Raw genomic sequence first — 72,089 nt, forward strand, 5'->3', positions numbered from 1 at the left:
GGGAGAGAAGCAAGGCCTGAGGCATCTGTTTATTATGCAGGCTTGGCTCTTACCAAGGGTGATGTGATCTGGGAGCTAGTGGCTGTGATGGATGGAGGTTTTCTGACGTGGCAGGTAGCTCCTTGGTTATAAAAGCAGCTGTTGCGCCTGGTGAGTTTACTTCTACAGTTATGGGATTGGGAGTCATTCCTAGAATTCAGCCTAGAATCCTATCAAACGTTTTCAATGATACTGTGAGTTTACGATACTGCTTAAACTAGATTGAGGAGATTCTGTTGTTTGAAAATACAAATATTGATTAAGTAATTGGTATCAGAAATATTGCAGGAAACATATCCTCAAGGAAATGTGATCTTAGTTTTAGTTATATGACCTGGGTGCGTTTCAAGGCAGCGAGAACCCAGCTACTGTTAGAAGATGGGACACAGAATTGTGCTGGAACGGTGTTAGACCTTCACCTTTGATCACTTGCTATGAAATGTACTCAATCAATTCAGCTTGATCTAAACTACGTTTTTCTTCCCCTGGCTTAGTATCCTCGGAATTTTTTTGACATGTATTCCTCAAGAGCTAGAAAGTTGTTGCAACTCTTTTCATATGTCAGCCTTCTTTTCCAGGGTTTGGCTTAGTCAGAGGTCAGAGGCAGTAAGAGGTGTATGAATGGTAAACGAGAATTGGAATTTTATTTTGGTGTGGTCATTAGAGGGTATTCAAGAAAGTCAACCATTCTCATTAGATAGGGGAGGAGGAGGAGCTTCTGTTGGGGTACTTGGAGTTACAGTATTGGAATTCTCTCAAGTATCACCATTCCCTGTTTCGGGATTGTACTTTTCCCACTGAAATATAATAATTTTCATTTAAGAAATCTGTTGAAACTGTGAGTCCAACCTGTGCTGTAAATCAGTAACTGGCTCAGACTCTGCTTCTGGTTTATCACCGTATCAGCCTTATGGCTACCAGAGGGAAGATACTAATCGGGACAGTCATGGATAATTCCTGGTTCTCTGACCTAGCGTATATGTCTATTAGGCAGTTGGATAGGAATATGAAGTTTGCCTCAATATTAAGGTTTTCCATTTTTTCTTGTATCAGTTCTAGTAAACTATGCTTTTCTAGGAACTTGTCCATTTTCTAAACATCTTCAGATTTAGTTACATGCAGTTGTTCTATATCTTATCAATGTCTATAGGACCTGTAAGGTCCCTTTTTTTTTGCTCCTGATGTTGATAACGTGTGTTTTTTTATGATCACTACAGCTCATAGGTTTATCAATTTTCTTAGCATTCTAAAGTATCTATTTTTTGCTTTGGTGATTTTCTGTAGTGTATGTTTGTTTTCTATGACATGATTTTCTTCTCTTTATTATTTCCTTCTCTCTACATTTTTGGATTTAAATTGCTGTTCTTTTTCATCTTATGAGGACTACTGAAAACTGACTTTTCTAATAGGCATTTGAGGCTGAAAGTCATCTCTTTGATACAGTTGTAGTTACATTCTACAAGATGTTACGAGCCTTACGTTCATTGTCATTCAGTTAAAAATGTTTTCTAATTTCTGCGGTGCTTTCTCCTTAGACAGTCTACTTAGATTATTTATACATGAATTCCTGAATTTCCAAATTTTCAGGAGTTTTATAGTTTCTTTTCAAATTGATTTCTAGGTTAATGCCATGATCAGAAAACATACTCTGAATAATTTCAGTTCTTTAAAATTTGTTTATATTTGCTTAATGGCCCTGTATTGGGACTATTTTGGGAAATGTTCCTTTCATAGTTGAAAAGAATGTGTGTCCTGTTATTTTGGGGTACATTGTTCTATGAATAGCTGTTAAGTCAACTTGATAGTTAACTTGATAATCAACTTACTTTTTTGTTTCCTTGTTAAATCAGTTACCAAGAAAGGTATATATTAAGTTCTCCCACTCTGATTGTACATTTGTCTATTTCTCCTTTTAGTTCTGTCATTTTTGCTTTACATACTTTAAAACTGTGTTTCTGAATGTTTAAAAATCTAGAAATGTATCTTGTGGGACCAATCTTTTGTTATAAGAAGGATGTGTCTTGGGGTGCCAGGGTGGCTCAGTTGGTTGAGTGTCTGACTTTGGCTCGGGTCATGATCTCACAGCTCATGAGTTTGAGCCCCGTGTTGGGTTCTGTGCTGACAGCTCAGAGCCTGGAGCCTGCTTTGGATTCTCTCTCTCTGTCTCTCCCCCACTCTCACTCTGTCTCTCTCAAAATAAATAAACATAAAAAAATAAAATAAAATAAAAAGGATGCTGTCTTTATGATGTGTCTTTCCTGAAAGTCTATTTTGATAGCAAAATAGCCATACCACATTAATTTTGGTACTTGCATAATATATATTCCTCTACTCTTTCTTAAGTTTTTAATTTTAATTCCAGTATAGTTAATATACAGTGTTGTGTTAGTTTCAGATGTACAATATAGTGATTCAACATTTATACAATTACTCGGTGCTCATAATGATAAGTGTAGTCTTTAATACTCATTACCTATTTCACCCATCCCCCCACCCATCTCCCCTCTGGTAACCATCAGTTCTCTATAGTTAAGAGTGTGTTTTTTGAGTTATCATGTTTTTATTTTGTTTTTGTTTCTGAAATTCTACATATGAGTGAAATTGTATGGTATTTGTCTTTCTCTGACTTATTTGCCTAGCATTATACTCTCTAGCACCATCCATGTTGTTGCAAAAGCAAAGATTTTATTCCATTGTGTGGTAGAATATTCCATTGTATATATGTATACCATATCTTCCTTATCCATTCATCTATCAACAGACACTTGGGCTGCTTCCATAATCTGGCTATTGTAAATAATGCTGCAATAAACAAGAGTGCATATATCCTTTAAAAATTCTTTTTAAAATATTTATTCATTTTTGAGAGACAGAGACAGAGGTGAGCAGGGGAGGAGCAGAGAGAAAGGGAGACAGTATCCCAAGCAGGCTCTAGGCTCTGAGCTGTCAGCACAGAGCCCGATGTGGGGCTTGAACCCATGAACCATGAGATCATGACCTGCCTGAGCCGAAGTCAGATGCTCAACCGACTGAGCCACCCAGAAACCCCCATATATCCTTTTGAGTTAGTGATTTTTGTTGTTGTTTTGTTTTGTGTTTTGATAAATGCCCAGTAGTGTGATTACTGAGTTGCAGGGTAATTGTTAACTTTTTGAGGAACCTCCACTGTTTTCCACAGTGGCATTCCCTACAGTACATAAGGGTTCCTTGTTCTCCACAGTCTTGCCAACACTTACTGTTTCTTACGATTTTGATTTTAGCCATTCTGACAGGTCTGAGGTGGTATCTCATTGTAGCTTTGATTTGCATTTCTGTGATGATGAATGACATTGAGCATCTTTTCATGTGTTTCTTGGCCATCTGGATGCCACCTTTGGAGAAATGTCTGTTCATGTTTTCTACTCATTTTCAAATTGGATTATGTGTTTTTTGGGTGTTAAGTTGTATAAGTTGGTTATATGTTTTGAATACTAACCCCTTATCAGATGTGTCATTTGCCAATATCTTCTTCCATTTAGTAGGTTGTCTTTTTTGTTTCATTGATTGTTTCCTTTGCTGTGCAGAAGCTTTTTATTTTGATGTAGTCCCAATAGTTTATTTTTGCTTTTACTTCCCTTGCCTCAGAGACATACCTAGAAAAATGTTGCTATAGCCAATGTCAGAGAAATTATTGCCAATGCCCTTTTCTAGGATTTTTATGGCTTCAGGTCTCACATTTAAGTCTTTAATCCATTTAGAGTTTTATTTTTGTGTATGGTGTAAAAAAGTGGTCCATTTTCATTCTTTTGCATGTAGCTGTCCAGTTTTCCACCCCCTTTGTTGAAGAGGCTGTCTTTTTCTCATTGTATATTCTTTCCTCCTTTGTCAAAGATTAATTGACCATATAATTCTGTGTTTTCTTGTCTGTTCTGTTGATCTATGTGTTTATTTTTATGCCAGTACCACAGTTTTGATTACTACAGCTTTGTAATATCTGGCTTCTTTTTTCTTTTTCAAGATTTCTTTGGATATTTTGGGTCTTTGGTGGTTCCATACAAATTTTAGGATTGTTTATTCTATGAAAAATGCTGTTGGTATTTTGATAGGGATTGCATTAAATCTGTAGATCGCTTTGGGTAGTATGTCAGTTTAACAATATTCTTTCAATCCATGAGCATGGAATGTCTTTCCACTTTTTTGTGTGTACGTTGTCTTCAATTTCTTTCTTTTTTTTTTGTTTTATGTTTGTTTATTTTTGAGAGAGAGAGAGTACGAGCGAGGGAGGGGAAGAGAGAGAAGGAGACAGAGGATCTGAAGCAGGCTCTATGCTGTCAGCAGAGTCTGATGTGGGGCTCAAACCCACAAACTGTGAGAGCATGACCTAAGCCAAAGTAAGATACTTAACTGACCGAGCCACCCAGGTACCCCATCTTCAATTTCTTTCATCAGTGTTTTATAGTTTTCCGAGTACAAGTCTTTCACTTCTAATTGCTTAAGTTTATTCCTATATATTTTATTGTTTTTGGCATAATTGTAAATGGGACTGTTTTCTTTAAAAAAATTTTTTTTTACATTTATTTATTTTTGAGAGAGAGAGAGAGCAGGGGAGGGGCAGAGAGACAGAGGGAGACACAGAATCTGAGGCAGGCTCCAGGCTCTGAGCTGTCAGCACAGAGCCTGATGTGGGGCTCGAACTCACAAACCGCGAGATCATGGCCTGAGCTGAAGTCGGATGCTTAACTGAGTGAACCACCCAGTTGCCCCTTAAAGTCTATTTTGTTTGGGGGTGCCTGTCTGGCTCAATTGGTAGAACATGGGACTCTTGATTTCAGGGTTGTGAGTTCAAGCCCCACACACACTGGGTGTAGAGATTACTTAAAAATAAAACCTTAAAATAAGTATTTTGTCTGAAAGAAGCATTGCTACCCTGGTTTTCTTTTGACATCCATTTGCATGATAAATGTTCCTTCATTTCCTTACTGTCAATCTGCAGGTGTCTTTAGGTCTGAAATGAGTATCTTGTAGACAGCATATAGTTGGTCTTTTTTTTTTTTAAATATATTTTGTCACCTTATGTCCTTTGATTGGAGTGTTCAGTCCATTTACATTCAAAGTATTTTTTTCCACTATTTAATTTTTTTAAAAAGTAAGCTACACACCCAACTTGGGGCTCGAACTCTGACCCTGAGATTCGTAGTCTCACGTTCTACCAACTGAGCCAGCCAGGCACCTCAAAGAAATTGATAGATGTGTATTTATTGCCATTTTGTTACTTGTTTGTGGTGGTTTTTGTAGTTTTTTTTTTTTTTTTTCCTGATCCTTGCTCTCTTTCATGGTTTATGGGCATTCTTTAGTGATATATTTGGACTGCTTTCTCTTTATTCTTTGCATATCTATTACTGCTTTTTGATTTGTAGTTAGTATTAGATTTGCATACATCTGCATATAGCAGTCTATATGAAGTTGATGGTTGCTTAAGTTTGAACCCATTCTTTACGCCTCTCCCCTACGCCCACATTTTAGGTAGATGGCATCATATTTTACCTCCTTTTATTTTATGAATCTCTTGACTGATTTTTACAGAAATGTTTATTATTCCTGCTTTTGTGTTTTTTTACTTTTCATACTCTCACTTATGGTCTTTCCATTCAAAGAGTCACCTTTAATATTTCTTGTAGAGCTGGTTTAGTGGTCATGAACTTATTTAATTTTTGTTTGAGAAACTATCTCTCCTTCTAATCTGAATGATAGCTTTGCTGGATAGGGTATTCTTGGCTGCAGATTTTTCCCTTTCAGCACTGTGAACATATTCTATCATTGCCTTCTGGCCTGCAAATTTTCTGCTGAAAAAAATCCACTGAGAGCCATATGGGATTTCCCTTGTATGTAACGGTCTCCTGCTACTTAAATTTTTTTCTTTGTTACTGCTTTTTGCCATTTTAATTACTATGTGTCTTATTGTGGACCTCCTTGGGTTTTTAGGGTAATCTCTGTGCCACCTGGATATGAATATCATTCCAGATTAGGGAAGTTTTCAGCTATTATTTCTTCAAATAAATTTTCTGCCTCCTTTTCCCTCTCTCCTTCCTATAATGCGAATGCTATTACGTTTAATGGAGTCACTGAGCTCCTTAAGACCGTTCTCAGTTTGCATAATTTTCTTTCTCTCTCTCATTTGCTCAGTTTACTTTCCATTATTGTCTCCCAGGTCTTTAATTTATTCCTCTGCTTCCTGTAGCCTGCTATTTATTCCATCAAGTGTATTTTTAATTTCATTTATGGTGTTCATCTCTGATTGGTTCTTTTTTATCTCTTTAAGGATATCACTCATGTTCTCTACTCTTTTCCCAAGTCGTGAGTGTCTTTACGATTATTACTTTAAATTCTCCATCAGGCACGTTACTTATATCTGTTTTGCTTAGGTCTTTTGTGTGATTTGGTCCTGTTCTTTCATTTGGGACATACTCCTCTGTCACCTCATGTTGTCTACTTCTCTGCTTCTGTGTGTTAGGAAATCAAAGATGGAGATCTTTTGCTCTTGAAAGTAATGGCCTTATGAAGACGAGGTCCGGTAGTGCCTTGCCATGCAGTGTCTCCTGTTCCCCAGTACCCGGCAGTTCAGGGAGTGTCTCCCGTGTGTGTTGTGTGTGCCCTGCTGTTGAGTCCTGCCTCTTTTTCTTTCAGCCCAGTTGTCTTCTGTGGCTCTCTTTGCCTGTTGTGGGCAGTGTTTGGTCGCTGGCTGCGTCGGGCCTGTTTTAAAGGAGTATATTGGCCTGCTTGTGAAATACAACTTGCTGCCACCACTGCTGCCATCACTGAGGCCATGCAAAAGGCCTGGGTCAGGAGACGCGGTGTTGCTTGATGTCATATTCCTGAATCACACAGGAAATATTAATGGTTCATGGACTGATAGCTCTTTTATCCGACTAAGTTAGGATCGGGTCCCCTAAGAGAACTTTTGTCCCTTAGCTAGAGAGCAAAGACTTTTCTTATTCACACTGAATCTCCCATGCTCTGTATGGCACTAGGCACAGGATAGGCATTCGGTGTTTGAGAATGAATGTACAGTCTGTTTTTTAAGGTTTCCATTTACGGATTGTTTGTGGCGATTTTTGTGCCACAGCAGAGTTAAGTGTAGTGACAGATGCAACTAGACAGCTAAAAGGAATGTCTACTTTTTGGAAAATTTTTGGAACTTTGCCAACCCTTGTTTTAGGTCAGAGTAATCAGGAAACACCTTATGGCTAAGTATACTTCTGGGCATTTTCATTCTTTGGTTTAACGTTTCTCTTTATTGTAGAATTATTTTTCTTTCGTATATTTTAATATTTGCCTGTTCCACTTACTCTGATGTGGGTCTCCTGATAGGAAGTACTCTCATTTTATTTATCTGAAAAAACTTTCACTTGTTTTCATAAAGCATACTTTCACTTAGTATTAAAATTTGGCTGCTATTTTTTATAGCACTTTGAATCTATACATTATCTTCCAACTTCCATAGTTTTGTTAAGAAGTCATCCAGGAGTTGAATTGTTGCTCCTTTCAAGATAATACACTCCTTCATGCCTCACATGGCTGTGCCTTACCTTTGCTTTAGCTTTTAGTTTGCCACAGTACGTCTAGATGTGGTTTTCTTTGGTCTGTTCTGTTTGGGGTTAGTGGTTCTTCCAAATCTGGTTTGATGTCATTAGTTCTGGAAACTTTTTAGCCAGTATTTTTACACATATCTCTTCTGTACTATTAGCTTTTCCTTCTCAGAGAAACTACATGGCCTTTTGCTTTTCTTTTCAGTTTTACCTAATTTGTTGTTAATGCCACTTACTGAGTTTTCCATTTCTCATATACCTTTCAGTTCCAGATTTTCCATTTTAAAATTCAATTTCTAGTTTTTGGTCAAAATTCTCAATTTTTAAATTTGCTTGACCATATTGCAAAATATGTTTCTGGTAGGGCCTTTATTTAGATCTCTTGTATGTTCCTAGTGTCTATATTTTTCAGTTTACAGTTGTGTTTTATTTCCTTATGTACATGGTTATTTTCATGCCCTGATTAGTACATATCAAAAATTATAATAAAAGTGTGTGGCCCAATATGACATTTTCTTCCTCCAGAGAAGATTTACATTTTTGGTAGGCAGCTAAAGGTAATAGTAATCCTGGATTACAGTAATGAATTATAATTCAGAAGATTTAAAGCTGGACTTCTGTTTGTCGGAGGAACAGTTTCTAGTTAGTCATTAGCTCTAAGCCAACTCAAAGCCTTGTGGGGGGTGGGTATTCAAGCACCATCTACTTGATCCTTCTCAATACCAGTTTTGTTTCCCGCTAGCACTGCATGGTTAAAAAAAAAAAAAATCTATATTTCTCAGGCCCTTCGCCACTTTCTGGAATCCACAATATTCTTAAGGAATAAATTGTCCCCAATGCCAGGTTCTTTTCTGGGTTTTATGTTTTCTCCTGACTATTGGTGCATTATTTTCTCAATGGCTTCTTTCCTCAGTACCTCTGGGCTTTCTATGACCTGTATTTCCATCCAGCATCTGCGGAAATAGATGTTGAACTGTGTAATGGATGCTGGGATGTACCACCTAGAATCCTTTCATGAATGAGCTCTTTCCAGAGGTACCACATACACTGGCTGGTGACTGCTCGCAGCTGAGTTTTTCTCTGGAAATGGCTCAGCTTATGGCAGCTGCCTTGCCTGGGAAGATAGCCTGAACTAAACGATTAGTTGAGATGGGAGTATGTCTCAGCCACAGTGACTCAATTAGGACTTCTGTGAAGGGTCATTTCAGCTTTGGAACTAGAGATCTGCAAGGGACATCTGTTGAAACTTCATAATGGTTCAGCTCTTCCCTCTGCCCAGTTCTGCTTTTCTTACTTCCTTACAGGTTGTGTTTTAGAATACTTCCCAATCAATCTACTGTAGAGTTCCCGTCTGTTTCATTTGCTTTTAATATAGTCATCATATACAATTTCTTTTTTGGTTATATTTAACTCATTTGGGGGGAGAGGAAGTTAGTGTTGGAAGAAGTAGTTCATTTGAGAGAAGTAATATAGTTTGACCTTGACAGAAGCAGTTAAGATATACTGTCTTTTGCTTCAGAGAGCAATCTTTACTTCGTTTCACATTCACTTTTTAAAACTGAGATATAATTGACATATAACATTATACTGGTTTCAGTTATAGGACACTGAGATTAGATTTTTGTACATATTGTGTGCAATGTTCACAATTCTAGCGAATATCAATTCACATACATACTTACAAATGTTCTTGTGATGAGAACTTTCACAATCTACTCTTAGCAACTTTCAAATATACAATACAGTATTATTAACTATAGTTACCATGCTGCACATTACATCTCCATACTTTATAACTGGAAGTTTGTACCTTTTGACCGCCTTCACTCATTTCACCCAACCCCCACCTGTAACAACCACCAATCTGGTCTCCGTATCTGAGCTCAGATTTAAAAGAAAAATTAGACACCACATACAAGAGAAATCGTATGGTATTGTCTTTCTCTGACTTACTTCACTTAGCATAATTTATGCCCTCAAGGTCCATCCATGTTGCAAATGTCAAGATTTTCTTTTTTTTTTTTTATGGCTGAATAATATTCCAGTGTGTGTGTATGTTATAAAGCTGTTATGAACATGGTAGTGTAGATATCCTCTTGAGTTAGTGTTTTTGCTTCCTTTGCATAAATACTCAGAAGCAAAACTGCTGGATCATGTGGTAGTCCTATTTTTTTTGAGGATCCTCTAATGTACTGTTTTCTATAGTGGCTGCACCAAGTTACATTCTCATCTACAGTGCACAAAGAAAGATTCCCTTTTCCCCACTCTTGTAACCCTTATTTCTTTTTGACAACAGCCATTCTAATGAATGTAAGATACTGTCTCACTGTGGTTTTGATTTACATTTCCTTGATTAGTGATGGTGAGTACCTTTTCATGTACTTGTGGCCACCTGTGTATCTTTTTGAAAAGTGTTCAAGTGCTCTACCCATTTTTAAAAAGTTCTTTTTAACATTTATTTATTTTTGAGAGACAGAGAGAGAGCAGGAGTGGGGGAGGGTCAGAGAGAGAGGGAGACACAGAATCCAAAACAGGCTCCAGGCTGTCAGCACAGAGCCTGATACGGGGCTCGAACTCACGAACCGTGAGATCATGACCTGAGCTGAAGTTGGACGCTCAACTGACGGAGCCACTCAGTCGCCCCTCTACCCATTTTTAAAGTTTTCTTGCTATTGAGTTGTGTGAATTCTTTATGTATTTTGGACATTAATGCCTTACCAGATGATTTGCAAGTATTTTTTTCCCATTGTGTAGGTTGTGTCTTCATTTTGTTGGTTTCCTTTACTGTGCAGAAGCTGAATTTGATGTTATCCTATTCATTTTATTGTTGTTGCCTTTGTTTTTGGTGTCAGATCTAGAAAATCATTGCCAAGACCAATGCCAAGATTACCACCTATGTTCTAGTTTTATAGCTTTAGGGCTTATGGTCAAGTCTGAATCCACTGAGTTGGTTTTTATATGTGGTAGAAGATAGTGGCCCAGTTTTTCTTTTTTTGCATGTAGATACCCAGTTTAACCAACACCAATTATTGAAGAGACTCTTTTCCCCATTGTATGTTCTAATTTTTCTATTCTGTTTCATTGATCTGTATACCTGCTTTTGTGCTCATACCATATTATTTTGATTACTGTAGCTTTGTAATATAGTTTGAAATCAGAAAGCATGATGCCTCCAGCTCTTGTTCTCAAGATTGCTTTGGTTGGTGGCTCCTGGCTGGCTCAGTCAGTGGAGTGTGCCACTCTTGATCTTGGGGTTGTGGGTTTGAACCCCATGTGGGGTGTAGAGATTACTTGAAAATAAAATCTTAAAAAGATTGCTTGGGCTATTTGGGGTCTTTTGTGGTTCCACACAGATTTTAGGATTCTGTGAAAAATGCCACCAAAATTTAGAAAGGGATTGTACTGCTGTAGGTTACCTTGGGTAGTGTGGACGTTGTTATAGTTTTCGGTGTATAGGTCTTCCCGTTTGGTTAAATTCCTATTTTGTTCTTTTTGATGCAAATGTAAATGGGATGAAGAAACTTCTCTGCTAGCTCATTGTTAGTGTATAGAAATACAACTATATTCTATTCTGTGTATTGATTATTGTACACTGGAACCTTACTGAACTTTATTAGTTTCAGGTTTTTTGGTGGTCTGACCTGGTTGTTTTACTTTTTCCAAAGTCTAATTGCTCTGGTAAGGGCTTTCAATACTATGTTGAATAAAAGTGGGGAGAGTGGGCATCTTTGTCTGGTTTCTGATCTTAGAGGAAAATCTTTGAGCTTTTCACTGAACATATCACACTTGTGATATATGGCCTTTATTAGTTGAGGTATATTCCTGCTAACCCACTTTGCTGAATTTTTATAATGGCTATTCAATTTTGTCAGATATCATTTCTGCATCTATTAAGATGACCCTGTTTTTATCCTTCGTAATGAGGTGTATGATTAATTTGTAGGTATTGCACCACCCTTGCATTCCTGGAGTAAATCCCACTTGATTATGATGTCTGATCCGTCTAATGTTGAATTTTGTTAGTGTTTTGAGGACTTTTGCACCTATGTTCATGATATTGGCCTATAATTTTCTTGTGATATCCTTTTCTAGTCTAGTCCCAGGTCATTATCAAATGAGTTTGAAGTATTCCCTCCCCTTCAATTTTCTGGAAGAGTCTGAGAAGATTAAGTATGCTTATTCAAATGTTTGGTGGAATTCACGCGTGGTGCTGTCTGGTCCTTGATTTTTGTTTACTGGGAGGTTTTTGATGACTGAGTTGATCTAACTAGTAATTTGGTCCCTTTAGATTTTGTTTCTTAATGATTCAGTCTTGGTAGGTAGTATATTTTGAGGAATTTTCCATTTCCTCTAGGTTGTCTGATTTGTTGTACTATATTCACAGAAGTCGCTTATGACCCTTTGCATTTTGGTGGCGTTATCAGTTAACTTCCTTCTCGTGTCTGAGTTTGCATCCTTTTTCCTTACCTTAGTCCAGCTAAAGGTTTGTCAATCTTTTCAAAAAACCAGCTCATGGTTTCATTGATCTTTTCCTGTTTTTGTTGCACATGTTTCCTCCCTGATCTTTATTCCCTTCCTTTCTACTAACTTTGGGCTTCGTTTTTTTTTTTTTTTTTTTGGTAGTTCCTGGAGTTGTAAAATTAGGTTGAGAGCTTGTTTTTTTGATATAGGCATTTATTGCTGTGAACTTCTCTTAGAGCTGCTCTTGCTGTATCCCTGAAGTTTGGGTATATTCTATTTCCATTTGTCCCAAGGTATGTTTTAATTTCTTCTTTGATCTATTGGCTGTTCAGTAGCCTGTTATCTAATTTCCACATATTTGAAAAATTTCCAGTTTGCTTCATGTAATTTTCTAGTTTCATACTATTGTCAGAAAAGATACTTGGTATTTCAATTTTCTGCAATTTATTCTCTGCCCTAGTGTGGAAATTATTTTTTATTAAAGCTTTCTGTGGTACATGTGATATGTGTGCCTGGGAAGAATGTGTATTCTGTTACTTCTGGAGGGAATGTTCTGTACATGTCTGTTAAGGCCAAAGTCCCCTACTATTGTTGTATTACTATTTCTCCCTTTAGGTCTGTTAATATTTGCTTTATATATTTAGGTTGTGATATTTAGGGATGTTCTAGCCTCTTGTTGGACTGATACCATCATAATGTTGTGCCCCCTGTCTTTGATAACAATGAATACCATGCTGGGGGGGGGGGGGGGGAAGGCAGGCCACTTTTAATTTAGTGATTAAACTTTACAAGTAGCATAGAGAACAATTCCTGGGTGTTCATGGCTAGTGTGAAATCTTGGCCAAATCACTGTTCTTCTAAAATTCCATAAATGACTATTTTACAAACCTAGGTTACCTATGACAGATGGCATATTTAAGGAATTATTTTTTAAAGACTTTTTTTGTTTTTATTACCCTCTTTAAGAAATGCAGTGGGAGCCCTAAACACCACATTTAAAAGGCAAGCACAAAGATCAACCCTGTTTGTGCTGCCCCCATAGCTGCAGGAGAATGTCTGGCAGTAGGAGATGAAATTTGTTTCAGTCACTACATGGCCGTAGCCATACATGGATGTTTTTAGGCTAGCTTTTTAAAAAACGGAGTTAAAGTAATAAAAAGTTTACGATCCTCATTAAGACTCCATTGGTGTGTCTGAGCTCCTGCTCCCAAAAGGGCCACTAATAGATGAACTTCTTGTATTGCCGAGAACAAGCCTCTCTCGTCTTCCAAATGCTTCATTTACTAAAACACAAATAGTTAAGAAATTACCAGATCAGAAAATTAAGAACCTGTAATATAAAATAGAGATGTAGAGATGAACAGTATGATTCTCTGCCCTAGTGTGGAAATTAGTTTATGAAAATATATTTAATGCTTTATAAATGGGAAATGAAATTACCAAGAAGTCCAAGGTAACATTCTGAATGATGTTAATAGTGTTTTAGATTGGTCTACCATTTATTCTGTGTTTTGTCTTGTCCTGGATTATGTAATCCACCTTGATAAAGTGTCTCTTCTTTCATCTTTCTCTGTATCATAACCAGCAGAGAACTTTTTATGGATTTAGGACCTTTTCTCTACATGGAAGATTCAGGAATCAGTGGAGCTATGTCTTCTATGCAGATTAACTCCAAATAATAAATAAGCGGCCAGGTTCCCCTGAAGGGAGGTGAGTGGTCTCTTGAGGAAGGCAGGACTTTGTACAAAGTAGTTGAGAAAAGGCAGATGATTCACACTGGGAAGGGGAGGGCTGTTCTTTGAGACCATGTTACATTTCCTTCCAGCTTTTCTAGAAATTCAAATTTTGTCATAAAATATTTTTAAAGCAGTTTACATTTAAATTATGAAGACAGATTTGTGAATATGAACATCTCCAAATTAAATGTGATCTCGTCTATTTCCCAAGCAGACTATATTACAGGATGAACGCTGGATCTACCGAATATACTCGAGCCACACACTCTGTGTTAGCCCACAGAGAACTCATTCAGAAAAAGGAAATTAAGATTCTTACCTGATGAGACTGTGCTTATATCCCAGACCCGAAGTCCTTCCTTCTGACCTCCAAAAGCATAAATAAATGGCAAATCGGGACAACAGGAAGAACAGAAGAGAACTCCCTGGGAAGAAGAAAACAGAAGGTTAAGGATTTCAGTCTTTCCAAAAAACCCCAATGTAAAGCCCTGTTCCTATCTATATGAACCTATCTGAATGGGAACAGAGAACCAATTCACCGGTATCTCTTTTAAGCCTATGAAGTAGTTCAGAGTCAAGGTGGAAGGAATATTACAAAATGAAGCCAGACAAGTTCGGCATGATACGGCTGTTCTGTGAGGATATGTGCACTCAGGTCTCTAATCTGCTCAGTATTCCCAGAAACTTTATTTTCCCTTTTAAGCAACGATGTTACTATGGGTCACCACTGAATCATTTTTTAAACTTCTAATTTTTTTACCTTTATTACTAGGTAATGCATATACATTATGGAAAATACAAACACGAAAAAGTATAAAAATCACTAAGATAATCACATCAAGTTTTGGGACAAGGTCTCGTAAGGACTTAAGCATTCAAATATAAGCATAGGATAGTACCATGTAATTGTGTCTGTAACCTACCTTCTCACGTTTGTAAACATCCACATATGCAATTATATAACTCAGTGCCTGGCATTTAAATATTTGCTACATGAATTCGGTTATTTCTGAATTTTTCCTACTACATGCTAATCAATTTCAGTGTAGTCAAAACTAGTTATGCAAAGAGGCAGTGCTTAAATAAGCTGACCCTAATAGCTGCAATGCCCTAACGGTCCAAGCTTTCCTGGGATGGTCCTCAATTTAGAGTTAAAAAAAAAACCGTGGCCATTCCACTTGAGTCCCAGACAAGCCTCTTTCCACTCTTCTTACCGAGCAACTGTTAATCATGTCAGGTGGGAAAGGAGCCAGATAGGGGAAATCAAAGATTAAGTCATAAACCTGGCACCAAATTGAACTAAGCTCAAAATTAACTTCCCAACAAATCCACATTCTTTAATGCAGTGATTCCTAGGGAAAGATGACAATACAGGTCAAAAGCAGAAAAAATGCCCAGAGAGAGTCTTACCATTTTCATGTCTCTAGAGTGAACCAGACTTGGCCTGTCTCCTAATATGTCCCAGATTTTCACATATTTGTCTGCTGATGCTGTCACAAGACAGCCCTTGATTTGACTACTTAGATCAAGACCTGAAGGAAGATAAAAGATCAGTTCAGACTCTGACATAAAGATTTACTTTACCATTAAGTTACAAGAAATGAAACACTATTCTTGTTTACCGGAGATTTCATCATTGTGTGCATTGAGTGTAAAAACTGGCTTATCTGAACGTGCATCCAAATTATACACAAAGCCGTCATCTGTGCTGGCCTGGAAAGAGTAGAAGATGGGCAAGATCATGCTACATGGCAATAAAACTTAGCAATGGGTAAACAATGTAAGTTACAATGAAACCCAGCTATTACCTGAGGAGCTTATTACAAAATTTACTTGTGGACAAGCTGAATTTGTTCCTACGTGAATTAATCCACCTCTTAGACAACTCTGCAGTTGGGTATGAGGACAAAGTGCTGGTCATGGTATGGACTACAGTTAGAGATGTGGAAGCAGAGGTGAGATCCAAGAGAACAGAGGCCTGGGGTGGGGGGGGGGGCACAGTCATTTAAGGTACATGTTGAGGAGGAACTCACAGAAGAATCAGAGGGAGGAGGGCATAACAAAGGTCAGAGGAGCCAAGGAAATTGTGTTTCTGAAGAAAAGTGATGAATGGTGTCAACATTTTGGTGGAAAGGTTTAATCTGCTAAGGACTGGAAGACAGCAGGGGGTTGTTACACTTCCAAGAAAGGGACAGACTAGGTAGAGACAGACCTAGTCAAGGATGGGAGAGACTTGAGCCTACATATGAGCTGAGGGCAAAAGAGCCATTAGAGGAAAAGGAGAAAAAAAGGACAAGTGACTCAGTCTTGAAGCCAGGGCTGCGGAAGGGGACAAAAACAGAAGAGGACAGAAGTCTCATCCTTGGGAGGCGTGGGAAGGTGGTTACACCATTTTATTGTAATCCCTTCCCATCTTCCTAAATATTTGTGATTTTAGTACCAATGACAACTTGTCAGCAAATAACCTCAGGAAATGTGTGCTGGAGTGTCGAGAGCCAATGTACAATACGGCATTCAAATACAACTGGGACCTCACTCCCGATCACAGTTAAGTGGAGTCTGGCTTCAGGTAACAGCTGGGAGCGACACTGCACCTCTGAGCACCTTTGAGATTAAATGTTCTCAGAATCACTGTTTCAGGAACCTTATTAAAACTGTCCACATGTTTAAGAAAGTGGTTTTTCTCTCATTTATAAAGCACTAGATATGTACTTTACGAAAGTTAGGAACTATATGGATGTGCCACACTTTCTTTAATCTTCTGGATGAAAGCTGGGATGTTATTTCTCCATGGATTGAAATGTCAGTGGAATATTATTTTTATCTTTAGATCTAAATACTTCACAAGATTAATACAGAAAAACAGGGCAGGCTGAGCGGGCAGAGCATGCCAACTCTTGATCTCAGGGTTATGAGGTCAAGCCCCATGTTGGACATGGAGCCTACTCAAGAAAACAAAACAACAGAAAAAGCTTTTCAGAAATTCTCTCTACAGTGGAATTAAAATGAGTCGTTACTAGGGCGCCTAGCCTACGTGGCTCAGTCAGTTGAGCGTCCGACTCTTGGTTTCCACTTAGGTCATAATCTCAAGGTTCTTGAGTTCAAGCCCTGCATTGCATTAGGCTCTGTGCTGGCAGTGTGGAGCCTGCTTGGGATTCTCCCTCCCTCCCTCTCTCTCTTTCTGCCCCTCCCCCCATAGTCTCTCTCTCTCTAAATAATAAACTTAAAAAAATAAGTCATTAGCAACCTAGATAAGCAAAACAGTAGTATGTAGTCTTACCAAAAAATGACAAGGTGAAAAGTGATTCCAAGTCACTCTCTCAATCTGCCCACTGAAACGCCACATCCGATGGCTTTCATCTGGACTTCGGCAGTCATACAAAGCCACTGACCTGAACACAGACAAGCAAAGTCAGGGTTTTAAGAGTTCAATTCTTCTATATGTTGTATGTTTATTTATAATGAAATGGTAATAAAACAACCCTGCGAACTCGAGATCCAATTATTTACAGACAGTTTTAAGGTTCTAAAAGCAGAAAAGAACTGATTTTCACTAACTGGCAGACTCTGGTTCTATCACTTGAAGGCATTGGTGGCTCTGGATATCACAGTAGCCTTAACTGTCTCCAGGCTAAACCCTCCACTTACAAGATGAATCCTATCTGCAAAAGACAGGACAACTTCTTAATTTCCCCTTTCCCAGCAGTGCTCAGAGCCAGATAACCCATGTTTGAGCTACATTTACTCTCTACAAGTAGGTTTCTGTGCTGGGGGAAGCTAATGGATACACCTTTGTGATTCTGAATGAATCCCAACCAAAAAATATAAACCTATCACTCTTCAAAAAAATAAGGACCCTGGGGCTCCTGGGTGGCTTAGTCAGTTAAGCATCTGACTTTGACTCAGGTCATGATCTCTTGGTTTGTGGGTATGAGCCCCACGTCGGGCTTCACGCTGATAGTGTGGAACCTGCTTGGGATTATCTCTCTGCCTCTCTCTCTGCTCCTTCCCCAAGTACACTTGCTTGGGCTCACTCGCTCTCTCTCAAAATAGATTAAAAAAAAAAAAAAAGAAGGAGGAATCAAAGACTGCTAATTGGTTTTTGCTTCTATTAGCTATCTCTACCTTCAGACCCAATCCATAAAAAGATGCAGACACATGATTAGAAACCCTCTGTGATGGACTGTAATGGGTCTAACTCTTCACCTCTCCCTAAATCCATGCCCTCGGTCAATAATGTTGGAATCCTTCCATAAAGGCAGAGTTCATTTCCTGCTCCATGTGATCTCATTCGGCCAAGAAAGCAAGACAGAAGTATACTAGTTCTGAGCCTAGGTCTCAAGAGGCCTGGTATCCCTGCTAAGCTTCTGACCTCAGCCTGAGAACATGTGTGGGCTAGCCCACTGGTCCCACGAGGATGTGAAACACACAGAATAGAATGAAGAATCTTCATGGCCCTACCAAAACAAGCCAAGATTAGCAGACCTCCGATTGAATCTAGCCTAGATTAGCTCAATGTTGCAGTGGTATAGGAAATAAATGTTTATTATTTTAAGTCACTGAATTTTGGGATAGCTTGTTTCATAGCAATGGCTAACTCATACACCCTCTAAAAATCAAAGTAGCTGCTAGTTAGGAACTACATTATTATGACAAAAACACATTCCCATGCAGACTGAAAGAACCAAAGTTGAAAGGGAAAACTAAGTATTAATAAAAGTTTAAACACACAGTAATATATTCTGAGCATCAAGTGATACTTTTTAAATCATATCAAGAGGATATAAACAACGGGGATAACTCCTGCAGTGTTTTCTTACTTATCATAGGATCCAGAAATCAGAGTCTGTGCTTCAAATGGATGAAACTGCAGAGTCTGGACCTAAAAGAAGGAAACATAAAAACAGATCTATGTTTGTTTGGTTTTGGTAAAACTGCTTAATACTCAACAGAATCAATTTGGCAATGTTTCCATAAATTTTTCCTTTGAAACGTAGTACTATTTAAAGAAACAAACGTACTACATAGTCAAAAGGACAAAACATATTTTCAAATAAAAGCAGTCACTTAAAGGACATAATGCAGCATTTCTCAAGTTGTGTTTCACAGAATGCACATGTCCCTCAAATGCTAAATATGTGCAGAACAAAACAGGGAGTAGCCAAGCCTACCTGGACAACTCCACACACTCTGGAAGCCCCACAATGTACACCAGCACATTAGATCCCCGAGTTCTGCAGTAACACATCTGTTACATTCTTTAACCTCATCTGGTGACTGACACCCCCGTCTCTTTTTAGGGTCTCGGTAAACATGCTATAATGTACTAGTGTTTCCAGTCACTTCATCTTTTTGTCTTCATGTCTGCATCTCTAAGGTGGGTAATTAATTATATCATACGGGGCTCTGTGAGGATCCACTAAGACAGTATGTCAAAGCATTCTGTAATTCACAAAAAGCCATACATAAATGTTTGGGATTATTTGTAGCCAATATGTGTCCCAGATTTTTTTAGAATCCATTTTATCCACTCAATCACCATACCTTGTCTGTGTGTACGGCAAGGCTAGCTGCTGGTTTCCCCAAGGACATATCCCACAGAATTACAGTGTTGTCAGCTGATGCACTTGCCAACACGTTTCTGAGAAAGGGAGGAGAAAAATCAGGTAATCTTTTTTTAAAGTCAAGAGCACTAAATGTATGAATCCCATTTTCAATAACGACAAAGGGAATGAAACACTTAAGAATACATTTTAAAAAGAATTCAAATTTAAAAAACTAAAGATTACTGAAAGAAAGAGTATCTAGATGAATGGAAAGATATCCCATGTTCATGGATTGGAAGACAATGTTGCTAAGACAGAAATTCTGCCATCTACACACTGATCTAGGTTCAATTAATCCCTTTCAAAATCCCTGCAAACTTTTTTTTTTTTTGGCAGAAAATGAACAAGCTGGTTTTTCAATTCATATGAAAATGCAAGGGACTCAGAATAGCCAAAATGATCTTGGAAAAGAAGAGCAAAATTGATAAGCTCACAGTTTGGATTTCAAAATGGACTGAAAAACCACAATAATCCTAACAATGTGCTACTGGCTTAAGGATAGACACACAGGTGAACAGAATAGAATGAAGAATGAACCCTCAAACTTATGGTCATTTGTTTCTGACAAGAAGGTTCGTATCATTCACTGGTCAGTGGGGAAAAGAACAGTATTTTCAACAAATAGTTCAGGGACAACTGGATATCCCCACACAAAAGAATGAAGTTAGACCCCTATCTCACACTGTAGTCAGAAGAGATCATGGACCTGCCAATGTAAGAGCTAAAACTATAGAACTCTCAGAAGAAAAGAGGTATAAATCTTTGCACCCTGGGTTAGGCAATGGTTTCTCAGATATGACACAAAAAGCCTAAGCAACAAAAGGTATACATAAATGAAACATCAACATGAAAAACTTTTGTATTGCAAATGATACCATCAAGAAATTGAAAAGACAATCCACAGAATGGGAGAAAATATTTGTAAATCATATATCTGATAATAAAGGACTCGATTCTAGAAAATATAAAGAACTCTCAACTAAATAGAAGACAAATAACACAATTAGAATATGGGCAAAGAATATGAACAGACATTTCTCGAAAGATCTATATAGCCGGTGAGCATGTGAAAAGTTGTTCACTAGGGAAATGAAAACATGGGATACCATCATACTCACAGGATGACTATAACGAGAAAGACAAACAAGAAGTGCCAGCAAAACAGAAAAATTCGCTACCTTGCTGGTGGGAATGTAAACAGTACACACATTACCATATGTCCTAGCAATTAGGTATATATCCTAGAAAATGAAAACACAGGTCTGTGCAAAAATCTGTTCATGAATGTTTACAGTAGCATTATTCATAATAGGCAAAGGGCAAATACAAACCAATGTCTATTAACTGGTGAATGGATACACAAAATATGGTATATCCACACAAGAGAATATTATTCAGCAATAAAAAGGAATGATGTACTGATAAATGCTACAACAGGATGGACCTTGAACAGATTATACAAAGTAACAGAATCCAGACCCAGAAGGCCACATATGGTATGATTCCATTTCTAGGCATGTCCAGAACAGTCAAATCCATAGAGACAGAAAGATCAGTGGTTGCCAGGGGCTGGAAGGACAAGAGAATGAGGAATGACTGTTAATGGTTTGGATTGCTTTTTGGATAAAAATGTTAGGGAATTAGTGGTGATCGTTGTACAACTTTGGGAATATACTCCAAATCACTGAATTGCACACTTTAAAGAGTGAATTTTAGGACATGTAAATTTATACCTCAACTTTTTTTTTTTTTTTTTTTACAAAAAAAGCATTAAATGCTATTAATAGGAAAAACCAATTTGCCTATCTCTTAGGGATCAAGCACTAATAATGTAGTTCTACAAGTGAACACAGGCTTGGAGCCCAGGAAACCTGAGACGGATTTCTGGTGCTGCCATTTATTAGCTATAAGACTTAGCTAAAGACTTAAAAGTCAGTCACACCCCCTTGCCTACCAATGAGAATGCTACAATCAATTTAAAGTTATTACTATTCAAGCACATGGCTGAATGACCAGAATACAGTAGGCCCCTGATGTTAGTTGCCTGCCTTTTCTCCTTGTAAAAATATAGATATTCCTGAAATTGAAAGCTCATTCTTCAATATCTAGTTTGACATGGCTTGATACAGAATCAAGTCATTAGTGATAGTAGTATTTGTTCAGAAAACTAGTATGCTGTTAAAATGTCAATGGGTTCATTTTTGGATATTATTTCCTCAAGAAGTATTTCCATTATACAAACTGCTTTCAGTTTTATTACTCCCATTTGAGTGACACGGGTAGGGTTCTCTTTAAGATGATCATGTGTATTCAGATCATGTTAGCTTTTTCCCCTACTCAACGAATTTCAAACCTTCTAACATTAAGTCCCATAAACAAGCCATTAATGTTTTAAGTCCTTGGCATGTCACAGACTAAATGTTAAATTCCCAATATTTTATTTATATTCAATGATTGCCAACAGCAGAAAGTTAAGAATTTTACGGTACATTTGTTTCTTATCCCAGTCCTTTCTCAAACATCTGAGATTCCTTCCACATTAAAATTCTTCTTGTATGAGGCTTAAAAATAAACACCCCCACAAAACTCCCAATTGCTACCCATTCCCAAGAAGAGCACTCTTCAATAAGAGTACGAGCAGAGAACATGCATTTGGTCACTGGGAGCATTTTAGGAGAAACCAAGGTCCCCAGCAAAGACAACATCAGCATGTTGTTCTTTACCATGATCCCAAACCCTATGCACCAGGAGATGGAAAGTATTTAAAAGCATTCTGCACCTTTTTGGTAAAGAAAGGGTAAAGGAAGACCCAGGTCTAAAATAAGATGGAGAAAGCAGAAGAGTTTCGGGATGAAGACACATGAGGCACTGCAGTGAGGGAGACGTGAGCGCAGACGGGGCGGAACAGGAGCAGGGGGGCTGGCAGAATGTGAGCGGGAAGAGGGAGCCACCGTGGCTGGGGACAGGGACTGTGGAATCAGCTTGATGATGAGGGGCTGTTCCATCAGAACAAACTTCCAGTTACCCAAAGTAACAGCTGCTATATAATAAAAATTTAGTTTTTGTAATTACTGTGACAGCTCAGATCTGTAAATGAGCAGGTTCCTCAAAGCACGGTACACTCATATTCGATCTCTTATTTATCTGCCCATTCATCAGGAACAGGCCCAATTTAGACAAAGCCTGGAGAAGCTTTCAGAAACAAAATAAAACAAAGCACAACAGATTTTTGGTCCCTTGCTCCAGATCTGACTCAATCTTGAGAGGATGAGAGCCTAGAAACCGGTACCTTAAAGGGTCACCCAGAAGATTCTGACTGGCAGGTTAAGTTTGGGAGATACTAACCTACATAACTTTCTTGGGTCCATTTAACCAAAAGGTTCTAACTCTAAAGAGGTCCGAACACAAACGAGATGCAGATGTCCCTTGGTAAGGTAGCATGCTGGGATCCTCCCCAGAATGCTCACAATTCCAAAGTATCCTGTGTAATAGAAATGCTAAGAACATGTGCCTCAGACAACCCAGTTTGTTTTTACCTCTCAACCTAATGCTTACCTTCTTTGCCTTAGTAGCCCCTCAAGCCGACTATGCTATTAGGAAAATGGTCTTTTGGGGTAACTGTTAAGGATGAATATAAAGGATATGCAGATGAAACATGCAAAAGAAGTAAGTGGAACTCTTACCTTAAACCATATGTAACAATTAACTCAAAATGGGTCAGACACCTAAACCCAAGAGCTAAGACTGTAAAACTTTTTTTTTAAATTTTTAACGTTTTTATTTATTTTTGAGAGAGAGAGAGAGAGAGAGAGAGAGAGAGAGAAAAATGAATGAGTGGGGGAGGGGCAGAAAGAGAGGGAGACACAGAATCCGAAACAGGCTCCAGGCTCTGAGCTGTCAGCAAAGGGCCTGACCCAGGGCTCGAACTCGTGAACCGTGAGATCATGACCTGAGCCGAAGTCAGATGCTTAATGGACTGAGCCACCCAGGTGCCCAAGACTGTAAAACTTTTAAGGGAAAAGCTTCATGACAAGGATTTGGCAAAGACTTCTTGGATAGAACACTAAATGCACAGGCAACAAAAGTAAAAATAAATGGACTACATCAAAATTAAAAACTTCTGTGCATCAAAGAACACTATCAAAGGAGTTAAAGGCAATCCACCAGATGGGGGAAATATTTGCAAATCGTAAATCTGATGAGGGATTCTATCCAGAATAAAGAATTACAACTCAATAAAAAAAAACCCTAACAACTCAATTCAAAAATGGGGCAAAGGACTTGAGTCAGCATCTCTCCAAAGATATACAAGTGGCCAATAAGCACTTGAAGAGTGGTCCTCAAAAAGGTAAACAGAATTGCCACATGATCCAGCAATTTCACTTTTGGGTATATACTCAAAAGAATTGAAATCTGGGACTGAAAACACATATTGGTACACCCATGTTATTTACACCAATGTGCAAAACAGCAGCGTTATTCACAACAGCCAGGAGGTAGAAGCAACCCAAGTGTCCATGGACAGATTTATGGACAAACAAAATGTGGGCTATATGTACAATGGAGTATCATTCAGCCTTAAAGAGGAGGGAAAGCTGGCCACATGCTATAACATGGATGACCTCACGCTAAGTGAAAGAAGCCAGTCACAAAAGGGCAGGTACCGGGATTCCACCCGTATGAGGTAATCGGAGGAGTCAATTCAGAGACACACAGTAGAGTGATGGGTCGTAGGGCTTGGGGGTGGCCAGAATGGAGAGCTGGTTTCAAGGGCACATAGCTTCTGTTTCGGAAGACGAAAAAAGTTCTGGAGTTGGATGGCGATGATGGCTGCATAACAATAAACCATACACTTAAAACATAGTTAAAAATGGTAAATATTATGTATATTTTACCACAATTACATAAATTTTAACAAATGTGGGTGGGATTTTGTGAAAACTAAATGAAGTGAGGGCAACGTCTCCCAGGAAGAGATACAGTTTGGCACCGTGGGTGCCGCAACACACACAATTTTTCCAGTGGTGTTGGAGAGGGCACCTGCTCGCCACGTATGTAGCGAGCCCGAATGCCCACCAAGCATAGAGCTGGCAGGTGGTGTGGGGGCCGCAAGGATACAGACAACAGAGCTCTTGCCTTCAAGTGGACATACTGCAGGAAAGGGAAAGAAGACATGGACACAGAGACCCCCAACGCACAACACAGAGACAGGTGTAGGCATGAGGTGAGAGGACAGTGGTTACAGTCTCTAACAATCCTCCAAATGTTATTGCTTTTTACCTGATCAGCTTATTCCAAGAAAGGTCCAGGACGGCATCGGTATGCCCCTCTGCTGAGGAACTCTGTAATAATTGTTTAGTTACTTTTTGTATTAAAGTGCCCCCTGTAATTGATGGGTTAATTTGAAAGATTCTTTCAATCTTAAGGTTATTGTTCCATCTTAAGCAAACTTGCTTGAAGACCTAGATAAAGAAATACCTTGTCTTCTTATTAGAGACCCATGATAAATACTCCTTACAGAAGAGAAACTGTAGTCGTTCTTAATCTAGGTGGTACAGTTCTATAAATATCACCCCCCACCCCCAAAGTCAAGTTTTCAAAGCTACAGGAATTAATACCATGGGTATTTGGAATTCAATATACTAAAGGCTAAATAGAAATTTTTCAAAAGTTCAAAACCAGCATATTAGCACGAATAGTTACCACCTATCAAAAAGGATCATAACCCAAGAGTAAGTAAACTGTTTTGTGTAAGGATGTATAATGTACCAATGGAAGTTTTGTGGAATCAGAGATCAGTTTTTCCTTGGACGGGCTTTTTGAAACCAGAAACTACAGTAACTACATAACTATCTGTCCTGTTCCGCCAAAGTGTCTAACTGAAAAAGTGTATGCTCTTTGTCCCCCCAACCAGTAAATTTATCTCTGTCATTGGAGTTTTAAGTGATTAACTTGTTTACCTTCTTTCCTTTCTTTTTCTTCTTTTTTGACAGTTTACTTCCAAGTGTGAAGACTGGCTCTAAAGAGTCCACTATATCAAGGTCCCACACTTCAATAACAGGAGTCATATTTCCCACAGCAATGTAATTTCCTACAGGAGGAAACGAGGTGTTTGATTTAAATAATTAAAAATACTGTACTGCAGACTAACGGCTCAGAGTGGTTTCTCTCAGACTTCCATATGCATGTGTTACCACCTGAATATTGTTAAAATCCATATTCTGTTTCAGAAATTCTTGAGCGGGGGGCCCTAGGTCTGCATTTCTGACCAGTTCCCAGGTGATGTCAATACTGTGCTGCTGGTCCTTAGACAATAATTTGAATAACGAGGGCTCAGTCTCTTGGCCCAGGGTCCTCACTTAAGTCAGGAGAACAAAAACCCTCTGCCACCTCCACCCGTGTTGTGAGGAGGAAGATCTAATCAGATCACGAATGTGAATAAGCTTGGCCAACAAGATGTAAGGCAGGAGTATTACCAGATTTCACCTTTCTTAGGGAGAAGGGGGTGCAACTAGTAATGTGCAGCTGTGGCCAAAAACACCAACATGAGAACCTAATTCTCTCTTCATTTTGGTTTTACTTGATGTTTTCTGAAAACAGTCACGCCATTAAACTCCTGGACACTTCATGCTATTTTATGCTGGGCTTTTTTTTTTTTTAAACTTCACCCAGTTCTACAGAGGCTAATGCTGTCAGGCCCTGTTCTTCTGCCCTCAGTGGAGCAGCCACCTCTTTTTTATCTGATGTCCAGACACATGCAGACTCAAAACAACTAAGTGATTGTGTTTTAAGAACTATGTAACTTCATAAAGTAACATTAACTTCATAAGAAATCATCAACTGTGAAAACATTCACACAGGACACATGACTTATGCTATGGAATCACATACAGGACCAGGAAACACTGAGCCATCTGAGTTGTTCTAGTTACCTGTAGAATCATCTGGGCTAGGATCAAAATTCAGCCATTCCACGCTTAGAGGGTATGCAGACAGCAGTATATCATGATGCACATAAAAAGAATCTTCTTCCTGATTATAAACTGAAAATATTGGGATAAGACTTTATTGCATGACAATAAGAAATCACATCCCACTGAAAAGAACAGACTCTCCCTATTAAACCTACCGGAGCCATGGGCTTAAAGTGAGACACATTTGATGGCATTAAAAGGAGCCTCCAAAATTGTTACTGCTCAGCAAAACTTGTGCAAATCTCATATATTCCTGTCATCTGGTGCGCTCCAAGGAGCCAGGAGCAAGGACAGAGAATGGACATCTGCCTGAGCACTCTGCATGCGCACTGTTCACACGGTCCTACCTTCCGGTCTGCCCGCTACAGAAAACACTCATAAGGGCTCCGTAGGGAGTACTTCATTACGATCTTTTAGAGGTCTATCTGCTTATAAGAAGAAACAGAAAATAATACTGGAGAGAAAGAACTCGTACTTAGAAATCTCAAAGCTTGTCGAAAATTACTTACTTTTATTTTTTTAAATTGCTTCTTTAATATTTAGAGACCAACAATGTAAATAAAGCTCTTGAGACTACTTATTGGAATCGGACAACTAAAAGAATCAGCTCCTTATCATTCGCAGTTATACTGTTAAGGAGCAAAAAATACTGTTAAAATCAGTGACTAAAAAGTCTTTCAAAAATTATATAATGAAACACTGATAAAATAGAACCCAATCAGAAATTCCTCCAAATATGCTTTTTATTAGAAAGAAGCATTATTGAGAGAGGCCAAGGATTTTTTAAAAAGATTCCTCAGACCACTTTCTAGGTATGTCTCCAGAGGCAAGGGAAACAAAACCAAAAATAAACTACTGGGACTACATCAAAATAAAAAGCTTCTGCACAGCAAAGGAAATAATCAACAAAACTAAAAAGCAGGGGCACCTGGGTGGCTCAGTTGGTTGAGCGTCCAACTCTTGATTCTGGCTCAGGTCATAATGCCAGGATTGTGGGATTGAGCCCCGTGTTGGACTCTGCACTAAGAATGGAGGCTGCTTAAGATTCTCTCTCTCTTACCCTCTCCCCGCTCTTGCCCTCTCTAACAAACAAACAAACAACAAAAAAAACAAACTACATGGGGCGCCTGGGTGGCGCAGTCGGTTAAGTGTCTGACTTCAGCCGGGTCACGATCTCGTGGTCCGTGAGTTCGAGCCCTGCGTCAGGCTCTGGGCTGATGGCTCAGAGCCTGGAGCCTGTTTCCGATTCTGTGTCTCCCTCTCTCTCTGCCCCTCCCCCGTTCATGCTCTGTCTCTCTCTGTCCCAAAAATAAATAAAAAAAACAAAAACAAAAACAAACTACAAAGCAACCTACAGAATGAGAGAAGGTATTTGCAAATGATGTATCAGATAAAGGGTTAGTATCCAAAATATATAAAGAACTTATAAAACTCAACACCAAAAAGCAAATAATCCAAATTAAAAATGGGGAGAAGAGATGAACACGTTTTTCCAAAGACATCCAGATGACCAACAGACCCATGGAACGATGCTCAACATCACTGATCATCAGGGAAATGCAAATCAAAACTACAATGAGATATCACCTCACACCTGTAAGAATGGCTAAACAATGATGTAAGAAACAACAGGTACTGGCGAGGATGTGGAGAAAGGAGAACCTCTTGCACCGTTGGTGGGAATGCAAACTGGTGCAGCCACTCTGGAAAACAGTGTGGAGGTTCCTCAAAAAGTTAAAAATAGTTACCCTACTATGATCCAGCAATCGCACTACTAGGTATTTACCCAAAGAAAACAAAAATACTAATACAAAGTGATACATACATGCACCCTGGTGTTCTGTACAGATGTTGTGTGACTTATGCATTTCCGCCTGGAGCCGCACATACACAGTCATGGGGGCTTAGTTGGCTTACACTCTGTATCTGGCCTCAGGATCAAAACTGGCCCTTCTGTTCCTGACACTGAGAGGGATTAACGTGCCTCACATTCTTCCCTGAGCCAGACCAGCCTGTCCCCCTGGAGTGGATCAGGGAGGGAAGAGGAATATGCAGACACCCGGGCTCCTAAGATTGTTGATACCATAAGAGAAACAGGAAGAAACAGCTTACTTGGGACTGCACTTAGGCAAACTTAATGACTAAACATAAATCACACCTGAGTGGTGTGTGTATGTATGTATGTATGTATGTATGTGTGTGTGTGTGTGTGTGTGTATATTGCCCCTAGGGAGCAGCTAGTTGGAAATCTCACCTGGGGGACACTCTGCCCAGGAACCTCAATTGGGACTCCAACCAGGCTGTTCGCCGCTGGGCTTCCCCAGCCGGAAGGTTGGCTATTATAAGTACCCGACTTGATGTATTAAGCCTTCTCTGTTCTCTACACCTCTCCCTCTTTGTTTACTGTAATTCTCTCCCTCTTGTTTACTTATACTTCCTTTTCCTTATAATTAATAAAGTCTTCCTCCATGAAACTGAAAGTGCAGCTATGGTGAATTCTTATTATTTATAACACCTCTTGTTTATAGCAGCATTACCTACGATAGCCAAATTATGTAAACGGCTCAAGTGTCCACTGACTGATGAATGGATAAAAAAGATATGGTATAGGGGCACCTGAGTGGCTCAGTCGGTTGAGAGTCTGACTCTTGATTTCAACTCATGATCTCACGTTTTGTGAGAATGAGTCCCCACAGAGGGCTCTGTGTTGATAGCGCGGAGCCTGCTTGGGATTCTCTCTCTCCCTCTCTCTGCCCCTCCCTCGCTCAAAATAAACTTAAAAAACCCAAAAGATGTAGAGTGTGACACACAATAGAACATTACCCCACCACAAAAAAGAATGAAATCTTGCCATTTGCAGTGACATGGATGGAGCTAGACAGCATCATGCTAAATGAAATATGTCAGATGGAGAAAGACAAATATTGTATGACTTCACCCATACATGGAATTTAAGAAAGAAAATAAATGAGCAACAGAGAAAAAAGAGAGACAAACCAAGACTCTTAACTACAGAGAACAAAGTGATGGTTAGCAGAGGGGAGGGGGGGTGGAGAGAAAGGGTAAAATAGGTGATGGGGATTAAAGAGTTCACTTGTGGTGATGAGCACCAGGTATTATATGGAAGCGTTCAATCACTATATTGTATACCTGAAACTAATATTATACGTATATTAACTGGAATTTAAATTAAAAAAGAAAAAAGTCCTCAAACTTCTGCATCTGGGATAGATCCTGGGATTGGCAGATTCCATGTCACGTGACTTCCATATGACTTCACATTGAGATATATGTTCAAAATGATAAGCTTGTGATCCTGCAAGAATCTCAACTATGGTCAATGTACTCAGCTTACATTTTAGATAAAAAGGATAAGGCTGCTTCAAAACAATCTTCTTTTAACCATGTCAAATCAACATTCAGATCAGCTTTAGAGTGCAATTTTGAATTTTTTTTTTTTTAATGTTTATTTTTGAGAAAAAGAGAGCACACGTGCATGAGCAGGGGAGGTGTGGAGAGAGAAGGGGACAGAGAGGATCTGAAGCAGGCTCTGCACTGATGGCAGAGAGCCCACTGTGGGGCTCCAACTCACGAACCACGAGATCTTGACCTAAGCCAAAGCTGGACACTTAACCGACTGAGCCACTCAGGCACCCCTTGAACTCATTCTTGATTAGAGATATGCTGAATAATTTGGAGATCCAACCAAATCCAAATAAAATATATCCTTATTGACCTAGCTTAGAAGGAAGAGGGAATGCAACTGCTTTATTTAACTTAACTCCTGATACTAAATTCAAAGGAATGACTCCAGTAAGCTCACACAGAATGTATAAAAATCGATGGCAAACGTGAACAGTTTCAATTTTCTGAAATTAGAATTGGTCTTAAAGAGAGAGAGAGAGATGGCGAGATATAGCTGCACAGAGCCAACATTTAAAAAAAAAATGGTCTTTTAAAAATTTCACCAACATGGTTTTCATTTGAAATACATAAAGATCAAAGATCATTAGAAGAATAACTTCACAGGGACGCCTGGGTGGCGCAGTCGGTTAAGCGTCCGACTTCAGCCAGGTCACGATCTCGCGGTCCGTGAGTTCGAGCCCCGCGTCAGGCTCTGCGCTGATGGCTCAGAGCCTGGAGCCTGTTTCCGATTCTGTGTCTCCCTCTCTCTCTGCCCCTCGCCCGTTCATGCTCTGTCTGTCTCTGTCCCAAAAATAAATAAACGTTAAAAAAAATTAAAAAAAAAAAAGAATAACTTCACACTGAGGTACCTGCTATTTAAAGCCTTTTCATTTTATAAATAGATCCACAATGGGCTATGGGATTAAAATGGCTTAATCTACAGGCTTCCTGCAGGCAGCCTTAAAGAGTTCCAGAAATCCAAGCTACGAAATCGAATAAGTGACAAAGTAACCTAGAAGATGCCAAAAAACATTAAACATAAAGATCTTAATTTTTAAAAAATACATATATTTTAAAATGTTTACTTTTGAGAGACAGAGAGAGTGAGGGAGAGCATGTGCGTTCAAGTGGGGGAGGGTCAAAGAGAGAGGAGAGAGAATCCCAAGCAGGCTCTGCGCCATCAGCACAGAACCCAATGTGGGGCTTGGACTCACAAACTGTAAGACCATGGCCCTAGCCGAAACCAAGTCAGATACATAACTGACTGAGCCACTCAGGCACCCCCCTAACTTTTTTTTAAGTTAGTTTGTGTGTGTGTGTGTGTGTGTGTGTGTGTGTGTGTGTGTATTTATTTATTTATTTAGAGAGAGAGAGATGGAAGGGCAGAGAGAGAGAGAGAGAGAATTCCAAGCCAGCTCTGTACTGTCAGTGCAGACCCTGAGGTGGGCCTTGAACTCAGGAACCATGAGATCATGACCTGAGCTGAAACCAAGAGTTGGATGCTTAACCAGCTGAGCCACCCAGGTGCCCTAAAGATTTTAATTTTTGAGCTATGCAGCTATGTTTCCTATAATAAAAGGCCTTCGCCTAACAGTATCTGTAGAGCTTCGAATTTTAAAGACAGATGAATAGAAGACTGTTGGAGAAGGACAGACATGTCTGAGGATGTGTGCACGGGAAAAGGGGCAAGAAAAGCAAAAGGGAAAATCTAAAGGCAGAATATTGCAGACATCCTGAAGGTCTTTTTTTTAGAAAACAGTTATTTAATGTTTGTTGAATAAATATCAACATTAAATACATCTGATACAAAAATCCAAATGCAAATGAAAAATTCAAGTCAGTGCCTACTTCAGATTCAAAGCATTCACCTCTGGCAGTGGTACAAACATTCCTTGAACTGGGAAAGGTGACCAGAGGAATGGAGACCTTAGCACTGAATTATTGTGAAGAAATAAAATGTTTTGCAAAAAGGGAAATATTTGAATTGACTGTGTAAAGTAGGATAAAAACCTGTCTTTTGAAGGTAATCTTTACCACATAGAGAGAAAATACCCAAAAAAGAGAATGCAGTAAAAAACCAGGGCAACAAGTTACCATAGGGTAATGAGACTATAATTGTTTCCTGCATTTTCATTCTGTTTTACTTCTAGGTTTTCTCTAGTGGGGGGTGGGGGGAGGATGGGAGGAGGGGAGTGAAAAACTGGCAAAAATGTTAAGATAAAAGATTTAAAAACCCCATTAGCACCTTCCAGGAGACCTATTTCCATAAATAAAGCCAGATACCAAAGTGACAGACCAGACCACACACGCCCAGGCACAATGACCAGAATTTCTGTAGACTATATGTAATTAACCATGTAACTGAAACGAAATCTAGCAGGACCTGGCACCTAAAAACTCATAATAGTAACTATTATAGTGATTATTTTAATCTTAGAGGACCTTTCTGCAAGCGATGTCCCCCACTTACCATGCACCTCTAAATTGCACTGGTCTTGTTCAGCTCTGCCACAGACTATGAGATTGTCACTGGGCTTGATCAAGAAATCTTCACGTTCATATTGTTCCTAAGTGGGAAGAAAAAGTCATTAACTAGAAGCATGTATTTGGTAAGGTTCCCAAAGACTTACTAAGAAGCATAATTAGAAAAGCCATGTAAGTATTTACCGTATCCTTCAGAGTAACATAAGGATCTTGATCATTACTTCCATAGACTGTAAGACCCAAAAGAGACTCACCAAGAGTTTCAGTATCTGTAAAAATTCATAAATTGAAACCAGTAAGTCATTTTGACGAAAGCATTCTCCTACAGTATCCAATATTTAGACTAAACTCCAACTGTCTACTTCATAACTAACTGGATCATCCCTAGTCAGGAAAGGAAATACTGAGTAATCAACAGGAATTTAAAAGCCATTTGTATGTGATCTTGGACTGCGTATCTGATAGTCTTGGTATTCACAATGTTCCAATAAAAGAATTAAACTGTGAAGCTCTCTCTTAGAAAATATTACAACTCTGCTCAGATTCTCTAACTTGCTCCTTGTAGTCATTATTAAAAAGTGCTACAGAGAGGTGGCCTTGAAAATGTGGAGATAAAATTACCCTAAAACACTAGAATTGATACAAATAAGGGTGGCCTGGCCAAATCAAATTTTAAAAATGATGAGTTTCACAAAGTTAAATGGGCTTCTTTATTGCAAGATTTCTGAGAACTGCTGATATGCTAATTTGCCATATGACTCTGAAAGAACCACTACTGTGCCTTTTCCACTAAACGTACTTCCAACTGGCATTCTCTTATGGCATTATCTGCAAGGGTGACACAGAGTACACCCCAAATAATGGAAAACTCAGGAGAAGAAAGATACTCTAATTGCTGGGGGAAGCTACTTTAAGGAAGAGGACGATTCAGTCTTGAACATTTGACCGGCAACAGACATGGGAATTTCAACTGGATGAGAAAGAGCCAACAGTCCACATAGTGTGGGGATAATGAGGAAGCAGTTTCTGAATGCCATTTCTGCAGGTTGGGTTAGCTCTTCCTTTCTCTGTATTCCCATGGCACTCTGTCCTAGCAGGATGGGAGCAAGGTTAGGGGCCCACAACCCAGAGTCCGAAGGAAAACACTATTCTCTGCATCTAATGAAGTACACGGAGAGAATAAAGGCTTTAGAGCAAGAGAATGTTCAACCCTCAGCTCCACTGTTCAGCAGCTGTGTCACATTGGTAATGTTAATTCATCTGTGTAAGCCTCAGTTTTCTCTGTAAAATGGGGGTAATAACTACTCTCTCATTAACACAAAGAGACTCATTCAGGTATAGTGGAAACACAGTATTACATTAGGTTCAGGTGTACAACACAGGGATTTCCCATCTCTTATACATCATGCCATGCTCACAAGTGTAGCTACTGACGGTCAGCATACAATGCTATTATAGTACCTGCGACTATATTCCCTATGCTGTAACTTTCATCCCCCTCCCCATGACTTATTCATTCCATAACTGGAAGCCTGTATCTCCCACTCCCCTTCACCCATTTTGCCCATCCCCCAACCCAAGTTACAGGTTATATTCACTACTTACAATAAAATATATGATACTGTGTTTTTTTTTAGATTTTAAATTAGTGGGTTAACTTATTTTCTAAACTAGTTTAGGAAACACACGATCTTCCCGAGCCTTGAGCCAGATTATTTAACTGGCATAAAGGACAACGAAATCTCACAGTGAAAGTCTGCAACACTAGAAGCATGATCTAATACACGAAGCTTGTGATTAAAAACCAGAAGAAGTGAGTGAATTCTAACCTGGGTCACCTTCCTCATCATATTTATCTAGGTCATACTCGGCCAGTTCATCGTCATCCAACGTCCTGTCGTCCTCTGGGTCACCATCTTCCAGGGGTTCCCTTGGTCGTGCCTGGGTACGTGCACTCTGCATGCCATCTTCCGAAGGATCGCCTGTCTCCTCTTCATCACTGCCACCTTCTTCTCTATGCCAAGGGAACAAAAAGATAAAGAAATCACCCAAATGGTACCATTTAATAACAAGACCACCTGTCATCACTGTTTAAGACTTCCACTTCACCTAGACTTTAAAGTCTACCTAAAGTAGATTATCAACAATCTTTTTATTTTTTTATTTTTTGAGAGACATAGAGAGACAGAGCACAAGTTGAGGAGGGGCAGAGAGAGAAGGAGACACAGAATCTGAAGCAGGCTCCAGGCTCCGAGCTGTCAGCACAGAGCGCAACGCGGGGCTTGAACTCACAAACTGTGAGATCATGACCTGAGCCGAAGTCAGACGCTTAACCGACTGAGCCACCCAGGCGCCCCAGATTATCAACAATCTTAAACTTACTGTAATTTTTCCTTTGCTTCAGCAATGAGACGTTTTACTTCTTCTTTACTAAGCTCTACCTGTAAGAGAGCAAACATTTCATTGAGACATGGCTAAGGAAATCATTCTAAATCTCTGAATTACAAAGAAGTTTGCAAACTAATGTAAAATATAACTTCAAAAGACATCAAGAATTAAACTTCAATCTAGACTCTCTAAATTCACTGTAAATGGGAGTTTTCACATGTCTTTATGTAATTAAATCCTTTCCTACCTCAAACTGTTAAAAAAAATTGTGCTCAGTCTACCTCTTCCCAGACATTCCAAAAAAGACTGACTTGCATAAACTGACTTCTATGATAGCCCATCTCATTTCTTTTAATTATTCTGTTGTCTTCTTGGTTACTTCTCATTTTCCCTGTGGGTATTCCTAAACAAACCATCCTTGCCTTGCTCTCCTGCTCATTTTCTGGTTCTCACTGCCAACGATTCACTCATCATGCTGTTGCTTTCTTGTGAAGCTCATTCATTCGGAATACTAAAACTACCACTTACAAACTGATTACCCCAAACTCTCCCCTCTAGCCCCACACTCCAGTTCCATCTTTCTAGCTGCCGTTAAGACCCTCTCCACTTGGGAGATCCTGTACAAAATTGGAATCATTCTCTTCAAAACTGCAGTTTTTCGCCTAATCAGTGCTTCAGTACCTTTTAAAATACCCCATCAGTGCTAAACTGTAAACTCCCTGAAGACAGAAACCAACTTGTCATTGTGTGTTTATGCATATAGTTCAATGCTCAGCTTATGGTAGGGATCCTTGTATGAATCAGTCACTCACTCAGTTTGCACTAAACCACCTCTAGTAATATGGAAATCCTCGAGGGGTGACATTCCATTGTTCCAGAAACCAAGGGTTTTTAAGTTTAACTAAAAGATAATTCTTTTTCTTTCTTTTTTTTTTTTAACGATTATTTATTTTTGAGAGACAGAGTGTTAGTGGGGGAGAGGCAGAGAGGAGACGCAGAATCCGAAGCAGGCTCCAGGCTCTGAGCTGTCAGCACAGAGTCCGACGAGGGGCTCAAAAACTCATGGACTGCGAAAGCAAGACCTGAACTGAAGTCGTACTCTTAACGGACTGAGACAGCCAGGCACCGCCCCCCCCCCCTTTTAAGATACTTATTTTTCTAATTATTCTCATTGATCTGGGTCTCTCTGGGATTTTGTAGCATAAACTCACCACTTCTACCTATAACCTCTTCAAGCAGTTTCCAAACATGTTGGCAATTAGAATCACATGGGGGAAATCTTTGAACACTCCAAACCAATTACATCACGTATTTGGGAGTGGGCCACAGGCATCGGTATTTTTTAAGTAAGCTCTATGCCCAATAGGGGGTGGGGGGGCGCTTGAACTCATGACCCTGAGATCAAGAGTCGCATGCTCCACCAACTGAGCCAGCCAGACATCTTAGGCATCAGTATTTTTTGAAGCGCCCCCAAGTGGTTCCAGTATGTTGACATGTTTGGAACTCGTATAGCCTTTAAAAGCCTATATATCCCTTTTTACTAACAACTATTACCTCCTTCAATAACTTCTAATGAGATCATTTTCTGGCCCCGTTATAAATATGCACTGGAGCCAAACACTGGTGAATAAAACAAGCAAGTCTGTGCCTTAGTGGAATTTACACCTCCCGGGGACTATTCCAATCCCTCATTCCTGTTAATTGGACGTCCCAGCCACTTACATTCCTTTCACTTCTCATCTCTGGTCATCACCGGCCCAATTACATTCAATCCAACGCCCCGCCCCTTCCTTTACTCCCACTGACATACATGCACTTGTCAACTCCATAAAGGACGGGAATCTTTCTGTTTTGTTATGCCTATCTCCAGACCCTGAACAATGCCCAAAACGCAGAAAGCACTTGTCAGTATCAGTTGAACAACTTAAGTCATACCTCCACTACAGACTCATTCTGTAACTTCTGTAGGTCTTTCCTTCATAATGTGTCACGTTTACCTCTCATCCCCCACTGCCGCCATCAACATCTCACTTGGATCGCTGCAGAAAATTCCTCATTCAACTCCGGGCCTCACGGCATCATGGTCTCCACACCAGTTTTCCTAACCTACACCTCTCATCCCCGCTCACTCCTCCGAACGCAGGAGTGGAAAGTGGTTTCACACACGTGCTCCCTCTTCCCGTTATGCCTGAAAACGCACTGGGGTGTGCGCGAAGCCAGGGTGCTGTCAAGAAGGCTTTGGGGAGATTTCCCACTCTGAGGAACACCCCGCCATCCTCCCACCGAGGAGGTCCACGTGCCGACCAATTCGGGGGTGGGGCTGGACTCGGGGGAGGGGACCGTGAGGGGGCGCGGCCCCCAACTCCCAGGCCTGGGGAGCCTCAGGCCTCCTCACGACAATCAGGCCAAAGCCGGCCTCACCCCGTCCAGTCACAGCAGCCAGGCCAAGTCCGCATGCAGAGGGTCCCGGTTCTCCAGGCGGGGCTGACCGAGGATGCTGCGAAGAGGCCGCTCCCCCTACCTTCCAGCGACCAGGCCTCACCTTGTCCGGAGTCTCTTTGGCCACGCCGCAGCGGACCCAGGCCACGCACGTCACCTGGCGGCTGCGGTTCATGGTCTTCAGCTCAAGGGCACCTCACGCTACAGACTCGCCCCCAGCAGCATTGGGCCTCCCCCCGACTCCCAGCCCGCACGCTCAGCGCCCAAGCCTGGGTGCGCTGCCTGCGCACGGCGCACGCGCGGGCTCTGGTTTCCGCGAGTCCGCGCCCACTTCTGACGTCATTCCAGGGCGCCGAATGGGAAAGGGGCGTGGAAAGGGGTGGAAGCGGAAGCAGCCGGGAGGGGACTCCATGTGGGTGGGTCGCGCTGTGTGACCTGAATGGGCTTTTTAGGACTGTTCCGCGTGGGACGGTCTCTGCAGGCTTCATGGAGGCAATAAATAAAACTGGAACTGTAGGGGTCAGAGGCGGATTTTCATAGCTCTTTATTTTGTCTGAAGTTCCATAGTCTTAAAGCTGACAAATGGTAGTAGTTTGTGGTTTTCTTTTAAATCTTTCTCCAAAACGGATTTGTCATTTCAAGGAGATACTTCCGCCATTACATCTCACCACATTCTTGGGTGTTACTTCCTCAGCTTAAAACATTTAGCACTTATTATATACTTAAGTACACAGTAGTGGTTGTAGCAACGGCAAACATAAAACGCTTGTTATGTGCAAGGCACTTTTTAAAAGCCTTCTGTTAATTTGCTTACTTAGCCCCATGTGGGAAGTCTTATTCCCACTTTACCCCTGGGGGAGAATTAATGATCTTTCCTAAGGTCACATAGCTGATGTAGTTAGAGTATAAACCCAGGCAGTGTTGAGTGGGGAAAGGGTTAACACTAGGCTGGGCGATATCAGGGATCTTCAGGGAGGCAGGCTGCAGCTGCAAGCGGGAGGCTGAAGAAGAAGCGGGGTTTGGGGGGAAAAAAAGGGTAAAAGTATTCCAGACCCACCATGCATGGAGTCTCACAAACTTTCTGATAAGGTCCCCATAGAGTCAGGAACAGAAATCCTCTGTGGCTACCTACTTGGGCTCTCACTCTATAGCTTCATACTTTCCCTCAATAAACTCATCGCTTTGCTCACTCTGTTGTCCGGGAGATTCATTCTTCGGCTCCATGAGACGAGGACCAGCATTTTGTCCCACCCTCCTGTAACTGTGTGACTCTAGAAACTTGCTGTAATCTGTGTCATGTTTCTCAGTTAAAGTCAGAGTCACCTGTTGTAGAAAATGTCAGGGGCTGGGGCACTGTAGGATGGCAAGTCTTCGCATCCCAGAACAATCTGGGTTTTGACCTTTGTGGGCTGTGTGACTCTGTTTAGGTCATTTGCCCTCTGTGAGCTTCCATCTACAGCTCCTATCTCTGAGATGGGCAAGCAAAACCAGGAGAGGGGCTGCAATTGGAGAGAGAGGTGGCAAAGATAAACAGGAAATACATGGCCTTCACCTGTTGCATTGCTAAAGTGGGCTGTCCACCTGGGGGTCAATTTGTGGGCATTTTTGCAACCTACTTGTCTTCACATAAAATATTTTACTTGGTTCTCACAACAACACTGATGAAACATGATCAAGAATTACCTCCATTTTAAAGATGAGGAAGTTAGAGTTCTCGGGGGTGAAAAGCCTTACTAGCCTGAGATTACACACAGTTGGCAATTGATAGAATTGATAGAATTGCAACTAGACAGGACCATCTCTCTCCACTCAGCCTAATGCCCTGGGTGCTCTATCAGCCTGAGGAGAGATCCTCTCAGGACTTCATTTCTCAGACTATGTATTCATTAAGGCCTCTTCCACTGCTATTTCTCTAAACTGATTCTTCTGTGATTTCTTTGCTTTTGACCCATTTAAAAAGGTGATTTGGCAGATTGTATTTTTCCAGAAATGGATGCAACAATGTCTTCCTTCACACGTGTTTTCCTACAACGTAATTTGGATAGTCCCCCAACAAAACATGGAGTCTAATTCTTACCCACCTCCTAACCTTGAATCTGGGTAATTTTATGGTTGCTTTGAGCAATAGAGTATGACAGTAGTGACATGTCCAAGGTTAGGCCATAAATGGGATACAGGTTTTGCCTTTCCTTCCTCCCTTTTTTGGAAATACTCATGTTAGGTGCTCTGAGCTATCCTATAAAAAGTTTCAGTACCCTGAGGCCACTATGCTGTGAGAAAGCCACAGATGAAGAGGCCATATTTGGGTGCTCCAATAGACAGTCCCTAGTTTTTGAGTCAACCCAGACATGTAAATGTGAGAGCCTTCAGATGATGCCAGAACCCAGCCACTGATTCACCCACAGCCTTCAAGTTTTCCTAGCTGAGACCCAGACACCACGGAGCAGAAATCAGCTGGCCCCACTGGGCTCCACCCAAAGTTCTGAGCCCCAGAATCCATGAGCTTAAATAGTTGTTTCAAAGTGTTGTGTTTTTTTTTTTTTATCCTTCCCTAGGTTTTTTATTATGGTAAAATACCATTTTAACCTTTTTTAAGTGTACTATTCCATGGCATCAAGTACCAAACCACTAAATTTTGAGGTTTTTTAAATGCAGCAATAATAACGAACAGGCAAGAACCTGTGCTATATTTAGGATAGGGCACATGCACTGATTTATTAGTAGAGGCTGATTTATTAACACTTGGTTGGGCTCAGTCAGGTGTGTGCATGGGAATACAAGGAATGGGTTTATGTTTGAATATTTGCTTCTGGATCTATTCCCTCTGGGGGCTGCCCTCTTAGGAGCCAGCTGCTGCTGTATGATGGTGTTTGGTGCCGAGTGGGCACTTGGTAAATATTTGTTAAGCGAATGAGCAAATTAAGTCACAGAAGGTGGACTAGGTCTCGGGTTATTTTTGGCCTGCTAAGCTTACACTCATATACTGGGCTTATTTAAGCCTGAAATTGTGCCACTTCAACCCAAGTTGTGAATTCTCTTCAAAAATAATCCAACTGTGGTTGGCATTATTAATTCTTTGGGTTTTTTTTTAAGTTTATTTATTTATTTTGAGAGAGAGAGAGAGAGAGAGAGGGAACGCACTTGTGTGTGAGCAAGTCGGGGAGGGGCAGAGAGAGAGAGAGAGAGAGAGAGAGAGAGAGAGTGAGTCCCAAGCAGGCTCCATGCTGTCAGCACAGAGCCCATCTTGGGGCTTGATCTCACGTTCGTGACCTGAGCCAAAATCAAGAGTTGGATGCTTAACCAACTGAGCCACCTGGGCGCCCTGTCATTAATTCTTTGTAACAAGAAATGAAAGCAATGGAGCTTAAGATGCTCTGTTTCCAAGCCTGATTCTTGGGAACACTGATGAGCATATTTGACTCAAAAAAGTCTCTTTGCCAGAGGCCAGAAAAAATGCATGTTGACTATTCTTAGAGCTAAAAGTCCCAAAGGATCGGACCCAGGCCCAAGCGAGGCTCTTGTACACTCTCTAGCTCGGTACCATGTGTAATTAGGCTCATAAACATTATATCCGATTGGCTGTGAGTTCTGGGAGGAAAGTTAAGTCTGGGTACCCTCCTCCCCATTGTACTAGGCCCTGTTTCTCGCCCCTCCTCCAGCTCACCCCACGATAGTAGCTGATGAGGAGTGGAAAGAATAATAACCCTTGCCAGTTACCAAGTGCTAGAGACTTGTGCCACAAACAGATTTTTACAAAGTCAGGTATGCAAAATGTAAATTTTCTTTTCTAGGAGTGAACTTCATTTCCATTTTCATGAGAACAGGAAACTTACCACAGAAGAGTCAACACCTAGTATGGTGTCTGGCACAATTAATGCCAGTGAATATTTGTTGGATAAATTAATGGTTTCAGAGTTCTAAGCTGAAGTCCAGAGTCATCAGGCAACTTTCCCAGCATCACACAGTAAATGGCAAGACACTGTCTTGGCTCCCAGCGCAGAATCTTTCCTCTGTGCCAAAGTTTTCTGGTAGATTCATTCACTCATTCATTCATTCATTCATTCGTAAGGACTGTTTTGGATGCAAGTGACAAGTAATTCTAATTGTTTTAGGCAAGAAATGGAAATTATATGCTCATATAATTCAAGAATCCAGTGACACAAATGGCTTCTGACTCAGCTGGATCCAGGGGCTTAAACCCTGTCAGCAGGACTTGACCTCTCTCATCTTCTGTCTCCATTTTCCACTGTGTTGGCTAATTCTAGGCCTTCAGCACCTTAAAACCTGCAGCGTCCTTATGTCTTGCAGCCTTAGCAGAAGAGCACTTGTCTTTATCCCCACCTCTGTCTCCTTTGTCTCCTCGGTTCTGGAATGGTCACTTGCCCATTCCTGAACCAGTAAGTGTGGTCAGGAGAAGCCTGGCTAGCTAGCCTGGCTAGCCTGGCTAGCTCTGAGCCATGTGTCCAGCTCTGGAGCCAGGGAGGGAATCAGCCCTTATGTGGAGCACAGGGGTGAAGGTGGGGAAGGGAGCACGCCCTAGGAGAAAATTGGGGTGCTGCTACCAGGCGTGGCTGGCGAGAAGGATTGTGGCTCACAACACTCAGCAAACGTTGCCCCTGCCATCTTTGTGCAGAGTTCTGTTCAGGAAGACAGGGAGCTACGAAGGAGAACGTGTCACGCGAGTTTAGACTCTCACAGAGGATCAGACCTGAAAGTTCAGGGAAAACCAAATAAGATGTGCAAGCAAATGTGGTCACACCAACCTGACTGGGGACTCACTCACCTGTTCACCGTCTAGCTACGGGGCAACAGCTGAGGTTTCTGACCATTTAGCTTCCACCAGAAACAGCGTTTCTGCAGTTCTCTGCTCCTTCATGCCACCCCCATCCCCTCCTCTTAGAAAAACTTTTCTCCGCCAGGTTCCAAGAGTAGTTTCCTGTCTCTCCTTAGCTCCTGGGTACCACTTCAGTGTTCATCTTGAAGTGAAACTTCCTAAGATTTCTGGCTCAGGTTCTGTCTTGATTTTCGGCTCCAGTCTCTCTAGAGATGACGAGCTGTGTGGTCCTCGGGTCACAGTCCCAGACTTGAGGCTGGCACAGTGTGAACAAGGGTAAGACAAGCAGAGAGGTGGCGGGGAGCCAGACGGTGCCCAATCTTGCCGTTCGTGGGAAGGAAGCTGATTAGGGGTATGTGGCAGATGAAGGACTTATGTTTTCGTGTCATTTGATCTCCTGCGTGAAATGCACATATATTGGGGGCAGAGTGACTGCGGGAGAACCACTGGCAGGCTCCTTATGGCTAATCCAGGGGAGATGATGTGGTGTGGATTGGAGGATGGCTGACTCTGGGATCGAGGCAAGTGGGGAAAGACACCGTCTCCTGCTGGGAAGGTGTGTAATTAACTGGTGCCCATATTTAGGCTACCACAGGCGAGAAGACTGAGGCCAGAAAAAGGATGTGACTGATTCACGACCACACGTCATGTTGGGCTCAGAGCCCGGGCCTCTCAATATTGGTCTATGTGGTTCCATCTACACCCATGCAGACTCTCTTGGAAGGGGAGGCAGAAATGTGTGCCCAGGGAAGAGTGCACGCTTTCGTGTAATCCACCTGTAACGAAATCAGTTTCATTCTTGCCATTTCAAGCCTCACTTGGGTGGCACTAACAGAGATTTCTGAAGGGAGGGGGGCAGCAAATTGGAGCCAATTATTGACAAGAAGCAGAGAAAGGATCAAAGGTTTGGATGCCCAAGGAGGAAGGACATGAGTTTATTTTAAAGGACGTTGAAGATGAGTTCTGGGCTCCTCCAGCCAGCCTTTGCAAGTATCAGTCATCCTACAGGCCATGCTGACCACACAGTAGCCACATGCCCGCCTCTTCCATTAGACTGTGTCTGATCTCCCTTACGGTTCCCAGAGCCTGGTGGAGAATCCATGCCAAATAAATACTTTAGGAAGAAGTGGGAGAATGACATCACTGGTCCCCTGATCACAATGGAGTGAATGGAAGGATCAAGTTGTTGCCTGGCTATGAGATTCGTTACAGAAGCAGAGAAATTGTCAGGTTCTAATTACACTGTCCATAGCTACAGTGTTTATGTTGTATCATCGTGTGTAACACAGAGTAGGTGCTTAGTAGATATTTACTGAATGAATGAATGACTGAGTGAATGAGTGAAACCTCAGTCCCTCACTTAAGTGCCAAATTCACGCTTATCTAGAAGTTTGGGCCTCCTTGAATGCAGCAGTGTGGCTCCACCTAGTGGATTATGTTTGGAATTTAAACATTTTTCCCCACTTATTATTTTTTTTAATGCTTATTTATTTATCTATTTTGAGAGAGAGAGAGAGAGAGAGAGCAATCACGGTGTGTGTGGGGGGGGGGGGGCGCGGGGGCAGAGAGACAGGGAGAGAGAGCATCCCAAGCAGGCTCCATGCTGTCAGCATAGAGCTTGACTTGGGGCTTGATCTCACAAAACAGGTGATCATGACTTGAGCCGAAATCGAGAGTCGGGAGCTTAACCAACTGAACCACCCAGGCGACCCTTTCCCCACGTTTTTTGAACTGTGTAGCTTCTATGATTACTTACTCCCATTCATCCAGTTTGGCACAGATCACCAAGTATGACAGCATAGCCCTGTAGGTGAGAGGAGCCTATCTGGAGCTCTGAAATGGGCGATTTGAGAAAGACACTTAGGGGATGGAGGGGGCCAGATAGATGAAGTCGCTTAGAGCAGCTGATGTGTAAGGAACACTAGGCCAGGTATTCAGAGGCCCGTCAGTACTTTGCTGTGTGGCCTTGGGCAACACACTTGCTCTCTCTGAGCTTCGGTTTTATCATCACACCACTGTGTGCCTCTTGTGCTCCTGGGATAATGCACAGATACCACCACAGTCTCATTGGACATATGGGGACACCACACTGCAGCTGAGGAAAGTGGCTTTAAATTAAGGAGCCCAGGACTCACAGTGAAGGGTCCAAACCAGAATTTGAATTCAGAGCCATATGACTCTAACACCTGTCCTGTTGGCACTGCATCTCCTCTAGATGCTTTCTAAAGCCCTTTTATGGTGCTACGTACACATCTTCTTGAACCTGTGTCTCTCTTTTTGAGAGGCTGTATATCCACAGAGTTACAGGTGTGGTCTCTGGAGTCCAACTGCCTAAGTTTACTTACATGACCGATTCCACTCACATATCTAGTTATAAGGTATGTGACCTTGGGCATGGCTTCATTTCTCTCCATTTGGGTTTTCCCATCTGTCCCATGGGATTAACAACAACAAAGTATTGAGATCACGTATACGTGTGTGTATGTATATGTATATTTAAAATTTTTTTTAATGTTTATTTTTTTTTTGAGAGAGAGAGACAGAGCATGAGTGGGGGAGGAGCAGAGAGAGAGAGGGAGACACAGAATCCGAAGCAGGCTCCAGGCTCCTAGCTGTCAGCACAGAGCCCGATGCGGGGCTCGAACCCATGAACTGTGAGATCATGACCTGAGCCAAAGTCGGACGCTCAACTGACTGAGCCACCCAGGTGCCCTGTATATGTATATTTAGATTATATATATTATATCATGCACACACACACACACACACGCTCAGAATACTACCCAGGACAAGAACATCTAATAAGTATTTGTATGTTTTAACTATAAGTACATAGTTACACATATATAAAAATATATAAGTATTTCTGTGTTTTAACTACCATGCCTTGCCTTTGGACTTTCGCTGCTCCTTCTGACATAGGCTCAGATAGCTGTACGTTTAGGTCTTTAATATTATTCCAAGTAAGCCCTGTTCATAGTCACAGGGACACACTGGTGGGACTGAAAAAAGGAAAGCTTTCACTGTGCCCTTTCCGGGTTGAATCCCGTTACAGGACCACCCTGCCTGTAGGGCACTATGAATTAATATATGAAATTTATAGATACTGCAGTTATATTGTAGAAATATATTGATTCCATTATTTGGGGGTGGAAGTATTAATTTCTCATTTGCAAATATTTAAAACAAATTGAAATTTTTATAATCTTATTCTTGCCTTTCTTCATTTTTATACCTGGAGCTTCCAAAATAGACGTGACCTTGGTGGGTTTCTCTTGACCTCCCAGAGGCCGTGCTCTATGCCAAAGTAGGAAGGCTGGCAAAAGAGTAAATCTCGGAAATCCCCTGGAAGATGAAAATATAAAGCGGGCTCTGCTGTCTGAGGAGGCCCATGATGACCCAGCTGGATGCGGCTGGACTTGGCTCCGGGAGGAGGAGAATCTGAGCTCATCGCTAGAGACTGTGTTGACTTTCCTGTGATCCAGGAAACTACGGGGAAGAAATGCTGACCCAAATTCCTTCCAAACCACCGTGCTGAGCAGTGACTGGAGACCCAAACCCATCTCCCCAGAACAGAGCTTCTCAGCCCTGGCCCTGCTGACACTCGGGACAGGGTAACTCTGTGAGCCAGAGCTTCTCCTATGCATTGTAGGATGTTGAACAGCTTCCCGGCCTCTGCCCACTAGATGCCAGTAGCATCTCTCTCCCTCGGTTGTGACAACTACAAATGTCTCCAGACGCTGCTAAATGGCTCTGGGGGCAAAATCCTTCCCCCTCCCCCTGCACAAGGCGGGTGGCTTGCTAAACCAAGTCCGAGTCATGTGGTTAGTGCCCCTGGTCAGATATTTTTGGTGAAGGCCATGATGATGGTTTGTGTACAGAGAGGTAGCTGAGGTGGGAGGTTGGCCTTGAATTATCTAGATAATTGATCAATTCTCCTCCTCTATGTTGCATTGTAGGCAAAGCCTTGGTCTCCTTGGGATGAAAAGGTCACGTTTCATTAATAGGGATGTAGAGACAGAACCTAAGGCCTGCAGTCCTAGGAGTTTGGGGCACTCTGTAAAAATCACAGTTTTTTCTTATAACCTTCATGCTCTCAAAGACATTTCTGAGAAAGCCATTTCAGATTGCCACATGTCCCCTCCGTGTACCATTCAAACATCGTTTTTCAAGCCTTCACAATTCTTGCTGTCTACCCTCTTCTCTATTCCTGCCCGTCGTGGCCTGTCTGTCCCACTCGGGACGCAAGCTGCTTTTGGCACACCGGACCCGAGTGTATGTGGTTTTACAAACAGCCCTTAACTTTCTGTTAACTTTCTGTTAACATTTTCCCCCAGAGTGGAATGACTTTTATCTAATGCTTGACAAAGAGTGGAATGATTTTTATCTAGTGCTTGATAAAGAAGCTAATTCCTAAAGTTGTCAGCCGAAACAGGTGGCTGGAAATAGTGATTGCCTGCATACTGTTCCAAAGCTTTTGACACAACGTCCCCCCTGGTGAGAGACAGCAGGAAAGAAGCGGCAGAGGGTAAGGTAATTCACCAGACATTCACCAGCAGCTGGAGAAACACCTCCCACGTCTAGTCAGGGGAGAAATTGCATTCTGGAGAAGAATGCACAATTGAGTCTCTGAAACTCTCGGAGAACATGGCAGTCTTCAAATGACTCATTATGGCCTAATGCACAAAACAGCCTAAGGATCTTCCCCCACAGCCCACCCCGCTTCTCCCCGGGTCCCGATCCTCTTTTCAGGCATGTTTTCAGTGTCCTTAGGAGACAGAAGGGCCTATGGCAGTCACAGCCTTTCTCAGACCCTCCGTGTGCTCAGCAGTCATCTGGGCCTCCGGTTAAAATGCAGATTCCAGGGCAGGAGGTCTGGGGGAGGGGATGAGATTCTCCCTTCCCAACAAACTCCCAAGGAGGTCGATGCTGCTGTCTGTGATCCCCACTTTGAGGAGCAAGGGAGCAGAGCACGTCTCTTAGGAAAGGCCACGGATGTTACATGGATGGAGGAGTGGCGGTGGAGCAGAGAAAGTGCCTGCCTTGCCCCCAGGTGCCAACAACAGCGAGGGCCCCTGAGACGTGGGGCTGGCGCTTGGTTCCTGAGCCAGGGTTCAAGTCTCTGCTGGGCTGTTTCTCTTCTTTGAAATAGAAGAGGCCCCAGAAGGAGCAGCAGCTGGGCTGTAGCCTCTTCGCTGGACAGTTTAAAGGACTTTACCCAATCGGAGAACTCAGTTCGTGTCCCATCTGACCTACCGGCTGCCTACTACTCGGCTTTAACACGTGCGTATGTGACATCGGTGCAGGGAAGTGACCCCCACACGACAGATTCTAAACAAGGCCAGACGGTCTTCCTCAAGTCTGGCGCTCCCGAAAGCCACACGGCCGACCCTCCAAATCCATGGCCCAGACCGTATGTTGTTCAATGTCCTGACTTCCCGCTGCCTCGACGACACCAGAGCTAGCTACCTATCTCCTGGTTTTACGAACACAAAACAAAACACAACCCAGGTCTGTCCCGGGCTTTCTCAGTCCGCTCCTATGCTCTGCTCCCTTGAACATACCCACGGAAGGTGAAGATGCTGTGTGTATAGTCTGAGACGGGAGCAAACAGAACGGGGTTGCAGCTCAAACTGGCTCATTAAAGAAAACACAACCCAACAACCCTGGAAAAACTGAGGGTCCTGAGCTTGAGGACTTTCTGGTGGCTTATTTTTGTGCTTCTGGAAGGTTGCAGCTGAAAGTGAAATTTGTTTCTCTAGCACCGTGGCAGGAGAAAGCAAACCAACATCTTGTCCTCTGTGGGGAGGCCGCTAGAAGAAGCCGGGTCCATGCACTGCAGGCAGAGGCCATGGGGTTCACCTTCTTCCCCCTCAGGAGCGAACGAGGGAGGCCTCGCTTTGTAGGCTCTGGGGGCCTTTCCTCTTTTAAAAAGCTAGATGGGGGCGCCTGGGTGGCTCAGTTGGTTAAACATCTGACTCTTGGTTTCAGCTCAGGTCATGATCTCATGGTCCATGAGTTCGAGCCCCGCGCAGGGCTCTGTGCTGATAGGGCAGAGCTTGCTTGGGATTCTCTCTCCCTCTCTCTGCCCCTCCCCTGCTCACATGCATGTGAGCATGTGCGTGCTCTCTCAAAATAAATAAATTAAAAAAAATGCTCTATGAAGTAGTTGAGTGTTTGAGGTCCTTCTCAGCTCTAACAAGGGACTAAAACCCAAACCTCCCACATTCAGATTATTCCCTGTGGTTGTGTTAATGCTGCTCCCTGCATCCCGGGTTAACAGAGCACGGATCTGGGAGGTCAGGAGATGCCCCCTAGGTGTGTGTGTCCCTGGTTCAGTGATGCCCATCACTGAGCTGCTGTTTGCGGGCGAACTCAGCCATTAGGAAACTTCCCCCTGATGCTGTCTCTACTTATCAGCAAAACTGAGGGATGCAGGCTGGTGGGAACTTGGCCCCATAAAAGCGAAAAGCCTGAGACAGGAAACATGTGGACTCAGAGGCGCGATGGACCAAACGTGTCTCCTGTCTGACTCATGGCCTCACTGAGCATGACCTTGACAATCGGGGCCCATATGCCAAAGAGGTGTGGGGGTGGTGGTAGGGGTGGTGGTCGCTTCACACCAGGAGTCGGCCCGGCAGCAAGTCTGTCCCCAGGCTGTGTCTGTGTGTCAGGGAGCACCTTGAGGGACCCAGTTACCTCTGTCCCCAGTGACAGTCAAGACCCATTACATATTGGCCCATCTGAACTGAACTTTTATACCACTCAACACCCCTGTCTCGCCCAAACAAAACTCACGCACACACAAAACTGCATGTGGAGGAAGCTGACCTTGGCATAACAGCTCACCACGGATGCGCACGATTAACCTTCCCCCGAGCCCGGAAAGCTTTTTCTTCCTCTTCTGAATATGTGTCTGAATGGTCATTTGTTTTTTTTAAAGCAGCAGAGAGGAGAAAAGCATTTCATTCCCCCACCTCCCTGGAAAGGAAGCATCTTATTTGTTTTTTTAATTAAAATTCTTGTCTTCCTTTTTCAGATTTTATTTTTAAGCAATCTCTACACCCAACGTGGGATTCGAACCCACAACCCTGAGATCAGGATTCACATGCTCCTTGGACGAAACCAGGAGTCCAAAAGGAGACATTTTAAACAAAGAGGATGGTGAAGGATTAGAGCTTGCTCATTAGTCAAGCTAACACAGTCTGCACTCAATCCCAGCACTGCATTTACTTTTTGCCTTGCTGTCTGCACCTCAGCTTCCCTATCTGTAAAATGGGAATACAAATCCCTATCATAGAAGAGGATGGAGATAATAATGCATACAAAGCGCTGGGTACAGTGGCTACCACATGATAGATGCTCAATAAACGTTAGTTCTCACTGTGATGTCCGAGTCAGAGCAATGTTGGATTTTACTTGTTTTCCTATTTGTATACACTGCAGGGTGTCTTTCCACAGCAGCTATGTACAGGATTGAGCTGTGGCGGGCCTTCATCTGTCAAGATATCATTCTCTAAAGCCGACCCTGTCCTTCCCTGCCAATTTCTGCACTCATCGATGTAAAAGAGGGACTGGAAATGACATTTCAGTCAGAGAAGCATCTCGAAGCAGCACACAGAGGTGTGATGCTCGGCACTGTTTCCATGGCCTCTGGGATGAGATGTGGCAGCCGGCTGACAGTCGCCTAGTAGAATTCCCTACTGGAGAGCTCAGAGCAGGAGATGAACAAAGGGGCTGGGGTCCCTGGGGGCTTCAGGGAGTGAGGCTGTCAAGGGAGTGTCATGAATTAAACTGGACCCTAGTGTGGTAGAAGGGGAGCTGTTAGGCTGCCTTGGGCAGGATGCTGACAGAACCTCTGCTGGCCTCCGGGGACCTGAGGCTGCCGGTAAGGCTGAGGTGGGGTAAGCCAATCAGCCTTGAGACTGGTGGCAGTCGCCCCAGGGCAGGAGCAAACCCAGCTTCCCTCCTGCTTTTCCCTGCCTGGTGAACAAGGTGAGCTGCGTTTTGACACAGCCCTCCCTCTCACATGGCTTCAACCACGCCTCCTCTCTCCCACCTGCTGTGGCAACGCAGTGACATCCCCATTCTATAGGAGGGAAGACGGAGGCTGGAAGGGAGGGGCTCACTCACCAGGCACCTGTGGCCAAACTAGTGCACGACTCATGGTTTTTCTCTGTCGAGTCTGGTTTAAAAAATGCACAACGGATGCAGGGTTGACATGTGCAATTTCACATACCTGGGTTTCATTCTACTGTCAGAAATGGCCCTTCCCTAACTTGATTGCTTTACTGAAATCCATTTTTTTTTTTTTTTGCCTTTATAAAAAGAAGTCCCATTTTTCAGTAACTGAATTGCTCCTAGCTACTTTTTCTCTCCCCCAGCTGGTGAGGTTTTGTAGACCATTTCTCTTCCTCCTGTATTCGATAAGTAAGAGTAGTGAATTGATCAGCTGCCTCACTAACATGATGAGGATAAATGGGGTGGCAGGCTTTAATAAAATGCAGCACTGGCAAAAAATGAAGGCAGGGAGGTCATCACAAATTCTACGTAAGGAGGTCATCACAAATTCTATATCAAGATTGATTGGTTTTCTGAGGCCAAATAGATGGATTAATATCAGAGGGAGAGAACTGATAATGACAATATCTGAGTTGTAAGGACCTTTAAATTCTACCCCCCACCCCCGCATTTATTGCTTGAAGTGGTTGGCCAGTGTTTTTATTGAACGCTTCCTGTGGTGGAGAACTCACTACCCCTGTGTCATCTCATTCCATCTTTGGAAGGCTTTGCTCTGACTTTTAAACATTCTTATTTATGCTTTGATGAAATCTGAATCGTTGAAGAGTGCATCATTAGAACAGCTCTAATCCCTGCAGCCATACTGAGTGAGGCTAATTCTTATCTACAAAACCTCTCTGGTTATTTTCTTCTGATGAGTCAGTGACCTTCATCAAGTGTAGGGGACATCTATCAAGTTCATGGCTACCCCTCCTCTTTCTCCACAGGAATGCTGTGGTATTTGTCCTGTCTCCCTAATGCAACAATAAGAACCGAAGCCGCCAGCCACGCCCATAGCTAAGCACAGTCACGTGACTGAGGTTCTGCCAATCGGATGTACTGGAATGAAGAAACTCTGATTGAGAAGCGGGCACGGTGAAGGAATGGAAGCTTCCACTTCGTGGTGCAAGTGGAGGTGGAGGCATCGCTCTTTGTGGCAGGTTGAATTCCTGAGGCAGGAATGGTGTTGGTGCTTGTGGCAGGAGCAGTCACGGGAATCAAGTTCCTGGTCACTGTGGAGCTGCCATCATGGATTTCTGCTTTCGTAGCATTTGGTGGCAGCAGTGACTTTATCAGGCCTTTCCTGTGTCATGGCTTGTAAATTACTCCTAAAAGCCCTGCCTTTATTTGAGTTTTTTTTTTTTTTTCTGTTTCTTTATTTTGAGAGAGAGATAAAGAGATCGTGAGCAGGGGAGGGGCAGAAAGAGAGGGAGAGAGAGAATCCCAGGCAAGCTCCACACTGTTAGCGTGGAGCCTGATCAGGACCCCATCTCACGAACCATGAGATCATGACCTGAGCAGAAATCAAGAGTCAGATGTTTAACCAGCTAAAGCTCTGCCTTTAACATGATTTCTCTAGCCCGTCAACAATTGTATGAGTTGTCTAATATCTTTGAATAAATCCCCTTTCTTCTTAAATTAGCCAGAGTTGCTTGCTGCTGGGAACCCTGACTCATACAGGCCCTAAACTGAATGTACCACTCCAGGAGGGATCTCTGCAGTGCAGAGAGGAGCACCATCACCTCCTTATTCTAGTGATCATGCTCCTATTAATGTAGTCTATAGCTAAATGAGCTCTTGTAAGCAATGATAGCACATAGCCGATTTTCATTAAACTCCCTGGTCAGTTGAAACCCTCACATGTCAGGAGTACAGACAGATCCATTCCCTGGTCTAAGGAATTTCTAGAAAAAAAGACTTTATGTACTTTCTTATTATTTTCTTATTATTTGTTCAACAGAAAACAATGTCTGAACGTCCCCCAACAATATTTAATGTGTGAGGGTGACTCCTTTGAAGTACTGGAAATGCAGTCATTCCCTTGACAAGGAAAGAGTAATTATGGATAAAATCTGCCCCTCTTTCTTCTTGCCACCCACTCATTCCCCACAGCAAACGACAGACAAGTCTCAAGGTCACCCAGCAGCCATTTCGAACCAGATGCTTCACTCAGCCCATTCCACCATCAAGGTAATTTTCGTGAAGGTGGAAGAGACAGCTGTCTTTGATTGTCCCTTCTTGATCCTCCTGTGTGTCCCTGCCACTCTCAGGAGGCCTTTGGGAATGCAGAAAGAAGTCTTGTAAAAACAGTCTTACAATAAACAAGAGTTTTCTTCTTTGCTTCTCTGGCCAACACAGTAGGGAAAATGAAAACCAAAGCGGGAGAGGTTGGGTGCTTTAAGTCATAGCAGGGAGGCGGGTCCACATGTATGCTAGGCCATCAGTAAACACCCGTGAAATAAATGCATTTGATCTGGACTAAAAGCAGACCAGGAAAAGTGAAGGTGGAGTGTGTGAATAATTCCTTAGGCTTGTGTGAATAATAAACACTCCACCTAGGAAAATATAACTTGAAATGATTTCCCTAGATGTATTCCTTATTTATTTTAAAAGTTTTTTCATGTTTATTTTTGAGAAAGAGAGCGAGAGAGAGCAAGCATGAGCAGGGGAGGGGCAGAGAGGGAGACAGAATCCGAAGCAGGCTCCAGGCTCCAAGCTGTCGGTCAGTACAGAGCCTGATGGGGGGCTCGAATCCATGAACTGTGAGATCATGACCTGAGCTGAAGTCGGATGCTCAACCGACTGAGTCACCCAGGTGCCCTCCCCCCAGATGTATTCCTAAAATGTCTTCATGGTCTGGGATGAAAGGAAAGGCTCATAACAACCTACAAGGTTGAGATTCCAAAGAGGCAAGTGACAAGATGAGAGCCACAGGTGAATTCTGGAAGCAGAAAGGATTGGAGATGAATCTGTGACTTCCATCCTTGACACCTTTGCTGTGGGAAGGGTGGTCCCTGGATGGGCATCATTGGCACTGCCTAGATGCTTATTGGGAATGCGGAAGCACAAGCCTGACCCAGCCCTACTTAATCAGAACCTGCATTTCAACCAGATCCCCAATGATGCGCATATAGAGTGAGTCTGAGAAGCACTTCCCTACACCATCCATGAGATGTTTGGAAAAGTCAGTCAATGGTAGAAGGACCTCACTGCACAGCTGAAAGACCATTTAGACCAAGTGAGAGCAGTGGTCCTCCATGATCCATCACTGACACCGAAGTGCTGGACTAACAGCACAGAACGGTCGCGCCCGGATGCTGCAGGATGAGAAAGTCCTGTCCAGCTCTCAGGAGACGTCACTGGTTTCTGGGAGCTATGGATGGAGAATCAGCTGCCAGAGCCAAGCTGTCTCGCTGCCATACTTCCTGACATGCACATGCATTTCATTAAAAGGAGAGGAGACACTGGGGAATACTACTCAGCAATAAAAAGGAACAGACCCGTGATACACGCACCAGCATCCTTGCACGGATCTCAAGGGCATTGTGCTGAGTGAAGAAAGCCACTTACTCTACAGTTCCATTTATAGGACATTCTCAAATTGACAGAACTATAGAGGTGGAGCTCAGATCTGTGTGGCTGCAAGGGGCTGGGTTGTATGAGAGCAGGAAGGGGGTGGGTGTGACTAGGAAGGGGTAGCACAGGGACACCTTTGTGGTGTAGAAGAGTGATTGTGGTGGTGGTAAAATGGATTTATACATGTGATAGAATGGCATCGAATTGGACACATGCATTGCTGCCAATGTCAAGCTCCTGGTTTTGATATTGTACTAGAGATCCTTAAGATGCAATCATTGACAGGGAGTGGGTGAAGGGTACAAGGACTTCTCTGTACTATCTTTGCAACTTCCTGTGAATCTGTCATTATTTAAAAACAAAAAGTGAAAAGAACAAAACAAAAAGCAGACGGTGGTCATGGGGCTATGATTTGGTGAGATGCATCCTCGTAATAAAACATCCTTGGAGCCTTGTCGTAAGGCTTTTACTGGGTTTCTTGCTTTTTTTTTTTTTTTCCCCCAAAGACATTGTACACTAGCTCCCTTTTCCTAAGTCCTCCTGGATGCCATCTGGAATGTTTTATCACCCTAAATGGTGTTACCACAAGGTTCTGATACGTGAGCGTAGCAAGAAAAGTGTGACATGTCCAGTCTAGGCTCACAGAACATCAGCTCGGAAAGACTTTCATTTAGAGTTGAAGAGACAGGTGCAGAGTGGAGAAGAGGCCTGTCCAAGGTCACCAAGTAGCCAACGGCAGCAACAGGACCAAGGGCAGTATCCGCTGCCCAGTGCAGAGCCCCTTCATACCACCACCCCCCCCTCCCCCGGCAATTCTTCATCCCAGAGGTTCGAGGTGGCATTAAAATTCAGAACTCATCTGAGGTTAACTCTGAACAGCAACATCCAAAGAACGCATCAACGGCATCAGGGCATCTCTTTTAATTGCCTATTCACGCAGACAGATTGTCTTTTCATATTCGGAGCTAAACTTGGAGGCACGTCCTTTCATAGGGCACTTGTTATCCCACTGCCTCATCAGTAATGGGAACTAATGTGCAACGTGATTGCTGAGTACAAATTCTATTTTTTCCTACCAAGCAGGAAGTTTAAAATCTGCGGGGTTATTTTTAAAGGGGGTGAAAAAATAGGCATCGTACCAGCTTCCCAATGGTCCTGTCCGAAGGCACCTGCTGCTTTATTCAAGGCATTGGCCAGGTTGGGAGGATGAAGTTTCACCAGGGGGATTTCTGGGTGGAAGGGTAGGAGAGGAGTGTCCACACACTCAAGTGGCAGGAAAGGATGTGGGCTGGCTGCTGGTTTGATGAGGACAGTGACCCCAGATTTTTCTGGAGTTGACATTCGGTATTGGTTTCCTTTGGGGATTTGTGGCTACCTACCTTCTCTTCAAAGAGCCAGGGTCCCCAGCCCTGGACTGAGAGTTGGGCCAGTGGGTCTGTCGCTGCTTGGTCATTTGTGGGACAGCCTTGGACTCATGCCATATGAGTCACAGAAATGTGAGTCTCACGTTTCTGAGTAGATGAGGAGTCTGAGGAGAGCGAATCCCCACAACCCTAATATTTAACAAATATAGTAATAACGTGAAAGTATTTTTAGTACTTACATTTAGTGTTTACATGAAAATATTTTGTGTGAAATATTTATAGTACTTATATGAAAGAAATCAAGTTGAACTTGGCTTCCATTGACTTAAACATTTCTTGATCACTCACTTTGTGTGAGGCACCATGCTAGGAAGTAGGATTGCAATCGAGCTGTTTTGGGGGGGAATTTCTCCACATCCCCTGGAATAAGTAGCACAACCCTAGAGATCACACACCTCTGTGGGTTGCTGCAGAATGGCTACAGTAGAAAGTTCTAGAAACAACGGGCAAAATTGTTAACCTTCCCTTCCTTGTGTGAATCATCAGTTTCTCCTTCCCTCTGCTTAGTTTTAGAAGTTTGGGAATTACTTTCTCTGCTACTAACTGTGTAGAACCTGTGCAAACTGTCTCGCTTAATCTTTCCAATGACCCTTTTAAAAATATTTTAGAGAAAGAAATGTGGGTGGAGGGGTAGAGAGAGAAGGAGAGAGAATCCCAAGCAGAATCCATGCTCAGTACTGAGCCCGACATGGGGCTCGAACTCACGAACTGTGAGATCATGACCTGAGCCGAAAGGAAGACTTGGATGCTTAACGCTTAACTGACTGAGCCAGCCAGGTGCCCTGAAACCAATTTTTCAAAAGAGAAGAACAAAAACTAGATGGAGTGACTCATCCAATATCTCGGTTCCAGTCAGGGGCTGTACTGGCTTCGTTATGTGCAAGTTTCCAGACTTGCATCGGAGCCTGAAGCCTGGCAGTGGTGAGCATCTCCCTGACTTGAACCCTCACGGCAAGAAGCCCAGGAAACGGTCTTGGAAAGGGTGTCTGGTAGGGCTGGTCGGAAAGGGAGTCAGAAGTGGTGGGAAGCGGATACTTCCGTGCCTGTCCACCTGGGACTCAAGCTAGCGACTGGCAAGGCGAGGGGAGGAGGGAGCGAGCGCTGAATTTGAAGAAGACAGGGAACCCAGGGCCGGTGAAATAGAAGTTTTTCTCAAACTGCTGTCTGGGACGCTGACCCGATTATCCATCCTGCCAGTGCACGCTGCCGGAGGTTAGTGAAACACTGCTCAGCCACGGAGCCTTGGTAACACAACCCTGGATGAGACGACTTCTGGCTGGAGTAACACTTTTTGCCTCGGGCTTCACAGGAACAAACAACGTGAGCAGGAGAAACAGAATCCCAGAACTACAGACTCTCAGGGGCGGAGATCTTAGAAGCCCTTCCTCTAACTGGACCCTGAGGTATGCCCACGCTGTCTTCCAGCTTCTGCCTCCTATGATGGGCGCTCCCACCTTGTTCCCCCATTTTGGGCGCATGGGTGACATTTAAATACAGTACAGAGAAAACGAATTACACGTGTGCGCATTGGGGGCAGAAGCCAAGTCGAGGCCCTTGTGTTTATTCAAGCGGCTGCTCGACCACCCTCCTTCCAGTTCCTCATTGTAATGGAAGCAGAAGGAGCTTTGCGGCTGGCTGTCTCCCACAGGACTCATCCTGCCTCCCCCCGAGATGCTAAGGGCCTCAGATGCGACAGGCTTCACTGAAGACCAAATGACAACGCTGCCCATCGACAAGTAAAAGACAAACGTGGCAGCGTACGGTTTATCTTTGCAAAAGGAATAAATCAAATGGTGTACTCACCCTGAGGCTACACAGGATGCACAAAAATAAATCGACCTTCTGTTCTCCCGGCCTCAGAGTTCTGGCCCCTGGCACACGGATGCTTTGGTTGTTTCTTAAAGAAGAAACGGAACTTGGCTGCTAAGCAGGGCTGGGCATTCTGGGGAGGGGCTTGTGAGGTCAGTTGTCTACCGGGCCTCACTGGCCCAGGTCTCCCCACCCCAGCTTCCTGTAGTCCTTGTGGATGATCCAGGGGGATTCATCTCCACCCAGACCTGAGCTGGGCCCAGGCTGGGCGAGGAGCCAGAGTGGATCAGGTGAGGACTTGGTTTGACCTCAGTGATGACAATACCCAAGGGGAGAGCCGCTTGCCCTGCTGTGACCCCCCCCACCCCAGAATGCCGCCACCATCCACAAGCATCAGGTCATGCTGGCCCTTGATGGGAGCCAAACCATGTGGGCAGAACTCGTTTTTCTCCATCTTCCCACCCCCACAAAGCTTCATCGTGGCACACAAATGGCAGCCAGAACTCCACGCTCTGCAGGCGAATTAGCTCTCTGCATTAGGCAAAGTGGTGACACCTGTCAGGTCCTCCAAGGGTGGCACCCGGAGGTATATGCAGACCCAGGGGACTCGAGCCTGCACAGCCAACCCCTGCTTGACAGAGTGGACAGGTGGCCGCCCCTACCTTTTACCCTGTATCTCCATTTTCCTCGACTTTTTCTGCACAGCCACCTTTTCCAATCTTTTAACTGAACGAAGTTCTCAGGCTCCCCCTGTGGGGTAAAGAGCTCACTCGTACCATACACACAATGCACGGCTTGGGAAAATCATTTAATGACAGAGAAAGCACACCAAACTAGAACAGAAGCCTGTCAGGACTGGCCGCTGTACAAATCGAAGCCCAGAGGCCCCAAACTAGCACTAGACATTCACAGGGGGAAGTCAGTCGTGGTGAAGGGAACATCACGCAGCATTTCTGAGGACACAGAGGAGGCAGGAGGCAGCAGAGACTCACGCACGTGCTGTGTGTATCTGTAACTTGGACTCCTCTGCAGGCAGTTTTTTTCCTTTCTTTTTTTCTCCCTTCTTCATTTGATTGTAGGGCTTGCGGTGGTTTGCAAATGACCAAGTTGAAGAGAGGCCTCATGTATCCAAATCACGTGAGAGCCGATGTTGGAGGCAGATGTGGCCCAGGAGCTGCTCCAGGGATCACACCCATGTAACCTGGCCTCGGTCCTGTGAACAGTGGCTCAGGGAGCATGACAGCAGCTCTTTTAGAATCTGGGGTCTGTGCACAACTTCCCAAAGGCATGCTAGGAAATAGGGTTACCAAAGAAACTTTGCCAACCCCAAAGGGCAAAAGTCATTCTCGTTTCTATCTAGGTTTCCAAGGAAAGGACAAGAGAAAAAGGCAGCAACTGAAAAACTATTTGGAATATTGTGGCACTTCACCAATCTCTTTTGCTTATAATATATGGCAGAGAAAACGGAACCCTGTCGATAGGAACTTTCATCAGAGATAACCCTATACTGTACATTCTCAGAATACAGAAAGAATCCTTCCTATCATACATATTTCATCTTTAAAAATAATCTAACATAGTCATATTCTCTGGCTAGTAGCAAACTATTAACATCTTTTGAGAGTACAGAGAAAACTTTGGGATTCATAGTAAATTCTTGGACGTGCGCGCCCCTCCCGCCCCTGATCAGCATCATCTATGAACACATTTCTGCTAAAGCATCCCAGAATCATTGTTAAAGGAAAGGAATATGTTACAGTTTCACCGAATGGATTTTTAGCAAGAAGTGATGGAACATTTTTACCTTGGCAAAAATGAAGCACAAACATAATGTTTCACTGGCTCGGGCCCATGCAGATGCATGTTTGTTACGTGGGGCTGTTTTACTGTCGCCCCGAAATCACAATTAGCATGCAAGTTGTTTTCAGCTATTGAGTTAGAGATAATTATTGGCAGTGCACCTCTTTTGTGTAACCATGATCACTAAGGCAAGATTATTATTTCACTTTGTATAGAATATCAGCAGTATCTTGTCAGATGCATGTTTATACGGTATAGACCTGCGACTTACTGTTTTTTTTTTTTAAAAAACCAAAACTCAAAACACAGATCCCTAAACACGATTCAATTGAAAATGAACTGTTGCGCTTTTAGAAATAGATTTTTAAACTACAAGGCTGCCCTGTTTTTGTTTTGTTTTTTTTTATGAACATTTTAAAAAGTTCCCACCCCTAAAAATTTGCCAAATTATTTCTTCATTATTGGTAACAGTCTCACCAATTTGCTACCACGGTTGACTCTCGCTGAGCTATAGCTACTAAGGTCCTTGATGTGAGCACAACACTCTCTGGGGTCGGAACAGTTCAGTTCTCCAACTGTCCACCTGCAACCCGAATGACCTTTACTCCTCAGTTCATCCATTTAACAGTGGTCCCGGCGACGGGCGTTCAAGCGCCCCAGGGGTGCTTTCGGATGGGGTTGGCTTGGCTGTCCCATGTTGACCTTCAAGCCCTGGACCCCACTGCAGATCTGATCTGCAGACCAGTGGAATGTCCTTTGTTTCTCAATAGGAACACACAGGAGCTGGAATTGCTTATTCAAGAAAAGCTCGGGCAGGAGAGGCAGCTCCTTGGCCTAGCCAAAAACAGATGCCAGGTGAACTTTGTATGTGTTTGTGTGAAGCCAGTGCAGCAGCAGAACTGGAAAGTCCCCAGGGGACTGTTCCCTGCGCTGGACGTTTCATACAACAGAACCTTTGGAGGATGACAAGTGGATTGACTGAATCCTGATGGCCAACGTCCTCTGTAAGTCCTGGAGCACATCCTGGCCCGTCCCTTCGCCATTTTTGTCATAGAGGAGCTGCTTGAACGCTTCGTTTTCGATGAGGACCATCATGTTTTTGAGAAAGTAGCCTTCGCAATACGCGGAAAGCTCTGTGACTCCAAGAAACTGTGGAGGGCAAGAGGAAGCAGGAGACGGTTATGTTTCTGAAATGCACCTGGCTGCCTGCACAGCTAATAATGGTGAACACCTATTAAGGCAGATTGACTATAAAAATGGCCCCGATTCGCTAGCCTTTGATATATTCACCCTCATGGGACAAGACTTGGCAACTTCTCTCATGAGAGGGCTGGAGTCCATTTCTTCACTGCTTGGCCTTGTGACTTGCTCAGGCCAACAGAACACGGCAGAAGCCACAGTTGCTGATTCTGAGCTACCTTCAAGTGGCCATGTCTGTGCTTCTGCACTCTTGCTCAGAAACCTGCCTCTGTCACGGGAGCAAAAGCCCTGGTGAGCCTGCATGGAGGGTTAGCGGCTCCATGAAACTGAGAAGAGAGAGTGACAGGGCCCAGCCACGGTCAACAAAGCCAAGCACAGCTGACCAGACAGCTGACGTCAGAAGCAAGGCCCATGGAGACCAGAAGAAACTTCCAGCTGTCCCGTCGACTCATGTGCCGAAGAAGGGTTTACTGTTTTATCCCCTGGGTTCTACGGTTCTTTGTTGTGGCTGTAGACAACTGGGACATGAATGGAGTTGCAGACACAGCTCTGCGCTCTTGGAGTATTATTAACCTGTTTGACTGTCACAGCAACCCCGAGTGGGCACTGACTACCAATTCTCTGTATTTAGAGCAGTGGTTCTCAACCAGGGGTGATTTTTGCCCAGGGGACGTTTGGAAAAGTGTGGAGAGGATCTGATTGTCACGACTGGGTGGTGGCCGTGATGTGTGTACTATTGGCATCTAATGGGTGGAAGCCAGGGATGCTAACATGCCACGATGCACAGGACAGACCCTGCAGCAGAGAATCCTGTGGCTCAAGCTGGCAGTGCTGAGGCTGAGACACTCATCTAGAGATGGGGTTCCTCATAGGCTGAGCCGATAAGGAAGGGATTACGTTGACCTAGCTCACCTTTATAAGCCCAAGCAGAGGGCTTGACAGATGGTAGACACTTGGTAAGTTGTTTGTTGAATGTATGAGTGAGCAGTTAACTCTCGGAGTAATGAACTAACAGTGAACATTTACTGGGGGCTTACAATGTGCCAGGCACCTTGGTAGGCACTTCAAGTACATCATCTCCTTTAATCTTCAACTTCCCTGAAGGAAGGCAGATTACCACCTCCAATTTACAGATGAGGGAACAGACAAGAGTGTAGGTTACAAAAAGTCACACAGCGTGTCAAGGGCAGAACCAGGAACTGAATCCTTAAGGCTGTGTGCTTAACCATTAAGACACTGCCCCCATTCTGACACCATTAATCAGAGGCCGGTATTCAGCCTCATGTGTGCGTGGTGGAGGAACTCACGTTTGAAGCACAGAAGTAAATGCGGATATGTGGGCTGGCTGTCTTCAGATCTTTTCTACAGTTTCCAAAGTCCCTCTATGGCAATGAACTGGAAGCTCAGAAGTTCTGAAGTGCTCCTTGAGATAACATCCCACTGCTTTCTTTAAATGTTGATTTATTTAAATTATCCAAATGCTGAATCATCCTTCTGAACTATCCTGTCCTTTAAACAAGAGATGTGGAACACCTGGGTGGCTCTGTCGGTTAAGCTCTTGACTTCAGCTGAAGCTGAAGACACTTTTCTGTGCTTCAGTCACAGACTGAAGTGACTTCAGGTCATGATCTCATGGTTTGTAAGTTTGAGCCCCGCTGAAAGTGCAGAGCCAGGCTGCTTGAGATTCTTTTTCCCTCTCTCTCTTCCCCTTCCATGCGCTCTCTCAGAATAAATAAATAAACATTAAAAGAATAAACCAGAGGGGCGCCTGGGTGGCTCAGTCGGTTAAGCGTCCGACTTCAGCTCAGGTCATGATCTCGTGGTCCGTGAGTTCGAGCCCCGCATCGGGCTCTGTGCTGACCGCTCAGAGCCTGGAGCCTGTTTCAGATTCTGTGTCTCCCTCTCTCTCTGACCCTCCCCCGTTCATGGTCTGTCTCAAAAATAAATAAACGTTAAAAAAAATTAAAAAAAAACCCCCAGAGATGCACTTAATTGTTAGATGGGAAATGATAATGAGGCAGTCCTAACAGGGCTATCTATGGTGGAACGAGCTGGAACACCTGGATTTGAGTTGGGGCTCACCCACCTCCCTCAATATGTGACCAGGGCTGGGCCACTTGGCCTCCAGCTTTAGGTGCATCATTTTCAAAATAAAAATTATGACACCTGCATCCCAGACCAAGATTCTGCCGTTTGTCACAGTTAGGAGAGGTAGGTTAGGAATGTAGTTAAGGGAGGGGCTTCTGGCTTCTGGGATCCTGCCCTGCCCCCCTCCCCGCCCAGATTTACCACTAAGCTATTGGCTGTTGGGCAATTTATACAATCTCTCTTTGCCTCCAAACTCCTATCCATAAAATGGGGTTGATGATAATACCTACTCAACAGTCTGTTGTTGCGATTAAAATGAGATAATGCATGGAGTGACAGAACAGTGGTCAACTGGAGTCAGCACTCACTCAATATTAGTTGTCATTATAAATGTAAACTATTTATCGCTCTCCTTCTCACCAACTGGTATCCAGTGACCCTCATGCACAAAGTAGGTGGCCAGGCTGGGAAAAAGGGAACTGACTGTGTCTATGGAACCTAGCCCAGCTAACGGACCAAGGTTGTGGCCATGAACTCACTGACACCATTCATTGAGCCAATGGCAACTGTATGTATAAAAACCACGTGCAACCTTGGGTACGTCAAATCACTTTTCTGTGCTTCAGTTTCCCCAGCCACAGAATGAATGGCGTGACTCAGAGGGTACGATGCTCTTCAGTGCATTTAGGAAGCAGGTAATTGTGCAGTCTCTGAGAAACTTAGAAGACGTGGTGAGGTTTATCAGGCAAGAGGGCTTGTTACCACCCAGGGTTCCCATAGCTGCACAGTACCCTGGAGTTGGGAGAGATCTTAGGATTGCTTTCATTCTTTCAACATGAACCCTGACATTAGAGTCACAGAGTACAAGCCCTCATTGTACAGGTGGGGAAACTGAGGCTCAGAATCGCCTATCTTTGATTCTGTGGACACAGAGAGCACCCCCCTTGACCACACCTGGCCACTTGCTTTGTATATAAATGTCACTCATCACAAGTTAGTGTAAGTGGAGAACAACAAGTACAATAAATACTTACATTTATATTTGGTGATATTTATTCAGTGGTGACTATACATCAGACCCTTGCCTACCTCCACACAAATAATGACTGACAGAACTGGGGTGGGAACTCTCATCTCCTACGCCAACGATTGACAAACTACAGGCCTGTGGGCAAAATCTGGCCCACTACCTGTTTTTGTGAATAAAGTTTTATTAGAACAAAACCACACCCATCATTTATGCATCATGTATGGCTGCTTCTGCATTACTATGGCAACCATATGGCCTGTGTGAAAATACTACCTGGCCCTCTACAGAAAACGTTTGCTGGCCCCTGTCCTAGACTGTAATTTTTGCAAGAGCAGAGCTCATGTCTTACTAATTTTTTATTATATTCTGATGAATACAGTTCCTGGTAAATAGTGGGTGCTCAATAAACACTAATGAATGAATCCCTAGTTTTGCAAACCTGTGTTCTTTCTAGCACAGTGCATGGTTGGGCTTACTGAATTAGCTTAGATTCAATTTGATGAACCAGCCTCTTCGTTTTCTCAGGTTGAAAGTGCCATCAGAAGCTTCAAGGCCCCCTTTTTACGACTGAATAATTTGGGACAGATTTACCAGGAAAAAAAAAAAAAAGATGGTTAAGCCATGCATTTATGGGATGGACTTCTCATCTGTATAAAATTCCACAGCTGTCTCAAACAGTTAGATGTAGTATAGAGGTAATGTTGCCAAGGTCTTGTTGACATTTGGGACATTGTTATTAGCATGTAAACTCCTGTGTTTCCTGGGGTTCTGAACCAAGAGTTGGTTTTTTTTTTTCCGTTTTTACTAAACTCGCCTTGATGTGCAGTAGAATCTGCCAGAAATAGAATCCACATGCATGTGCTCGTTAGCAGTGTTGCAGTATCTGTAGCACAGGGGCAACAGCATACAGAACGGGGAAAGGGCAGGGGCTGGCTGGCTTTGCCTTGTCTTCTATGCAAATGTCACGAAAGGCAGACTTTTGCATTGGAAACACACCAGGATGTGGCCTGGGAGACCGAGGCAGAGTCTTGTGTCTGTAAAAGGCAGAGCTCTGGCTGCAAAGGTACATAAACAGAAGGGGCAGTTCCCTGCCATAGGTATTCAAAGCCCATAGCACTAATGTATTCCCAACCTGGGCTCCTCTTGTATCAGGCTGCATTATTAAATACAATAGCTACGGAAGCTGCCTGCCAAGGAGCCTGAAGTGGTTAAAATGGATTGCTGACAACATGACAGGCCATGGCAAAGCCACTTGTGGATGCTGGGTTCACAGGACAATTGGAGTGTCTGTGGCCAGGAGAGGGGGAAGGACCACAAGATTCATAATCAGGCTCTCTTCTTGGGTAGAGAGCAGTCTCTGGATGCTTTTCTGCAGAGTACTCAGTTTAAAGATTAAAAAAAAAATGTGCTGTGTCCTGAGAGACCAGATTTTGGTAAAACCCTCATTTAACCAAAGCACCTAGTGTGTGTGTGTGTGTGTGTGTGTGTGTGTGTGTGTGTGTAGTAAGTAGTGTGTAGATTTTGATTTACTGATGACCAATGAGAAGATCTCTTCTGTGTATTAATGATTATTGCAAATATTTCAACCAGAGAGCAAGGTTAAGAGCCTGTGCTTTGGAGTAAGACAAATCTAGGTTTTCCCATCTGGGTATATACCCCAAACCCCAAAGAACTAAAAGCAGAGACTTGAACAGATATTTGTCCTGTGTTCACAGCAACATTATTCACTGTAGCCAAAGGGTGGAAACCACCCTAGGTGTCCACTGATGGATGACTGGATAGACACGATGTGGTCTCTCCAGACAATGAGATATCATTCAGTCTTAAAAAGAAATGAAATTCCAACACATGCTACAGCATGGATGAACCCTGAGGGCACTGTGCTACCTGAAATAAGCCAGTCACAAAGGGCAAATACTGTACGATTCCATTTATATAAGGTCCCTAGAGTAGTCAAGTTCATAGAGACAGAAAGTTAGGTGGTGGTTCCCAGGGCCTGAGGGGAAGGGAAATGGTTCCCAAAGTTTCAGTTTGGGAAGATAGAAAGTTCTGGAGATAGATGGTGATGATGATTTTACAACAATGTGAATGGGCTTATGCCGCTGAATGGTGCGCTTAGAAATGGTTAAAATGGTAAATTTCATGTTATGTGCATTTTACCACACACACACATACATAAATCTCCATAGTAGCTGTGTGACCTTAAGCAAGTTCCTTCCCCTGTCTGTGCCTCAGTTTTCTTATTATGATATAAGACTAATGATAGCATTTACTTAAAAAGGTTGTAGTGAGCATTAAAAAAGAAGGTGTAATACACAAAAATAAATTCAAAATGGATGAAAGACCTAAATGTGAGGCAGGAAACCATCAAAATCCTTGAGGAGAAAACAGGCAACAACCTCTTTAACCTCGGCCGCAGCAACTTCTTACTCAACACGTCTCTGGAGGCAAGGGAAATAAAAGCAAAAATGAACTACTGGGACCTCATCAAAATAAAACGCTTCTTCACAGCAAGGGAAACAATCACCAAAACTAAAAGGCAACCGACAGAATGGGAGAAGATGTTTGCAAACAACATATCAGATAAAGGGTTAGTATCCAAAATCTATAAAGAACTTACCAAACTCAACACCCAAAAAACAAATAATCCAGTGAAGAAATGGGCAGAAGATATGAATAGACACTTTTCCAAAGAAGACATCCAGATGGCCAACAGACATGAAAAGATGCTCAACACTACTCATCATCAGGAAGATACAAATCAAAACCACACCGGTCAGAGTGGCTAAAATTAACAACTCAGGAAAGATGTTGCCAAGGATGTGGAGAAAGGGGAACCCTCTTGCACTGTTGATGGGAATGTAAACTGGTGCGACCACTCTGGAAAACAGTGTGGAGTTTCCTCGAAAAATTAAAAATAGATCTACCCTATGACCTAGCAATAGCACTACTAGGAATTTATCCAAAGGACACAGGAGTGCTGATTTGTAGTGGCACATGTACCCCAATGTTTATAGCAGCGCTATCAACAATAGCCAAATTATGGAAGGAGCTCAAATGTCCATCAACTGATGAATGGATAAAGAAGATGTGGTATATATGGGGCGCCTGGGTGGCGCAGTCGGTTAAGCGTCCGACTTCAGCCAGGTCACGATCTCGCAGTCCGTGAGTTCGAGCCCCGCGTCAGGCTCTGGGCTGATGGCTCAGAGCCTGGAGCCTGTTTCCGATTCTGTGTCTCCCTCTCTCTCTGCCTCTCCCCCGTTCATGCTGTCTCTCTCTGTCCCAAAAATAAATAAACGTTGAAAAAAAAAATTAAAAAAAAAATGTGGTATATATATATATAAAATGAAATATTACTCAGTGATGAAAAAGAATGAAATCTTGCCATTTTCAACAAGGTGGATGGAACTGGAAGTTGTTATGCTAAGTGAAATAATTCAGTCAGAAAAAGACAGATGTCATAGGTTTTCACTCATATGTAGAATTTGAGAAACTTAACAGAAGACCACAGGGGAAGGGAAGGAGGCAAACCATAAAAGGTTCTTAAATACAGAGAACAACACACTGAGGGTTGATGGGGGTGGGGGACTGGGAGGGGCAGGGAAAATGGGTGAGGGGCATTGAGGAGGGTACTTGTTGGGATGTACACTGGGTGTTGTATGTAAGTGATGAATGACAGGAATCTACTCCTGAGGTCAAGACTACACTGTATTTTAGGTAACTTGACAATAAATTATTTTAAAAAAAAAGTAGGTGTAATATGGCTCTTAGCACAGGCGCCTGCACACTAAAAGGGCTCGTTGGATGTTGGCATAAGACAGAAAACAACATCTCAAATGCAACCTGAGTTTTCAGGATGGGCGATGAGAGTGTAATGCACGTCAGCTGTCACTCTACAAAGCAGCAGGTGTGGGAGATGTCTCTTGAGCTCCACTTACTCAAAAGAAGACTTTTTTGTTTTAAATTCCTGATCTCAACTCATTTCACTGTTTCTTCCTAGCAAATGCTAATCTGCCCATCCTGAGCACATGAAACAAAAATAAAATGGCACCTGGACAAATTATTTGACTTCTCTCGGTCCCAGTATCCCTACATGCGAAATGGATTGGATGAGATGAGGTCAGTGGTTCCCAAAAATTGGAGTCATGACTGGCCTTAGGACTGAAGTCACAACAGTAGCCTAGGGAGCTTGTTAAAAATACAGATTCCTGGGTTCCACTGCAGAGACCATTGTGGGTGGGGGGCTAAACACATTCAGGACTCTCCCCAGGTGATTCTGATTAGTCCACCTGACCAGGAGAACTCCTTGGGGGTCTCCAGGGCTGGTAACCTGTTCTCAACCTTGGTCACACTGGAAATCACTTGGGAAGCTCTGGAAAACACCTTTCCCCGGGCTCTACCACCAGAGGTGAGTTTAATTGGTCTGTGATAGGTCCCTAGCATAGGGATTTTAAGTGAGTGCCCAGATGATTCTACTGCGCAGCCAGCACCAGGAACAGAGTTCTAGAACAGTGATTCTTGCCCTTGAGCATGCATCAGAATCACCTGGACGGCTTGCGAAGCCATAGGCGGTGGGTCTCTCCCCCAGAGTTTTTGATTCAGAGTAGGTCTGGAATGGGGCCCTGGAATATACATTTCTAACACGTTCCCTAAAGATGCTGATGCTTCTGGACTGGAGAACACTCTTCGACAACCACTTGCTACTCAAGGTGTGGCTTAGACTAGCAGCAGAGGCTTCACCTGGGGGCTTGTTAGAAATGCAGAATGCAGGGCCCACCCTGGACCTGCTGAGTCGGGGTCTGCAATATGATTCGTGTTCACGTTAACATTTGAGAAGCACTGTCTCAGAACAACTTTGCTTTGGGAACTTCTGAGTTCCTGCTCTCGTTGTATTTGGGAGGGGTGACATAAAAGGAAAGGCATCTTTTCTAGAGCAGGAGGCTGATGGTGGGAGGAATGCTGATGCAGGGGTGGCTCAGCCTGGAGCAAGCGGGCCAGCACCAGCTCTCTGCCTTGACTCCGTGTCTGTGAAGGAAAAGCCTGACCCATTTCAGTACACGGCGCATGCTCAGGGCAGCCAGAGTGGGACTGATTACCTTGGCGTGGTTGTAAATATCCACACAGTTGTCGGTATTGATGCTCTTTGCGCAGATAATCTCACAGTGTCGCTGCAAAGCCTCCAGCTGGAAAAATTTAGCAGCAGACAGAAGCTAAAAACCATAAAAAGAGCCCATTAGTGGCTGGGAGGTGGAAATAAAGGGATGACAATCATGGGGAAAAATCCTTATCTTCCGCAGAAGTGTCCCAAGGTGAAAGGCTGGGAATATAGGCATTGGTAATGTCACTTTAAAGCCCAAAGGAAACACTAGCCACTAAGATAGAGTGATCGAACTCTGTTGCGGGGGAAGATGGCAGAGGAGAGGGGTTTGAAGTGAACCAGATTCACATCTATTCTAGCAGGGGGTCGAGCAAAAATGCCTGAAGTTGTTACGTCCAGAAATATGGGTGAACACCATTAGTCAGCAAGATGGATTTCGGCGTGGCTCACTCCCTCTGTTCATCCAGGTGTCCACACAAATGTCCCCTCAGAGAAGCCTCCCAGACCACCCCGCCTCAGGTCATCTCCCTTCATCACTGTCTGCCTTCCTTACCCTGTCTTAGTTTTCCTTAGAGCCCTTCTCTCCCCAGACATGATGTCATGCCTGTCGCCCTCAGTCCATGAGGGCAGAGATCTCTGTCCCTTTGCATTACTGCTGTAGCTTGGCCCTAAGTGTTCAGAGGGATTGCCTTTGGGGAATGGATGGGGGCACGGGGGATGAGGGAGCCTGGGTGAGCTGCTTTTTGTGACCAGCTCCTCTGTATTATTTACATGATTTACGTGTACGTTCGTTATTTTAATTTTAAAATAAAAATAAATGTTACAGAAGAGCCTGCGTTCTCAGATGGTAGCTTGGCCCTGAGGTAGAGAAGTGTCAAAGGAGTGGTCCAGAGAGGCAAGAGAGTAACTGTGGGTGGGTGGGTGGGGATGACCATGGAAGGGTTCTCAGAGTATGATGGGAAGGATAAGCACCTTATTGAACATAGGAACTCTTACAATCTTAAAAATCCAATGAGATAGATAAATTATTCCCATTTCCAGGGAAGGAAACTGAGGTTGAGAGAGGTTAACTAACATGTCCAAGATCACACAGCTCAGAAGGGACAGAGCCTGGATTTAAACCAAGTTTGGTTCTGACTCCATGTTTTAACCCCTGTGTGGGGTCACCTTTTGAATGACTGATAGTGCTCTGACATCTCTAATCAGCCAGGCACCCTGGACTCCACAGACACCTGAATGGATCCTGGCTCCTTTGCTCAGGATTATCGGAGTAATCTTGGCTTCCCGTTCAAAGCTTCCAGTTTTGAACAGGAAAACCAACAAAGGGTCCAGGTTTAGGAAAGAGCAGGGACTCTTGGCTTTGGGCAGAAGGGAGCAGAAACAAGGCCCCTGGATTAGGGAGGGGAGACAGGCTTAACGGTGAGGTAGACAGCAGATGGGGGAGAGCCAAGGAGACTCAGGAAGGGGGGATGATCATCCTCAACTGGCTGGAATGCTCCTGGCTTCTGTATCTACAGATACACTGTGATTTGGGAAATGTTTTCCAATGACAGAAGTCACAAGGGTAGCTCCTGATGACGGTATCTGAGCCCTAGTTGTGCCTAGACTTAGTCTCCACCTCCACAGGCAACTTCCTTTACCTGCCCCCCCTGCCCCCCACCCCAAAGCCAATTAAAAGTGGATTTCACAGAGCTGCTATTGCAAGTGCACTGAGCACCCTGGCCTTCCGGAAGGGGCTCTGATGCAAAACCCTCGGGAGGCAGGACCCCAAACCCTGCACCCAAGTGAAAACCCAACACAGGTCCCCCCAGCCACCGCCAACACCTGCCAGTGACCTGAGTTTACAGAGGAGCCACCGACCCGATGACACAACAGTTTCCTTACCTCCATTATCTCGTTGTTTTTAATGAGAAGTGACTCTGGGCCACCATAGTAGAGATACTGCATAACCAGCTGGAAGAAAGGACACAGCGAGCAAAGCATCAGTCAGTGTCAGCACACAGACACCATCAGCTTACAGCTGGGCAGTCTATCGGTCCCTCTAGGACACCTGTCCCCAGCGTGGCCATTCCCGCTTGATCACTGCCTTGTAGGAGGAGTTCCACTTAGGATGCTTCTCCCGGCTGGATGTTTTTCCTTATGGCATGCTGAAATTTGTCTCCTTGTGATTCTGCTAGGTTCCAAGTGCATGCCCAGTATCACATTAAACAATTCTGAACAATTCTCTGTTCTCCATCTACAGATGGCAGTCGCGGCTTGTCTTTCCACCTCCATGCCATCAGGCTGCCCCCAAACAGGCAGTTTAAGGAACCTGCTAGGGGTCGTTCCCCTGGAAGCATGGCCCAGTTTGACAGGATTCTTACGTAAGTCCCAGGGGATGACTCTGGGCTCCCATGGGACCACCTGCTCCTCATTACAGCTTGACAAGACCCAGGATGAAGCCATTAGGGGTCCACAGTTTCAATGTTTCACTGATGATGGGAACAGTCTGAGCGAGGCTGTTCTTTGTTCAGGTATTAAGGAGGCCTGAATGGTGTGCAAAGTCCCAGAGCTTTGCAAATTGGTGTCCCTTTAGAATGAGGCCCCCAGATGTGTAGAACTGGCTGTCACTACCTCCCATGAAGCCATTAATTTTTTCTTTTAATATTTAAAAAAAATTTATTTTTTAAAAATGTTTATTTTAGAGAGAAACAGAGCGCGAGTGGGGGAGGAACAGAGAGAGAGAGAGAGAGAGAGAGAGAGAGAGAGAGAGAGAGAGACAGAATCGGAAACAGGCTCCAGGTTGAGCTGTCAGCACAGAGCCTGATGTGGGGCTTGAACCCACGAACCATGAGATCATGACCTGAGCTGATGTCGGATGCTTAACCGACTGAGACACCCAGGGCTGAGCCAGCCAGCCCCAAAGTTTTAATTTTAGGTGGTGAACATGCTCTTCTCCACCACTGTCTTCTGCCTTATGACACATGGACTATACCTGCCTCACCCCACGGCAGTTGTGCCGGAAACATCTGTAGACTGGTTACGTCCCATCTTTGGACACTTGTAAAATGCGGCTCTGGGGCTGGGCTGTCCTCCACAGTCCCTTCAGGCTCCAGTGGTCTGTGACCAACATACGGCAGTGGTTAAGAGCAAGGACCCTGCACGTGGGCTCCCTCAGCTTCTGAGCAGCCCTGCCGCTTAAGATCTGAGGGACCTGAATTGAATTAGGTTCTCTGTGCCTCAGTTGCATCATCTGCAAAGTGGGTATAACATTACCTACCTCATGGGGTTCTGAAGAGGGTTAAATTATATGCAACAGGCCTAGCAGGGGCCTGGCACATGGCAAGAACTGAATAAATCTTAGTTCTTCAGTGTTCTCTGAGGTGGAAAAATCTTTCTCCAGTAGTGCTCTGCTGTGCACTGCCACGTTTTTATTCAGGCCATTCGAGGCCCTTTGTGACTGATCTCAATCTACCTTTTGCATGAGTGTTTAAAAGTCATCATTTAAAAAATATGTATGTTTACAGCTTTACTGAGGTCTATTTTACATAATGCAAACGCATCAACTTAAAGCATACAGTTCAGTGGTTTTTAGTATATTCACAATGGCGTGCAACCATCACCACTATCTAATTTTAGAACATTTCTAACACGCCCAGGAGAAACCCCGTACGCATTACCAACCAGTCTCATTTCCTCCTGGGCCTGTCCTGACAACCACGATGGATTCGCGCATTCCGGACATTTCCTATCAGTGGAATCACACAACACATGCTCTTTTGTGTCTGGCTGATGACACTTAGGGTAATGTTTTCAAGGTTCATTCTTGCTGTCACTTCTCTCTCCTACGTTCTTTATTGCTGAACAATGTATCACGTTTTGTGTATCCGTTCATCAGCTGAGGGACATTGGATGGGTTCCACTGCTTGGCTGTTATGAATACTGCTGCTATGAATCAATTTACTTTTTCAGATCTCCTCTGTCACTCAAGCCTTCTCTCATCCTAATCTGGACAACATCTGCCTTTTATACTCTGATCACTCCCACCCACTTGCCTCTGACAGAACCTACCACTTCTCTTTCAGTCCCGCAC

At 43.2% G+C, this 72,089-nt stretch overlaps 2 protein-coding genes across 4 annotated transcripts in view; both read right to left on the reverse strand.

Moving 5' to 3' along the window:
* Positions 1-12,185: 12,185 nt before the first annotated feature.
* PWP1 (PWP1 homolog, endonuclein) lies at positions 12,186-37,401 on the reverse strand. Its single transcript, XM_040490985.1, has 15 exons — positions 37,201-37,401; positions 34,653-34,711; positions 34,100-34,284; positions 32,454-32,539; positions 32,257-32,353; positions 26,340-26,450; positions 25,368-25,498; positions 24,688-24,749; positions 19,346-19,442; positions 18,622-18,683; positions 17,082-17,193; positions 15,424-15,514; positions 15,212-15,333; positions 14,121-14,226; positions 12,186-13,348 (listed from the first exon to the last, which is right to left on the reverse strand). Exons 1-15 carry the CDS (start codon positions 37,270-37,272, stop codon positions 13,239-13,241), a joined length of 1,503 nt encoding a protein of 500 aa, XP_040346919.1. The 5' UTR covers positions 37,273-37,401; the 3' UTR covers positions 12,186-13,238.
* Positions 37,402-57,590: 20,189 nt separating this feature from the next.
* Positions 57,591-72,089, reverse strand: part of ABTB3 (ankyrin repeat and BTB domain containing 3) — a 313,737-nt gene continuing 299,238 nt past the window's right edge. For 2 of the 3 annotated variants that reach the window (XM_040490986.1, XM_040490988.1), the window contains 3 exons: positions 69,902-69,970; positions 68,016-68,129; positions 57,591-59,750 (listed from right to left, as the gene is read on the reverse strand). In XM_040490986.1, the coding sequence (XP_040346920.1) occupies positions 59,541-59,750; positions 68,016-68,129; positions 69,902-69,970 (393 nt within the window). In that variant the 3' untranslated portion in view covers positions 57,591-59,540. The remainder of the gene's footprint in view (positions 59,751-68,015; positions 68,130-69,901; positions 69,971-72,089) is intronic. The other variant, XM_040490987.1, reaches the window with a different exon arrangement.

Source organism: Herpailurus yagouaroundi, unplaced genomic scaffold (assembly GCF_014898765.1).
Source record: "Herpailurus yagouaroundi ecotype Mexico unplaced genomic scaffold, PumYag 182, whole genome shotgun sequence".
Classification (NCBI taxonomy): Eukaryota; Metazoa; Chordata; class Mammalia; order Carnivora; family Felidae; genus Herpailurus; species Herpailurus yagouaroundi.

What these genes read in the sequence shown, in the direction of transcription:
- PWP1 (XM_040490985.1), bottom strand. Translation starts at nt 37,272, where the DNA reads ATGAACCGCAGCCGCCAGGTGACGTGCGTGGCCTGGGTCCGCTGCGGC. An exon ending in TAGCCCAGATGATTCTACAG is followed by an intron (nt 25,499 to 26,339) that starts GTAACTAGAACA and finishes TTCCTCCTGTAG; the next exon opens with GAAATTACATTGCTGTGGGA. An exon ending in ATTTCTGGATCCTATGATAA is followed by an intron (nt 17,194 to 18,621) that starts GTAAGAAAACAC and finishes GTCTGTGTTCAG; the next exon opens with GTCAGTGGCTTTGTATGACT.